General features: G+C 42.3%; 4 protein-coding genes and 1 long non-coding RNA gene across 5 annotated transcripts; 3 read left to right on the plus strand and 2 right to left on the minus strand.

The window, feature by feature from the left end:
* Nucleotides 1-23,823: 23,823 nt before the first annotated feature.
* On the minus strand, nucleotides 23,824-28,887 carry LOC115260563 (uncharacterized). Its single transcript, XM_062860652.1, has one exon. It carries the CDS (start codon nucleotides 28,885-28,887, stop codon nucleotides 23,824-23,826), a length of 5,064 nt encoding a protein of 1,687 aa, XP_062716636.1.
* A 7,491-nt stretch (nucleotides 28,888-36,378) lies between these two features.
* Nucleotides 36,379-38,471, minus strand: LOC134287637 (uncharacterized). Its single transcript, XM_062849958.1, has 2 exons — nucleotides 37,142-38,471; nucleotides 36,379-37,086 (listed from the first exon to the last, which is right to left on the minus strand). Exons 1-2 carry the CDS (start codon nucleotides 38,030-38,032, stop codon nucleotides 36,469-36,471), a joined length of 1,509 nt encoding a protein of 502 aa, XP_062705942.1. The 5' UTR covers nucleotides 38,033-38,471; the 3' UTR covers nucleotides 36,379-36,468.
* Nucleotides 38,472-48,521: 10,050 nt separating this feature from the next.
* On the plus strand, nucleotides 48,522-51,290 carry LOC134292021 (uncharacterized). Its single transcript, XM_062860662.1, has one exon. The coding sequence runs from the start codon at nucleotides 48,522-48,524 to the stop codon at nucleotides 51,288-51,290; it is 2,769 nt and encodes a 922-aa protein (XP_062716646.1).
* Nucleotides 51,291-51,520: 230 nt separating this feature from the next.
* LOC134292022 (uncharacterized) lies at nucleotides 51,521-52,765 on the plus strand. The gene has a single exon (XM_062860678.1). It carries the CDS (start codon nucleotides 51,521-51,523, stop codon nucleotides 52,763-52,765), a length of 1,245 nt encoding a protein of 414 aa, XP_062716662.1.
* A 15,170-nt stretch (nucleotides 52,766-67,935) lies between these two features.
* Nucleotides 67,936-69,547, plus strand: LOC115267381 (uncharacterized). Its single transcript, XR_003897764.2, has 2 exons — nucleotides 67,936-69,010; nucleotides 69,068-69,547. It is a non-coding gene; the product is annotated as an uncharacterized LOC115267381 (long non-coding RNA).
* The last annotated feature ends 2,542 nt before the right edge of the window (nucleotides 69,548-72,089 follow it).

Below are 72,089 nucleotides of genomic sequence, written 5' to 3' on the forward strand. Positions count from 1 at the left end.
TGGGTAAAACGGCTAAATAATGATAAAACTAACAACCGGGGTAAGAGTGCACATATTTTCCCCCAAGTTTCACAACTACATCTACAAAAGAGACACGCATACATTTGAACGTGATTACCACTATGCGGTTGTGGGAAATCAAGTTGGAAACATACTGCCCGACTAAAAGTTTTTTTGGTTGACTAACTATGTACAGTTATAAAACTGGGTTTTGACCAATATGAATAGTCTAACGGCTCAAATGGATTCTAATCGCATTTGCAAAGGATTTAGCGCTGTTTGCAGTTCAGAAGAAATTTTTCGGCCTATCTTGATGCATGGGAAATTCCTTGCCTGAATCGCCCAAGAAACCGTTTTTCTTCGATCACAGTACGCAGTTGCGAAGAAATGACAGTTCAAATGGCAGTCACCGTGGAAAGTTTCTGCCAGGAATCGGTCAAGAAGTTTCTTGAGCGATTCCTTTCAAACACCAAACTAGGCTTTTACATGAAATTTAAAAAGAAAAGATAATTAAAAGAGTGCAGGAGAGGAATATTGTAGTAGATATTGGCTGGGTATAGGTTTCCATGGTAAATTAAAAGCATAATGTCGTATTCAAAATATCAAAATATATGTTTCAAGATTTGAAGTTATTTAGCATAACTTTAAGCGAAATAAAGACGGTATTAAAATAAGAGTGTATGGAAAAAATGACAAACACTGAGACTGCACGAAAATCTAAACGACCCGCTGACCCGGAAGATGATTGCCGAAGTAGATACTAACGTATTACTTCGTTTTTGGCGAACGAGGGAGAGAATGAGAGAACACCGAGTGGGATGATTGAGCCGAACCCGAAAGAGAAATAGAGCGCGGGAACGAGAGCTTGAAGGGTAGGTGTTAGTGTTCGGAGGGCAGAATCGAGAGAGGAATGTTACGAAGGGGGGGTATATGACTTCGTTGCAAGCCGAGCCTAATCATTCTGTTGGTTATTCTTGATACTACCGGACGTGTTCGCGATGGCATCCAAAAGAAAATCGGACAGGCTAATGTCCACGGAGCGGTACGACAATACCCACGCTTTTTACACCATTTCATTGCAGAAACGGAGAATTGACCTTCTCACCATACTAAAATTCTGCTCATTACTACAAATCTAGTACTACACCGAACGTGCCCCATTGAACTACACGAACGAATGTATTAGTCAGCTTAATTTGAATGAAGAACTCGATCCGATCGTTGTCAATTTGATCGGTGTGTTTCGGTCTTTATTATCCGATTCCTGTCACGTAGGTTTTGTTCCATCGCATCCGAAATAATAGTCAGCTCGAGTAATTCGTCGTGGCGCAGATCTTCACAATACAGTCGTGTCTCCTATTAGACACTGGCACCCACTTTACGCCCACTGCGTTTTCAAGGTAGTCTTTAACCAATTTAGTTCATTTTTTGTATGTGATGAGGCTATAGTAAGTAAGGGACTGTTCATAAACCACGTAGACCAAAATTTTGGCATCTCAGACCCCCCTTCCCTCCGCCCTCGTAGACTTTTGTCCTTACAAAAAAATTGAAATTTGTGTGGAGCGTTATGGAGGTTTATGAACGGCCCCTAAGCATTGACTGCCCTAAAAAACGAGCTGGTTTAGATGCAAGACATCTGAAAAATAGCAGTTGGCGCATAGTGGATGGCAGCGTTTGATAGGAGACCCGACTGTATATTGATGGGTGTTAGAATGATACAGACGTACCGCATTGGAAAAAGCAATTTTACGAGACGTTTCAGAACAGCTGATCGCAGCAGCGGCGTCAACTGACAGAAGTTCTCGCTCGTTTGTTTTGCTGGAATCTGAAAAGGTACTAGCTCGACAAATAGGAGACATGAGAAATTTGTGCAAAAAAGGCTCAAAAGCAGTCGAATAATCGATACAAAACTCAATAATATATCAGCTACTTTTTTCGTTGCGATTGATTCGTTGAGAGTCTGAAAATAATTTCAATAAAAAAAATCTAATATTTGTTTTGGCCAGTTTGAAAAACAACGTTTTGCTTGCGCGTAGCCTGTCGTTTGACAAGCCTCATAAAATAGACTATTTTGTTCTAATAATTTTATATTATTAGCGCATTTGCACGAAATTCCACGCTACCTGTCTCAGTCAAAAGGAACCGCCGCGCTCTGATGAAACGCCGCGCTGAGCAATCTGTATTTTTTTTACGTATTGCCCGTTGTGAAGATTCATAGATTCCGACGCAAATCAATGATAAGGTTCATTTTCAGCGTAGGTGCATTATAAATGTTTGTTTACAATGCAAAACTATCAACAAATATGTACCTTACAACACAGCGTAAAATATTCACCAGGACGTGGTCTGGTTTTATATCTGTGGGCCCACGCAATAAAATCCACGCAACTAATTTTCGCGCAGGAGTCTAAACAGGTGGAATCTCCGCAATATGTAGGGGAAATTGTGAATATTCGGCAGTTTTGTTCTCTTCATCATGGGGTTTTTTTTAGAAAGCTATTGAACTCAGAGTTGACTTCAAATCCTTCCTAACCAAGCTGAGTTATATGACAACGTTTCAAGAAATTTGGCCGACAAAAACCTTCCATGACGAAGTGAACAAACCTGCCGATAATACCCATCGTCACCCTATACGTTTATGTATATTCAGGCTAATGCCGTTGTTTTGCGCATAATCCAGTAACGAGCAAATTTGTTACCAAATGATCGAGTTTTGAGGTTTCTTTAAGCAATAATAGTTCGCGAGGAAGTTTTGAACCATGTTCAGCCCCGGCATGCGAGTGTCAACACAATCTATCACTGCCTCTACGCTTTTTACTTCTTGGGAATGGGTCGAGCTTCTCTTTCAAAAATATTCGGAAAGTCAAAATCCATTGCACTGCAAGTGGATCCGTAAATATTGCGCATTTCCCACCCCACTGGACCCTTTGCGCAGTTAGTATAAGTGCGGGATCGTGAATAGAACTGCGATTTTGCATCGAATCGAGTCGGTGTCGTTTTCGATGCAAAATCACAGTATTATTCACGGCCCCGCACTTATACTAACTGCGAAAGGGGTCCAGTGGGGTGAGAAATGCGCAATATGAGCGAGATGGAACCTTCGCACGGAAGCAACGAAAGGTGTTTTATCGTCGATTCGAAACAACTCATCGACAATGGCTTTTGGATCTATACTATATTGAACCCGTGCTCTTTATCGATGAAACTCGAGACCGCTTCCAAAGGCAGTTCAATTCCACTGTTAGTGCCACTCAACCGCCTGAAGAAAGCGCTAGTTCTTGAAGCCAGGGATGGGAACACTCACTTTCAAAGAGTTACACTCACTTGCTATTTTCTCAGCTCAGAAGCGTGCAATTAAGAAACGATGTATGGACGACTTTTGCATTGTGGTTTTGTCTTAAACCTTGCTGAATAGAGAAGTGGTCGCACACGCATACCAAAGTTGTGACAGTGTTGTAAAAGCTACTCTCCACGAGGTGAGTGTAATTTATATTCACCTCGAGGAGAGTTGCCTCCGCAACTCCCTCACGGTTTCGGTATGCGTATGCGACCACTTCTCTATTCAGCAAAGTTTTAGACAAAACCACAATGCAAAAGTCGTCCATACATCGTTTCCTAATGGCACGCTTCTGAGCTGAGAAAATAGCAAGTGAGTGTTCAATGCCACCTTAGGAGTGGCGCTAGTGTTGATTGTGTTGTTTACCATGTTTTTAAGCTCCATTCACGCAGCATTGCATGCGGAAGCGGCAAATATCGTAATGATAACATGATAACCGCTTTCCATAAAGATAAACAAAACTTTCACAAGATCCCGAAATTACTCATGTACACAATTATGTTTCATAAAAGTGGATATGTTTCTGGTGGTAATTTCGATCCAAAAATCGGTTTGAACCAACCATTGGACGATTTTGGGTTTTGGAAAGGGTATATGGATGTTAACAGGTTGCTGACAACAAGCCCGTGCACAAGAAGGGGGGGGTGAAGTGTACCCCATTACCTGTAGAAGTTCAATAAAGTAGACTTTGCAGTTTAGATTACTAAACAATAATAATTTATTATTCTCATCCTCCTGTCATGCACTTCTCACAGCCTACTCCTATATATGCAACTTCACTATACTACATCTCTCCTTTTCTCTAATAAAATTGAAACAATTGATTATTGCTATAACAACTGATTCTCATTAGGTCATGACAGATTGTGTATTATAAATAATATTTTCCAATATTCTTATATGCAAACATACCCTTGAAGCTTTCCCTATTTCTCCTTTTCTTTACTTATACAAATGAATGAATGAACTACTCTCTCTCCTTAACGTAAGAAAATAAATCAACATATGCCCTCATTAGTTTCGACTTTCAATTAGTACAATGAAATGATTTCTTTTTTTTATTTATATGTGAATGGCTTCGCTTCAACACTCGATCCAATAATGCATCTAACATTTGATTCTCTGGTTCTTCAGCAGCATCAGTAACCGCTGTGCTTGTAGAACGAGCAAGTGAATCTAGATACGATAAAACAATATTAGAATGATAACCTTCAGTTACTAAAAAAATGTTATACTTAGCTTTTCTCCTGGTTTTATCAGTAAATCGGCTTTCTTACCTCAGAATTTTGAATAATTCTCTTTTTTTTAGTTATGTATGTGTAAAATATCAGAGTCCTATGTTTACCATTGTCGTACAATCTTGAATCCATACCGTTCCAATGTTTAGGTATATTTTGAAAATAAATTGTTGTACCTAAACGAGACTTAAAAAATGTTATTTTATATATGTATGAATAAATATTCTTGTACCACTGTAAGAAATAGGTTGGAGATCAATTATCTTCCTTCAAATCGTGGTAGACTGGAGTTATTTCAGACTAAAACATATGATTTCTTTTCCACATCCCTATACCATAGATGGACTGAAGTACCACTTCCTTCATCTCATGATAGACCGGATTGCCAAACGGACTGAGGTAGATCTCCTTCATCTGGTCTTCTCTATTGCAGGCTAAAACATATAGTTTCCCTTGCGCATCCCTTTACCATAGATGAACTGAATTTCATTTCCTTCATCTTATAGTAGACCGGATTGCCAAATGGGCTGGAGCGAACCCCCTTCATTTGGTCTTATCTATTGCAGACTGAAACGTATAGTTTCCTTTGCACATCCCTTTACCATAGATGGACTGAAGAACCACTTCCTTCATCTCATGATAGACCGGATTGCCAAATGGACTGGGATGAATCCCCTACATCTGGTCTTTGTTATGCGGACTAAAACTTTTAGTTTCCTTTGCGTTTCCCTTTATCATGGATGGACTGAAGTTTCACTTCCTCCATCTCATGATAGACCGGATGATTCGTTTAATTCCTTCGGTTCTCTATTGAGCCGGACCGAATTTCAACGATCTCCCTACGTTCCTTTTTTCAGAAATGGACCAGGATTAGATTTCCTCTTCATTTCATATGGAGTAGTAGACCGGAATTAGTATTCCCTTTACTCTCTTCTATTTACCCAGGAGCGGACCGGACGATCTGTTTCATTCCTTCATTCCATACTTGGAATGGACCGAATTTCCACAATCTCCCTTCGTTCCTTTAACAGAAACGGACCGAGAATTTCAAATCCCCTTCGTTCCATATGGAGATGTAGACCGGAATCAGTGTTCCCTTTACTCTCTGCTGATCAATTTGGAAATAATTCACAATAGAATACTCTTCTTCATTCGGCCTTTTACGGGATTTCTTCAATCCCCATATCATACTAAAATTCTATAAGCCTCTAGTGCTTTCCGTAAAAGCTTGAAACTTGGATCCCTCGAGAAATGATCTATCATAAGGACTAAGATTTTGTTTTAATCTTCGAATAGACTAGGAACACCATATTATTTTCAATTTAACTTGAACTCGGAAACATTTCTCTTTTCTGTGACTAGAAATATGTAAATAACTTTTTTATCAATTCCAGTTTGCAGGATCTAACTATTTTCTCCTTAGGTATTTTTATTTTTCATTTCAACTCTCATCGCTCAAGCATTATGGTTTCATTTCCATTAGTTTCATTAACAGGTATAGATTTTGCATATTTCACAGTATAAGTTTGGTGAAAACCATTAGTGGGTCCAATACTCTATTTCGTTCGTTGAAACAAATTATATCCTTAGATTAAGGACAAGGTATTTGGAGTACATTGCTCAAAATTTCCAGAGCACCGTTTTTTAGAACCGTTGAACAGATTTGGATGAAAATGCATCACGCTAATTGTTCTGTGGTTGTCAACAGCGTGATGCATTTTCATTCAAATCCGTACAACGGTTCTAAAAAACGGTGCTCTGGAAATTTTGAGCAATGTACTCCAAATACCTTGTATGTATGTATGTATGTATGTATGTACAATCCATCGCCCACTGACCGGCAGTGCTTTTATGGAAGAAAAATGTCTGCGTCTGTTTTGGCCATTTACTTTTATGCATAGACGTAAACATTTTTAGTCCTGGAGATGGAAGGTGATAGCTCTACTGTACATCTAACTACCCATTTCGAGGTATGCCTTGACTCGCACGTGCATCCTGAGGTCGTCTTCTGCAACAGTAAGCCCCGCATTAATGCATCCGGATATCAAATGGATATCTGAAATGCATTAACACTTCCTGAATAAAAAATTTATAATTTTGGTTCTGGCACGTATTTAGTGTAGTAATTTTTACACGTATACATAAATAAAATTAAGCATTTTGATAGGAAAGATCTCACCAAGTTACTCGTAGTCTGTCATACTCTGGCGAAACCGTCGGATAAACACAATCGCAAACTCTTCTTTTGAAATTTTCCCAGTAAACTTTTCACCGGATGGCGTAGCTCCACTTCAGTCGGCAAAATCGAACCCATGTGTTTAGTTTTTCATGTAGTACAAAATATACACCAAAGGCCATCCGAGGCAGCACTGCATCACTATGGAAACATCCACCCAGGTCAACACCACTCATTTTGATTTCCACCCGTTTTACTCCTGTCACGCGAACAATCGGTCATCGCTAGACCACATTCCGAATGCGTGCATTTCCATCCACTTTAGATAACATATTCACTTTTTGAAATTCAAATCTTCCGAGGAATACCAATATTTTTTCGAATGAACAATAGTACATCTTTTCACGGTGTGGAATTGCGTCGGCCGTTTCACTGGTGGAATTACGAAGAAAACCCGCACAACGAAAGCTAACCGAACTACTAGCAACCCAATCAAACACAAGACACGAAAACTTCCGGATGGCGTAGCGACCGCGAAACTAAATTTGCACAAAAAAAATCTTCTGACTTCTACCCGAAATCAATAAATCACTTTCTCGATGATTAAATTCACACAGAACCTAGCAGAACTAACACTTTTTGATACGCGGTAAACACTCCGGATGGCGTAGCACCGGTCGAACCGTCAGCCGAATCCAGCAATGTACTCCAAATACCTTGTCCTTAAAAAAAATGTTTTACTTGGTCATAGATTAAAATTTCAAAATGGCTTTAGATTAAAAAAAAACTTCTTAAAGAAATCAGCTGAAGCGCCATGGTTTTACTCAATGTGTGTTAATTATTCATATTTTATTTAGCCGCCCATTTGATTTACATAAGAAACAAAAATTCACGCAAGAGCTTGCTGATTCACAAAAAAATAATATTCATATTACATCTAGTTCAGTCTTGTCTATTATTAATCTGTCAATATTTTTTTTTCTTCAAACACATAAGTGCTGGCATATCAAATTTTAGGCATTCTGATTTCCTTTATTTTTATTATGATTTATGAATTCACATTCAATTTACCAACGCACAGAAGTTACAAGAAGTTCTTACAATTATTCCATCAAACACTTGCTACAAATAGATAGATAATGTATATCTAATAGTGCAGATTGGTTTGCATTACTAGTTACAGAAACGCTTGAAATACAGATCGATATATCTCTTAATAAATAAAATTTGAACATTATCATAAGTAAAATAAACCAATAAATAAAATTAAAATAAAACATCACAAACTAACCTTAAAATACGGTTTGTATTTTTGGAATAATAGTTACGTGCTTTCATAACAGATTGTTTATAAACCCAATTCAAATGACTGATTTTTTTTTTAAATTCTAATAGTATCTTATTTAATTGAGATACAAATTTGTAAAGTAACATTTAGAAAATATGAATTCATGAAAACTTGAGAAGCCATGTACTCAATGATAATAAAGGTAATGCTGTTTTAACAAGCACCTTTCCAAACAAACAAACAAAAGCATGACTGTTGTGATCAGCCTGAACTGAATGCACTTAAGGTGAAACGTCAAGAAATCCCATTGCAATTTTTCGTTCAAACCTTAGAGGCACGAATCTGACGAATGAAACATCGAACCAAGCCGCATTAGTTATCCTAGCTTTGCCCACTTGCAAAAAGAGGCAGCTTTTCCAAATCGAAAGCATTTATTTACGAATTTTCAAGATTGGTGCTCTTGAAAACGTGAGTAGGGGACCAAGTTGGCCTTTGTGGCAGCCATATTTGTATTCTCTGATGTTTCTCCTTATTGTCACTGAGATATCCACCTATCCACTTTTGCTCAGTATGAATCAAAGCAAACTCACTGCTTTTTTCATCTTAGTAACCATGTGCCCTCTGACAGCTTTGAAAAAGTTATTTGTAGGTACCCACCCAAATCCTTCAGAATAATGGCAAACCAAATTAAATATCGATTAGGCTGTACGTTCTGTTAAACGTCATGGAATTCATTTTTTCCGCAAATTTCCTTTTTATGCAAAAGCCTTTCCTCTCTATATGCCATCCATAAATATAGAAATATTTGTGAATAACTATTTTTTTCGGCAGATTCTTTCCGAATCAGTATGTGTAGGCTATATATACAGTAAATTACATATTTACCCACCTGGTTTCTTACTATGATCAACATCCTTCCATATTTTCAATTGAACGCTAGAGTAACCACTACCAGGTCACAGGGCCAGGACCACTAATCTTCATAGGGCGTGAGAACGTGTCAGTAACCTGTTATGCTTGTTCGGCTGTACAATTCACTCGCATCCGATGGTTTACTCAAAACTTGGTCTCTCCATGGGTCACGCATAGAACAAAATATATCACTGCTACAAAAAAACCGTTTTAGTATTGTTCACACTAATTGTAGCTAATACTCCCCTTCAATATAAAAATCTTCAAACAACATCATGAGATTTCGGTATCCCATCCTCGTCGCCAATGTAGAAGTTCAATAAAGTAGACTTTGCAGTTTAGATTACTAAACAATAATAATTTATTATTCTCATCCTCCTGTCATGCACTTCTCACAGCCTACTCCTATATATGCAACTTCACTATACTACATTACCGACGCTTCATACACTAGGCGCCCCTCCGCCTTTTGTCGAAATAGGGAAAAAAACCCTTGGCGCCACTTCTGTGCACGGGCTTGGCAAACAACATGGGTAATCGAATTTGAATTATAACAGTAAACGTTGAAATACATTGCATTTAGTCTTTATTTTTGTATAATTCATGAAAAAAAGCGATAAAACTCAAATCAGCTATCAGATGATCAGACGTGGTCGATGTCCATCATATCATCGACTTGTTCCCACAGATGTTGGCTGAGGACGGTTTCCTGCGGAGCAGTAGAGGTTTGCATACCGCTCAGCATGTCTCAGCATGTTCAACTTTTCCTTCAGACCATGAGCGTTCAATTTTACATCAAATGCAAAATTCGTCAATTGGTCTGCTTTATTGCGCAGCTCTTAAACGCTTTCAGATAGGTTGTCCACAATGTTTTGAGCAACTGTTAACGTCTGACGCGTACATTCCATCCTTGTGCTTTCCGCCGTCGCTGGAAACAAAGACATCCATCTCATTTCCGTTGGCGGTTTTGCTTTTTCATTGGCTTTTGGAGGTGTGCCGGAGAAGCGTGTATGGCCGTTGCCCATTGAATTAATCCAGAATCATGACTCTCAAGGTGAGAGTTATGCTCTTTCAACTCTCGAACTAGTTCATCCAGGTTGACGTTACTGGGGGCTCCATGTTTGTGCTGGTTGTAGAAGACACTTGTTCACTTCGTCCCAAATTGCCACTGAACTGATCGACTCCGAATAAATGAAAGCAAACACAGCTATCGTTCTCTCCTGCCAGTTCAACATGATCTTCCCTTCGCCTAGCTGATCGATCTTAATCAATTCTTCCTCTAAGTATTATCAATCCAGCTGGAACCCGGTATTTTTGACTAGCGAGGTTGGATTTTTCTCCAAATCCGTGCGTTGTACCTGACTTCGGAAGTGGTGCGCTGTATAGCGGATCTGGTATACTGTACATCGCACCACTTCCGAAGTTAGGTCCGACGCACGGATTTGGAGAAAAATCCAACTTCGATTTTCAACTGGTTTGACAATATCATTCAGGTAAACGAATCATGCAATATCACGAACATCAGACTTTTCTTTCGCCGACCAAGAAACTTTGATGCCATCCACTTCACATACATCTATCTCTCGGCAAATGTGAAACTCGATAAAATTCCACAGGCACTCCAGCACTTCCGAAAGGGTGTTTCCAGATACTCTTTCCGGCACATTCTACTCAACCCGGCCTTCTGTCTGGTGTCCTTTTAACCACATAATCAGCCAAGAAAAAAATACATTTCTTTTCCTGTTCCGGGTCACTTGTTTGGTTTTCATCACATGAGGGGGGCTGGTCCTCTTCCCAGCTCTCAGCATCATCCGTATTAACGTCAGGAGAATTAGCGCACAGCTGTTCGTATTCACACTCTGCAGCAAGCGGATCCTCCCCCACCAGAAACTCATTCAGGTATTCCACCTCTTCCGGGCTAAGGTTTTCATCGGGCTGGTCCATTGTTGGTCCTGAAAAGTAGTCGTTATATATTTTATTCACTTGAAACGATTAAATAAAATCAAAAGCAACTTACTTGCAACCTTATTTTTCGAAAATTTCATTTAAAGTACTTATTGATTCACAAGGGAACACAACTTTGTTTTTCGATTTGCTATCGCTTCTGACCGGTTTGACAGATTATTTCGACAATGATTTTTCATTAGGGCCTAACTGACTTGATCGATTTTTTTTTTGCTTTATTTAACAATGCAGCTGTAGAAGTTACTTAACCTAACTGTGGCCAGCCACTTGAATAGTGAATGAATTCTAGTAAGCAAGCATATTAAATACTATGTACAAATCTTAAAACTACACTTAAACTAAATAAAAAAAATCATTACAAACATTTCAATTTTTAATTCAAACATTTTCGAACACATTTTTTCAATTTTTTCTTATAAACTGTCAGACGTTCTTCGGTTTTCAAGTAATTAGGGAGCGCATTAAATTGAGTCACACCAGTGTAGAAGAAGTGCCTTAAAGCGAGCTCAGTTCGTGGTCTTGAAACAAAAAAGTTTTGCCTTGCTCTAGTTTCGTGAGCGTGTATATTTTGAAATTCAATTAAACGTATGTTGGAGTCCACTAAGTTATGTTTTATTTTATAAACAAAAAGCAGGCAGTTGTATTTATGCAATAAATCTAACGGCAATATTTCAGGTGAATACATGGTTGCAGTAGGAGAAAATAGTGGAAGTTTGCGAATATATTTAATTGCTCTATTTCAGTACATTCAGATGCGTTACTCCTGCTGAACCCCAAATTGTATTCATGTAAGTTAGATGCGATAAAATGAAGGCATTATACAATTGCCAACAGCTTTGAATACTTAGACAATGCCTAGCTTTCTTTAGAGCAAATATTATGGGCATTATTTTATTTTTTACGAGTCTAATATGTCTCTTCCAATTGAGATTCTCGTCTATTGCTAGACCCAAATAATCTACCTCAGTAACTTGAGCTAAATTTTCGTTATTTATAGTCAGTTCAAATCGTGGGTTTGGATTTTTTAGTGAAAAAAATTATGAAGTTTGTTTTTTTACTATTTATTTGCATTTTATTGGCAGAAAACCAACTGGGAAGTAGATGAAGATCATATTGCATCATATTTTGAAGTGATTCTAAGTCTTTTGCTTTATATTTACAGACGGCATCATCTGCGTACCATTGCAGTGTTCCCTTGAGTGGCACGTTAAATATGTCATTTACAAAAAGATTGAACAATATAGGGCCAACAATGGACCCTTGTGGCACACCAGATTTTATAAGAAGCGGCTCACTCAGAACTCCATTGACACAACATTGCTGTTTCCTGTTCGAGAGGTAGGATTTCAGTAAACTAACTGCTGATGGAGTGAATCCATAGAAACTCAGTTTAGCAATTAATAAATCATGAGGAATACAGTCAAATGCTTTACATAAGACGGATTTCGCGCCAACTCGAACAAATGTTGGCAGCACCCTCTCAGATTACAACGAAACTTTCTTGGTGTGTAGACCTTGCCCAGATAAGCCACTTTGCATACTCATTTTTCTAATTTTTTTTCTCGACTGACTTTTGAAAAGAGCTAAACTTTTTTTATGGATTTTTTAAAAATGTTTTTAATCAAAAAATGACTACTCCTACAAAAAAGTGTTGTATGGGTGATTATCACAAAATAAGTCAAATTTTAAGAAAAAAATACTGAAAAAAATCCAAAATGAGCCCTACACTGAAAAAAATTATTTCTAAAAATTCAAAGTGGATTTAAAAAAAAACGCCATTTTTTATTTTGATGAAATTTTGTCTCAAGACAGGTAATTATGTTCCCTACCAACCGTCCATACATCACAAGATGGGCACTTTTAAGGAAAAAAAGTTTTTCTAACAAAAACTTTTTCTTGTTCGAATGATTTTTTTTTCAGTGTATTTTGTTATCAACAATAAAACCAGTGAAGGCCATAACAATCCCAGAATCCAATGAAACTCAATTTTCTAGGAGATTTTGTGTTATTTATTCAATCATTTGGAAGGGTTTTCCTATACATAAAAAACTTCAAAATATTACAAATGTATTTTCTTAGGAAATGTAATGTTTGATCGCAATATGTATTGAAGTGCACTTTTAAATATACAATTATCAACATCATGATGTTCCAGAACCAGAACCGTCAAATAGTGGTCAACAAATCGAACATGAGCTGGGTAAGTAAGCCTTCAACGTGTTAGCTTCTTTTATATAACTCATTTTGCAGCTCGTTGCAAAACTACATTTTTCAGTATTCTTCGTATTTATCCAACCCGGCAAGCCTCGTTGGATAAATGTACTACTTGTGCGAAAAAAAATCATTTTTGCAACTCGTTGCATAAATAACTATCATTAACTTTCCACTGCATTCATTATTATATTGTTAACCTTAACTTTTATCTTACAGATATGGTACCATCTATTCCATCATTGGAGTCAATTCCGTCAACAGATCAACTACAGGGTCCCCATAATATTGAGAAGTTTAATACCATTGCTGAAACATTGAGTTTATCGCCAATCTCATCTAGAATCATGAGAAGTAAGGAATATCGCATAAACAAATCATTGCAGATTACGAAAGCAGTTCGAAAAAATATCTTCGGAATAGATTCAACGGATGTTGGCAAAGTGGAGGCGTATGACGAGATAATTATGCAGTTAAAGGATAAGTTCAATCACCCTACAACTGACAGAAGCGAACAGATTAAAAAAATACTATCTGTACTTCCTAAGTCTTGGTCGGTAAATAAAATCACAAGAGAGTTTAACGCACCAATGTATATGGCGAGGCAGGTGAAGGATCTTGTTTATGAACAGGGTATTCTTTGTACCACCGGAAAAAGAAGGGGGCATGGTATTGATGACGATACAAAACAAATAGTAAGAGAATTTTTTGATGATAATGATATCAGCAGGCCAATGCCAGGAACAAATGATTTTGTTTCTGAGGTTCGAAATGGAAAAAAAACAACAAGTTCAAAAACGACTTTTGATGATGTCGCTCAAAGAGGCTTATATGATTTTTGTAGATATGTACAAAACTGTGAATATTGGTTTCACAGTATTTACACAGTTGCGACCAAAGCATTGTATTTTACTTGATTCTACTGGTATACATAATGTATGCATATGTACTATTCATGAAAATGTAAATTTAATGTTCAACAGTATAAGAATTGTGTCACAAGATGAAATAATACAAAAAATGCTTTGCGATATTTCCACCAGAACAGATAATTGCTTTTTCCGTGCTTGTGAAAAGTGTGCTTGTAATGAACACATTGAAGAGGAACTTACATTGATATTAGAATCAAATGACAAAGAAGAGATTATATTTCAGCAGTGGTTGAATACTGATCGCTGTAATTTAGAAACGATTATTAAACCTGTTGATGAATTTGTTCCGTATCTTGTTGATAAAATTGACAAACTTATAACACACAACTTTATTCATAAACAACAATCATCATTTCTCAGAAATAAAAAAGATACATTAAAGGATGATGAAATTCTTGCGATTTGTGATTTCTCTGAAAACTATTCATTCATAATTCAAAACGCTGCTCAAGGATATCATTGGAACAACTCGCAAGCAACAATACACCCATTTGAAATTTACTACATGAAAGATAATAAACTTGTAAATGTTAGCTTCATTATCATATCGGAAGTAATGGCTCACGATACAGTTGCGGTCCAGTTGTTCATCTCAAAAATGATAGATTTTATGAAACAATTAACGAACTTTTCTAAAATTTATTTTATGTCTGATGGGGCAGCATTACAATACAAAAATAAGAAGAACTTTGCTAGTCTATGTAGATTCCAGTCAAAGCATGCATTAAGAGCAGAATGGCATTTTTTACAACGTCCCACGGTAAAGGTCCATGTGATGCTATTGGTGGCACTCTCAAGCGAATGGCAAAGAGAGCAAGTCTTGCTCAAGATTATGGAAATACCATAACAACTCCACGAGAGTTATATAACTGGGCAGTTGTACAGACAGATAAAAATATAACTAAATTAAATTTCTGTTACGTATCCACTGAACAGTACATTAAAATGTCAGAAGATCTCGAAGAAATATATAATAACGCCAAAACAATACCAGGCACTCAGAAATTCCATAGTTTTTTGCCTATTCCTGGCGACAAAGTAAAGGCAAACAGGTATTCTAATTCAGAAGATGAACCAAAAATATTTAGTATGATCGGAAAAAAATAGAAAAGAACATGTTTGAAATTGGCCCTAAGACACATATATATATATATTTGAAAAATTCATAATTATAAATAATTGTATATTTAAAAGTGCACTTCAATACATATTGCGATCAAACATTACATTTCCTAAGAAAATACATTTGTAATATTTTGAAGTTTTTTATGTATAGGAAAACCCTTCCAAATGATTGAATAAATAACACAAAATCTCCTAGAAAATTGAGTTTCATTGGATTCTTGGATTGTTATGGCCTTCACTGGTTTTATTGTTGACTAGCTGTCCCGGCAAACGTCGTACTGCCTGCCTACTGTGTTTTTTGACATGCATCTCTATAGGGACGTCCCCCGCCAGGTCACCTGTATGGGAACCTCCCGTTCCAGAGGCCGGAGAGGTCTCACACCAAACTAAGAACCTTCCCCGGCCCCGACAGTAGCCACGTACAAAATTTCACACCGATCGGTCCAGTAGTTTTCGAACCCATAGCGGTCAGACAGACAGACAGACAGACAGACAGACAGACAGACAGACAGACAGACAGACAGACAGACAGACAGACAGAAATTCATTTTTATATATATAGATAACAAAATACACTGAAAAAAAAAAATCATTCGAACAAGAAAAAGATTTTGTTAGAAAAACTTTTTTTCCTTAAAAGTGCCCATCTTGTGATGTATGGATGGTTGGTAGGGAACATAATTACCTGTCTTGAGACAAAATTTCATCAAAATAAAAAATGGCGTTTTTTTTAAAATCCACTTTGAAATTTTAGAAATGATTTTTTTCAGTGTAGGGCTCATTTTGGATTTTTTTCAGTATTTTTTTCTTAAAATTTGACTTATTTTGTGATAATCACCCATACAACACTTTTTTGTAGGAGTAGTCATTTTTTGATTAAAAACATTTTTAAAAAATCCATAAAAAAAGTTTATCCCTTTTCAAAAGTCAGTCCAGATAAATTTTGAAGAAACTAAGTATGCAAAGTGGCTTATCTAGTCTTGGTGTACATACCCAGAAAGTTTCATTGTAATCTGAGAGGGTGCTGCCAACTCCGAATACGATTTGGGGCGAAATTCGTCATAAGTCTATAAATATGCATCCAACATACTCTCCTTCATCTAAACCTTTTACAATAAAATTCAATAGTTCTAAGGAAGCCGATTCGGTGCTTTTTTTGGGTAGGAAACCGAACTGATTTTTATTCAAAAGATTATTTTGTAATAAATAGCATTTGATTTGTTCATTTTTAATGTACTCTGGAATTTTAGAGAGGGCTGGCAAAATTGAAACAGGTCGATAGTTAGTTTTAGTAAACTTATCACCAGATTTATAGAGTGGAACTATTTTTGCAATTTTCAAACAATCTTCAAAGTGTGAGGACTGAATCATATTGTTGACTGCCTGTGTCAGTTTAGGAGTTATGAAAGAAGAACATTTTTGAAGAAACCTCGTAGAAGTTTTATCCAATCCGACAGCAGCACTAGCATTTAATGATTTTAACACAGTAGTAACTTTTTCATCATTAACCACAGAGAAAGAGAACAAAACATCTGGTTGTGGACTCATAAATACTATAAAATTGCTATTCGCTGAACTTATTCTTTGGAGTATACTGTTGTTTTGAACCAATAATCCAATATTAACAAAGTATTCATTGAAACAATTAGCTATCAAAGCATCGGTTGGAATAATTTCATTGTTCTCCTTGAGTGACAGCACTTCTGTATTTGATTTTGAACAACTTCTCTGGAAAATTATTTCCCTCAGTATACTCCAAGTTTTTCTGTATTCCTTTGCATTTTGGCACAATTTGCGCCCATAATGTTGCTCCTTAGAGTATTTGATCTTGTTTTTTTAATGCATTACGCATTCTTACATACACTTGGTAAAACTCATTTTTTAGACGATCTGTTGTAGCATTTTTGTATTGTTTATAAACTTCATTTTTTTGTCTAATTTCAACTAATAACTCATTGTTTATGTATGGCTTCCTAATTCTCATGGACTTTTTTCTAAATAATATTTCTGTTTTGTTTTCATTTATAATTGCATTCAGTTTTTCAGAAATATCACTAAAATGTGTGCTAGAATGGAAAGTTGTTTGTGATACTGATCTGAGAATATTATCATAGTTAATATATGTTTTCTTTTGCACAAACTCATCCTTCATTAGTTTTGATGTCTTAATTGATAATACAAGAGTCTTGTGGTCCGATATGCATCGTTCAGTATCTCTAATGTGTAAATGCATTTTGCAATCAAATATATCTGTAATAAAATGATCAATGACTGTACAAATAGTATTTGAAATACGCGTTGCATAGCGGGAGTCTATTTTGTTCAGAATAATGTATCCAAGAGATTGAATTTTATGTTTATATTGATAAACAAATTCATTTGTAGCATCCAACAAGTTTATATTAAAATCACCACAAATAACCATTCTTTTTAATTTATGCATAATTTGTTCAAGTTGGTCTAGAAACAAAGGAACTAACCTACCAGGATTATAAACGCCCATGATTTTTATTCTTGAATCAATCAATTCAATAATCAAAAAGTTGCTATCATTTTCACTTATTTCCAACAATAATTGGCTTCTTAAGGTTGAAAGGACAAAAATAGATACACCACCCCCTCTCCCGTCTCTGCAGCTGTGGTACGCATCGTATCCCCTGAGGTTGAAAATTTCATTCTTATGCAACCACGTTTCAGCGAAAACAACAACATGAATAATACTACGAAACTCATTGATAAGCAAGCATAGTTGTTCTTCTTTATTTCGGCAGCTTCTAGTATTTAAATATAAAACGTTAAGATTATCATTATAAAGCTCTATCTCTTCAAGGGAAAAATCAATATTCAATTCGTTAATAAGCTCTATTTCACAATCCATGACTATTATAATAATTGTTATTGACAGTTGACATACTCAGAAGAGAAAAAGAAAATTATTCTATTGACGATAAAACACTAGCATCAGACACACGAATTGCTCTAGTGGTCTCATCTTTGCGGAGAAAAATATCTCCGTTGGAGTACCAAACAAATTTGAAATTTTTGGTTCGTTTCAATTTTCGAGCTTCGTTAAACAAGAAACGATTCGCATTTGTTAAGCGGTGATTGAAATAGATTCGCTGCTTGACCCCTAGACCAATTGACTCACAAGTGATGGGATTATCGCGGGCGGCCTTCATTATTCGCTCCTTGATGCAATTGTTGGAGAAACGGACCAGAATGGGTTGCAACCCTCCTCTGTTAGATGATGATAATCTTGCCATTCGTTGTACGTCTTCCGGCCGACATTCCACGTTCAGCTGAGCCAGGATGTTGCGGAAAACATCCTCAAGCTTTTCATCCGTAGTCCTGATGACGTTGCATATCAGCAAATGCCCTTCCATGGTAATTTGACGAAGACTGTTGACCTCGTAGTTCAGCTCCTGAAGAAGTCTGTAAGTCACAGACGAAATAGGCCTATCTGTCCGAAGATAAGCACAGTAGTAGAATTAAAAGGAATTTGCTCGTCCTTTCTAGTTTTTCTTTAAAAGAGTTATTCATTTTTTATTTTCTTTTGCAAAAGTAAAGTATTAGTGAGGTGTTTTTAAATTAAACTAGAGTCTGAAGTAACAAGTTCTACTAAAAGCTCTAAAGTAATAGTAAAGTCCTGAATATGTTTTTCATTGGCCGTACACATACCGTTTATGCTAGTGATGTTCTTAGAGGGAGATGTTAAGTTGGATTTACTTTTGGTGATTTCAGCTTTGAGGTGATCAAATTCCCCAGAGAGAAATTCCTGGGATAATTTGATGGATTCCACATCTGCTTTTAGCTGCGAAACAGATTTATTTATTTCACTTGCCATTCCATTCAAATGAGCTTTCGTGTCATCATTAGCCTTCGCTATTTCTCGCTTGATGAGCATGTAGAGATCCTTCATAGACATCTCATCTTCCACATCGGATGAGTCGTTTTCCTCATCCATATGTAACTCAGGTTCACCAAAGTGTTGTTTAGCTGTTGAAGCCGTTGCACTTACTCCATTCGGAGAATCACTGAGCTGTCGCTTCGTTTTGCTGCGATCGTTGCGCTTCTTCATCATAGCAATAAACAAATGATCACCAGGTAGTTGAAGATAAGAGGGATGAGATGAGAGAGAAAATACACCACCACAGCAGCAACAAGCACAACAGCAGCAGTCACACCAGACACCAGCAGCGAGCCACAGATGAAGCGATATGTAAATAGTGTTTGTATCACATTTCTTCAGTTCCAGTGAGAACCCACGCCAAACAGGCGCAAAATAAAGCGGTTTAGATCGCTTTCACCGCCTATAGTGAGTTTTGTGATAGCTCGATGTAGTTCTACGAAATTGAAATAACGTATTTCACTGTTAATCCGCGCACGAATCAATTTGTCTTCACGAGCGTATAACTTAGGCAACCTTACAGGGCGATATGAGACGTTTTTTAGAATTCACAACGATATATTCGCAGAAATATACAACTTTATAACCGTAACCGAAATTGCACACGACCGAAATCTAGCTATTGCTTGCTGTATTTCTCTTCATCGACTCTCTCTTTCGCTAATAACTTGATCAAAACAAACAAAATCATTATTCTTCTTGTTTCTATAGCAAGATGCAGTCGTCTGCTTCGTATTTCAACCAAAAAATCTTTGGAAAACTCAATACACGTTATTTAATAACACAAAGAGAGGATCGGTGAAGAGATATCGACAATGTCAGTTAGGCCCTTATGAAAAATCTGTGTCGATTTGTTTCGAATATTCTTCGTAAAACCAGTGTTACCTGAGAAGTGTTACCAATTCATGCAGTTTTTTCGTAAATGTTTGCCAGTGTGACGGGTAGATTGCTGGCAACATCATTGCGGCGTTTATAATGATGAAGTAGGCATTTGATGCGGTGTATACGTTTCAGTGAATGTCTCAATATGTTGGTAACAATTTCAGCACAGCAGGTACCGAGAGCAAGTGAAGTCATATTTTCAGTAAAAAAGAGCAATAATTTAGGGCTGTGCCGTACCATAATATGCTTCATGACACTGTACATACTCAACGTTGAGTCGCGATGTTCGACTTCCACGTGCTGTAATAACTATCGAAAGTTTTGTGCACATGCGTACAGTAACCAGGTAGTGATCTGAATCTATATTCGTACTGCGGTATGTGCGGACATTGGTTATATCCGAGAAGATTTTACCGTCGATTAGAACGTGGTCGATTTGGTTTTCTGTTTGATACATCGATTTTTGCGTGACATAATTTGTTTATCACCCCACGGAAGACTGCAAAGTTTACGCACCGTCACCGTCATCATTCGATACGGCATTAGCCTGTGCATGCCGGCAGGATCGACATACGAATGACACTAATGAGTGAAGCTTTTTTGCTTTCAACAGCGTACGACATTCGATAAGAAAATCTTACTGGAATCTAATTGGAATCGTAAACAACAGCTTTTCCCATTGAACCCTCATTGACTGAAATTCATTTCAATCGTTATTTGAATTTTCAGATCATAATGTCTCACAAATCGCAAAAATCGTAACCTATAATTTTTAGCAAATACACATCAAGAGGTATATTTTGGTGTTTTTTTTTTGAAATATTTGGTCTTTCGTAATAGCATTAGTAAAGGTGGTGCCTCTCCAAATTTTCGACAGTAGGTATGTTTGCCTAGTATTGATGTGTATTTGCAAAAAAAAATCGGGTTGCGATTTTTTGCGTTTTGTGACATATATGATCTGAAAATTACACCATTTTCTCAATTTTTAAATTTTGTCTTCATTTCTTATTTTTTTCTTTCATTTCTCGTAAAAACACCAAAATAAGCTCTAAAACTGATTTAACGTGAAGTCTCTAGGACGTAAAACTAAAAAGTTAGCTGGTGGCGCCATCTATGCGGATTAGTTACGAACTCACGGTGTGTCTAAAACCGTTATTAACAAAATAAAATACCCATCTAAGCGAAACACACCATTCGAAAGATATAGTATCCAGGTATCATCTCTGAAATTTTGGAAATGTTTCATCGAGGGAATTGATAGTTTGAGCGATTTGAAATTTTAGGGCGATTTTCAAAGAAATTCTCTTTGAACTATCAAAATGCAATCGTGGTTGTATCACGATCGTGGCTATTAACCTGTCCCTCATAAATTTGGAATTCAACATTCGAAACGTATGGTATTCGAGTATTCTTACTTAAATTTGAGAACAATTTATCTACGAAATCAAAAGTTATCGTGAATTGAATTTATAATCAAAATCCATAGGTTTTTACAGTATTTCTGGCAAATAAACGGTTATCATTTCCTACAAACAACCAAAATCAGCTCAAATGACCGATATTGTAGTCAATCACAGCATTCAATAGTTAGATGAAATAGGATTTCGATGTCTTGGACGTACAATGTCTTCCCCATGTTTTTTTTTCAGAAATAATTTTTCAGTAAGAATACTCGAATACCAAACGTTTCGAACGTTGAAATCCAAATTTTTGAGGGACAGGTTGATGGCCACGATCGTGAGACAATGACGGTTGAATATTATAGACCGTTTCAGAAATTATAAATACACTAATGATTGACTATCATTTCAATTCGAGCACAATATCCAAAAAAGTTTCTTCAAGCTCTTATAGCCAACATTCTAACGAAGCAAATAATACAAACTTTGTTGATGTTTCTTGTAAAAGTTAGAAAATAGGGCTCTGAAGACTAGATGATTAAAATTTGAAGTTGCACAAAGTGGATAAAAAATATAGCATAGTAGAAAAGAAAAAAATCTCATAAATAAAATATTCATTTTCCAAATACAATGAAAGTTACTGTGTCGATAGGAAAAGATATTTCTCGATTGGTTGAAGTAATTTTAACTAGAATATTTGATCAAGTACCTTTAATACGGGCCTTCGCAATGCAAACATTTTTGTTTCATATTTCTCAACAACACAGGCAGCGACAAACGTTAAACAAACGAATGTATTGATTACTGCTTACTGCATCGTTTGTATGGTAAGACAAGCTTTGCCATCTAAAGGATCGAATGCGCTGAAAAAATAAATTTATTTAAATGAAATGTGTTCAGAATAGCAAAGAAAGTATGTGGTAATTCTTATGTTCCGTAGAAAACTGCAAAAAAATAAGAAACTTGATGTCAGAAAAAAAAGGTGGAAATGCCTTTATCGATTTTTCACAGATTTTGATGAAGGCATTTCTTGTTAAGAAGGCGAATATGATAAAAATTAGATAATTTTTGGCATTTAGTGATAAATAATATTGAAATCATTAAAAAACACCTTTGTGCAAATTCAAATTTGGAGAATGAAGTTGATTGTTCGATAACTCGACTGTTCTTTAAAATATCATGACAATTGAAAGAAAATTCAAAAATGTGGAGCACAATATGCTGTATTCTGAAGAAAGATGGTAGGAATCATCAAAACGGTTAAATTTATTAAATAAACATAGTGTATTTATAATTTCTGAAACAGTCTATAATAGTTCAAAGAGAATTTGATTGAACATGGCCCTAAAATTTCAAACCACTCAAACTATCAATTCCCTCGATGAAACATTTCCAAAATTTCAGAGATGATACCTGGATACTATATCTTTTGAATGGTGGGTACTGCTTAGATGGGTATTTTATTTTGTTAATAAAGGTTTTAGACACACCGTGAACTACTTTTCTTCACAATTACTTCACAATTAATGCTCCTAATTATTACAAAAAAAACTTTGTCGAAGACACCATGTGCCGAAAATGTTTCTTTTCGGAGTACACCTAAACCTTGATTTACGTCCACTATTGGCTTAGCGAAAAAAAATTCTACCGACAAAATAATGATCAAAATACACATTTTTATATTTTTGTACACTTCTCCTAATCACGAAGTGTTTTAAAAAATATAAAACTGTTGAGTTTGCTCATTGTCTTAGCGGTAGAATTTTTTGTTGCTCAGCCAAGCATGGACGTAAAAAAGGACAAGGTGTACTTTTGTTACTTTTGTCCCACTAGATTGCTATCCTGGCCCTCAGTGCATTGTGACAGAAGTCGAGTTTCTTATATTTTATTCGTTTCGGTTTATTTACTCACCAAATTGATAACTCACTCGCTTACCCATCCCGCACTCACCAATTCACTCGCTCATTCACTTCTTGACTAACTCACCATATGACTCACTACATCACTTACTAACTTAAAAACTTACTAAATAACTCATTTTTGTACTCAAAGATCCACTCATTAACACGCTCACTCACTCACTACCTCACAAACTCACTAGCCCACTTACGTACTTGCTCATTCGCTCACTTGCCCACTCACTTATGAATTAACTCACTTATCAGTTTATACACCTTTTCACTCTTTTAAACCTGTAAGCGTGAGGGTCCGAAAAAGCGCGCGGAAACGGGTTCACAAAGCGGACAAACTACCGGCGAACTTGGGGGAACCGGGATAGAATTGAAAGACGCGTGTTACTTTAACAATTCAATTCGTACTACTATTTGACTATTCATATGGGGGGTTTATATAATTCGGCAAAACAAAAGGCTGAAGGCCTAGAAAATTCTCTATGCAAATCAAATGGAGGAGAGAGACAGAGATTTGGGATGCTGCAATCAGCGGTTGCATTATTCTCTGGGCAAATGAGATACTTTTTTACTGCTGCTGCTGCGAGTAGGGTAGCGCCCCTTATTCTCGTCCCAACATAATCCGCCCACCAAATTACGAGTAGGAATTTCCACTCCATGTCTTCCTGGAACGAATTCATCACTGTCGAGTGGGCACCGGCGCAGCTTTCTGACGTCCCGGCGAAAAACACCCTTGGCTGTCTTGACCGACACTACTCGGACACGTCCGTCGGTCCCAGGGAAAAGCTCCTGAATACGTCCCAGGGGCCACTGTTGTGGCTTCTCGTTGTCGTCGACCAGTAGAACGAAATCGCCTACCGAAACGTTGGGGGATGAGGCCTGCCACTTCACTAGCCGTTGGAGTGCAAGTACGTACTCGGACTGCCACCGAGCGCGAAAATCCTGGGCGACTCGCTGAACGTAGTTCCACCTTGACAACGAACTTATTTGTTGCTCGAGATGATTAACCTCCGGTAGGGCATCGAGAGGACGCCCGATCAGGAAGTGCGCGGGCGTGAGTGGTTGAGGATCCGCGGGGTCATCCGAAATTGAAGAAATCGGACGCAAATTCATACACGCAGCTACCTGAGCGAGGAGAGTGCTTAATTCCTCAAAGGTGTAGTTATAGTTACCTCCGATTTTGCTGAGGAACCCTTTCGCCACCTTGATTCCAGCCTCCCACAATCCACCGTGGTGAGGAGATCGCGCGGGTATGAACAGCCATTCCACACGTCTGTCGGTGAGAAAGTCGTTGACCTCGTCGCTGTGTTCGGTCGCATCGATCTGTTGGTAGAGTTCACAAAGGGTTCTGGCCGCTGATCGGAGATTCGTGGCGTTGTCGGAGTACATCTTGCTGGGGACTCCGTATCGACTGGTGAACCGGGTGAAGGCAGCGAGGAAAGCCGATGCACTCAGGTCGGAAACTGCCTCCAGATGCACCGCCCGCGTTCCGAAGCAAACAAACAGTGCAACGTAACCTTTCGATGGTACAGCCCCACGAGTTCTTCGTCCGACGATGCTCACAGGGCCGGCGTAATCAACGCCCGTGATGGTGAACGGTGGGAGAGGCTTCAAACGGTCCGCCGGTAACTGTCCCATTTGCTGCGTAATTCTTGGTGCTTTGGCTCGGTTGCACTTTACACAATCGCGACAAACCTTTCGAGCGGCGCTGCTGCCGCGTAGTATCCAGTACCGAGTTCGAGTGGCGGCTAAGAAGGACTGAGGGCCACAGTGGAGATGCTCTTGATGATCGTGCAGAAGAATAAGCGAGGTCAATATTGAGTGACAGGGCAGCAAGATCGGATGTTTGTTGTCGTAGCTCAAGTCCGATTGCTGCAGCCTTCCGCCCACCCTAACGACACCGTTTTCATCCAGAAATGGATTGAGTTGATGTAAAGGGCTGCTTCGTTCGACGGTGAGACCTCTTTGTAGTCGGCTGAGCTCGCTGGGGAAATGCTGTTGTTGTGTGTGTTGCAGGTACTTCCCCAAAGCAAAGTTTATCTCAGCTGGAGAGAGTCGTGGAGAGCATCGGAACTCCGGGTGTCCGAAACGAAGAATGCGAGCGGTGATACGGAGAAGGAGCTGTAGATTCGGGTAGTACCGAGCCATCATATCATCCAAAAAACGATTTTCGTAGACCGTGAAGCATACTACAGCTGCGGTTCGCTGCTCTCTGTCTAGCTGCCGTTGCTCGATATCGTCGAGATTGCCGTTCGGGGCTGATTCGTTGTCGGTCTCCGATGGATCCCAGGTTGGCCCATGCCACCAGAGAGTGTTTTGATGAAGCTGTTCGGGAAAGGCACCTCGAGAGATCATATCTGCCGGATTGTGGAGAGTGCCTACATGACTCCAGTTGATGGAGGGTAGATGGGTGGAAATCTCTGCAACACGGTTCGCCACAAATGTCTTCCACCTTGCAGCCCCGCCGGCCAGCCATGCCAGGACGACTTTGGAATCGGAGAACGCTCGCACCTCGTAGAAGTCCGTTGCCGACAGAGCAGCTCTCACGTTGGAGATCAATCGCGCGAGAATAACTGCTGCACACAACTCAAGCCGGGGTGTGGTGGTTCTGCCGTTGCCGATGGGTGCCAGCTTCGATTTGGCACAGAGAAGATGCGAGGAAGAATTTCCATCGTTGTCAACAGCCCGAATATAGATGCAAGCGCCCATGGCCACATCGGATGCGTCGCAGTAGCCGTGCAGGTAGAGACGTGTCCAGCTGCGCATGTCGATCACATGGCGGGGAATCTGAAACGAGTTGAGAAGCGAGAACTTTTGCACCAATACTAACCAATCGTTTGTTAACTCACCGGGGGGAGTTGCATCCCAGGCCACCTTCAGCTCCCACATACGCTGCATCACCAGCTTTGCCTTCACGATGATCGGTGCAAGAAGGCCGAGCGGGTCGAATAGGCTGGCGATTTGCGATAGGATGTTGCGTTTTGTGGGCTGAAGGATCTCGGTAGGTTGGTAGGAGAAATGGAGCTCGTCACTGCACGGCTGCCATTGCATTCCGAGGGCCTTGATAGTACAGCTTCCGTTCTCTTCGATCGGGATCTTCACCTCCAAATCTGCATCAGGAACTCCTTCTAATACTGCAGCACTGTTCGAGGCCCATTTCCGGAGATGGAATCCGCCGGACTCAAACATTTCGGTGAGTTGTTCTCGTAGTAGCCTTGCTTCTTCTTCAGACGATGCTCCGGTGAGTACATCATCAACGTAGATCCCCTTTTCCGCCTTCTCAACTGCTGCCGGATATTGTTGCCGGTATGATCCTAGGAGCTCTTGAACGCATTTCGTGGCCAAATAGGATGCGCTTTTAGTCCCAAAGGTGACGGTATTCAGACGATACTCCTTTATTTTTTCGTCCTTGTCCCACCTCCACAGAATTTTGAGGAAGTCACGATCAAGCTCGTTTACCCACACCATGCGATACATTTGTTTTGCATCACCAACCAGCACGATAGGCGGGAGGCGAAATCGGATCAAAATATTAATCAACGAGTCTTGTACAACGGGGCCACACATGAGTACATCATTCAGAGAGCACCCACTGGTAGTCTTTGCCGACGCATCGAAAACGACTCGGCATTTGGTAGTCGAACTCGATGATTTTACCACACAGTGGTGTGGAAGATATACAGACTTGCTTGACGGAGAGGCATCTTCAACGAGTGACATGTGACCGAGATCGATGTACTCACGGATGAACTCATGATACTCACTTTTGAGCTTTGGGTTACGGTCGAGCTTTCTCTCTATGTGGAGCAAACGTTTCTCCGCCATGGGCCTAGACTCACCAAGCTGATTAGGGTCGAGACGAAATGGGAGACGAACGATGAACTTCCCTGACTCATCACGAACGGTGTGCTCGGCGAAGTGCTGCTCGCATCGCTGTTCTTCTTCGGTGAGATGGTTGGATGCTGTAGCGTATTCTTCTAGCTCCCAAAATTTGCGTACCTGCTGCGAGAGATCGTCATCGGTGGAAGTCAACAGGCAGGTTGAAACGTGAGATCCAATCGAAGTGTTCGATTCGTGGTACCGACCAGCGACTACCCAGCCGAGTTTGGTGTTTTGAAGTGTGGGTAGGCTGTCGTCGATGCTGAGGGCGATTTTGCCGGGCTCGAGCAGCTGAAAGAATAATTCCATTCCCAGTAAAACTTCTACCTTACCCGGGCGATGGAACAGAGGATCTGCCAAATGTATTGCTCCTGGAATGGGCCAACCGTCGATGTTCGCTGGCTTGCAAGGAAGCATTTTGGTGATTTTCGGCAAAACCATACACGATACGGAGGTTCGATAATCCGTGCAGCGAGAGGAGATGATGATTTCGGCACACTTGTCAGCGTGCGCTGGTGTGGAAGAGATGCCTTCGAGGTCCATGTTGGCGGCTACTGTTTTGAGGCCGAGCCGCTTGCTGAAATCATCGCTGATAAAGCTGACTTGGGACGCGCAATCCAAAACTGCACGACAGGCGTGTGGCCGTCTCTGGCTGTCCAGAACATTGATGGCAACGGTAGCGAGTAGGACGCTAGACGCATCGAGGCAGGATGGTGAGTCGAGGGCCGAAATCAAGGACTGTGCTGATGATCCTGAATTTGCAGGGGCCATGACGGACGATGATGCTGCTGGTTGTGGGCTTGCTGATGACGACGGTGGGTGCAATAAGGTGTGGTGAGGTAAGTTGCATATCCTGCAGGCACCTGATTTGCAGCTCTCACCGGGATGTACTTTCAGGCAATTGTTGCACAGCTTCATCCTATTGACGTGAGCGAGTCGGTCGTCGTGGTTCATGTGAATGAACTTACCACATTGGTAGAGATGGTGGTTTGGTTTGTTGCAGACGTTGCAAAACGGAGGGTTCGTGGCGACGAATGCGGTAGCACCTCGGGACTGAGGTGGAACCCTTGAAGGTGGCTTGAAGGGCACGCTGGATTTCGGGCGAACTGGTTGAGCAGATTGCAGAGCAAAACTGCGAGACTCGACGAACTTGAGGAAGCACTGAAGATCGATGTTTGCTTCATCCATTTCCGCCATCTTTTGACACCACAATTGCTTCGTATCTGGATCCACCTTTTCGCTCAAGATGAACAGGAGCCACGTGTCACGGTCTTCCCTATTCATGGCATGGAGTGCACGAATAACCTCGTCCGACACGTCGTGGATCGATCGCAAGCCGTGAGAAGAGGGGGATGTCAGCGTTGGCTGCGCTAGAAACCGCTTGATATGCTGATTAGCGATCTCACGTGGCTTATCGTACCTGGATTTCAGCTTCGTCAGTGCCGGTTGGTAGTTGGCATCCTCGATCTTGAGGTGAGAAATCAAGGACGCCGCCTCACCAGCAAGGTTGGTTTTGAGGAAGTACAGCTTCTGGCTGTCCTTCAGCGTTGGGTTTTGATGCACCAAGCTGTCGAACAGGTCGTAGAACGATTGCCATTCCAGATAATTTCCGCTGAAAACGGGCATATTCATCCGAGGCAACTTTAGATCCGAGAGAGGGGATGAGGCGGCGTTGCTGTGTACGACGGCAGAAGAGCTGGAGCCGGCGGCCATGTTGGAAGACATTATCCGAAGAAACTCGGCCTGCTGATCCGCAAGCTGTCTGATGACGTCACTCTGCGGAACTTGTTGAGAAGCAGCACTATCGCGATCCTTCACTACCTTTAGCAGTTTCAATAAACGGGTTTTCAGCGAAATGTAGCATGCTTCAAATTTTCCTTAACGGTGCACTGCATCATTATAGTCTTCTTCTTCTTCACTAATATCGAGAATCTTCTTATGCACGGCACAAAAAGGCCGCCCACACCTCACTAAGAGCGTCTAGCTCGGTTTGAACATCGACTTCTTCGGCCGCTTCTGGCCTGATTTTCTCCACTGTATCCGAAATACGTTTTAGTCGCGGTTCAAGCGATTTCCGTTCGCGGACGAGTCTATCCATCTTGGTGGATTTCGCGCACTTATTGTTCACAGTCACTGATCGTTTTACACCTCACTTGTTCTGCACCACTGAGATGCCAAATGGCAGAAGCACTCGGGGCCGGTATGACGGCGACAGGGCCAAATTACGGGCACTAGCGGTCACAGAAAACGCGGTTCGCGGCGAAATATTCACGATCCGGCTCGAAGGACCATATGTAAGCGTGAGGGTCCGAAAAAGCGCGCGGAAACGGGTTCACAAAGCGGACAAACTACCGGCGAACTTGGGGGAACCGGGATAGAATTGAAAGACGCGTGTTACTTTAACAATTCAATTCGTACTACTATTTGACTATTCATATGGGGGGTTTATATAATTCGGCAAAACAAAAGGCTGAAGGCCTAGAAAATTCTCTATGCAAATCAAATGGAGGAGAGAGACAGAGATTTGGGATGCTGCAATCGGCGGTTGCATTATTCTCTGGGCAAATGAGATACTTTTTTACTGCTGCTGCTGCGAGTAGGGTAGCGCCCCTTATTCTCGTCCCAACAAAACCTTTACACCACTTATTTGCTAACTCACTGCATCATCACTCACTTACTGGCTTACTCGCTCCAGGATTCACCAACTAAGACACTCACGAACCCACCAACTTATTAAACTTCTTCGTCCATTAACGTTGAACCATTCGTCATTGAAATCATCGTCATCATCAAATATTTGAAAGCAGTTTTTTCGTTCAAATCAAACATTTTTGGATCGAAAATAGATTCACTGTATTCCACATGAGAAACAGAATACAGTGAATACATTTTCGTGACCATTGTTTTGCTTTACAGCGAAAAAACTGCTTTTCTATTTCCGAAAAATGATGACGAATGCTTGAGCCTTAACTGACGCACACCCCGCTGACGTAGTGCAAGTTTAGGGGGTCAAAACCCAATGCACGATCAGGGATTAATAGTTTACTCACTACATCACTCACTTATCCACTCATTTACTTAGACTTTCACTCACCAACAGGGTAACTATCTCACTGATTCACTAACACACTAACCTACTAGCTATCTCAATCATACGCTTACGTGCTCATTTACTTAGGTTCGTCACCACAAGCGGGAGAGGGGGTGTACGTGAAAGTGTGACAAGCAATGCAACTCACTACATACCTCATTATCTCTTTCTATGCCTCACTTACTCACTCACTCACAAACTCACTCTATTACACACTCACAGGTATCAGGTATCAGAAGGCCGGCTCCAGAGGCACGTTATCCTCCATTTAGGACATTTGTGACATCGCCCTAATAATAGGTATTCTATCTATGATAATAGCCTATTTCATCATCTACCTGAGGGAAAGGAAGGAAATAAGGATAAGGATGGGGATAAGGACAGGTAGAAAAATAGGAAAAAAAAACCTTGAAAAGGGTACTAACGAATAAGCGTACCACAATCAGGCTTGATAATCCTCCTCGAAATCAAAAGAGTTTTGCAACATGCTCTAGAGCGGTGTTTTGCTTTTGCCTCGTCGCGAGGGAGCGAACGAACCCCAAACAGAGAGGCAATAAAAACTGAGCGAGGAAGAGGGGAACGAAAAAAGAGCCGATGATTATTTCGGGTTTTTGAATGCGATTTTCGCCTCGAGAGTCTTTCTTTGTATGGGAGTGGAACTCGTGAGAGCTTTTTGAGTGTGAGTGGACGTGAGACACACAACAAGCAATTATGAGTGTTGGACGAACTCCTCGCTGCGCGGCAAGCTCGCGCTCGCTGCTGTTGAGGATTTGCGTTGTGATTTCTGAGTTTTATTTTCACTCCTCAGAAAATCGCCGAAACCGCTTACTCATTTTCTCGCGAGGGAGTTTCTGTCAAGCCTGACCACAATGGGTTCAATCGGCACCCTGAAAAGGGCACTGTAATAACGCATAAAGCGAAAGAGAGCCTACAGCTCTTTACCACAGCGGGTTTTTTTTTTCAACCCATTTATTTGACAGGCTCATGCGTGCCTAGCACTTAACGGAGCCAAACTACATTATTGTAAGAATAGTACTTTTACAACTGAAAACTAACACAATTAACTTTTACGCGCTGTCTCCTTCGGACGTAGCATCTTCGTTGATGTCGAACCCGCAGCAGCAAACTGAGCACGACGTTCGGCCGCACTGCTGCGACTGCACGTGGTATTGAATGTCGACCATCACCTAAGGCCTTGGAAAATAGTCGCCATAATTGTGTCTTTCATTCAACGCACAATAATAATACGGCGGTAAGTAGTTTGCAATAACTAACTGACGATACCTGTACAAGTGTACAATGTATGTAGTTTCCAAAGCAGCGAGAACTATTATTTTACCTCCTGCTTACCTGCATCTGCTGGGTAGAAAACGCTCGGCATGGGAGTTGGTGACCGAGAATCTCCGTTATTGTAAGAGATTATTTGACAGCTTGATGCTACGTTCACACTGTGCTCCACTAGCGTGCACAAGGGGTGGCAAGGGGTGGGGCACTTGCCCCCCCTTTTATAAAAAAATACATTCCATGCGCCATCTGAGCATCTCATATGTCATCTAAGCATTTAATTCACATTTGAATTTTACAGGATTCATTTTGGCATATCGTACACCAAATTGTATTTCATGTGCCTGATCCATCCTGGCTTCCGTACCGCAGTAAATTCTATGCACCATTTTGCAATCACGCAATGTTGAGGATCACTGAATCATGGTGACAACTAATGCACCACTGACACATACAATTTCTTAGTATCTCATTGCACAACCATGATGTTCTCAGAATCATCTAGGCTGATCTCACGCACCATCTTTTAACTAAGGGGCTGTCCATAAACCACGTGGTCATTTTTTTGGGACTTTTCAACCCCCCCCCCCCCTGCGTGGTCATTAGTCCATACAAAAATTTTTATTTGTCCATACAAAATGGTCATTGGCCGAACCCCCCCCCCCCCCCCCTAATGACCACGTGGTTTATGGACAGCCCCTAATTAGTGATGTCAGCACCATATTTGCATAACATGCACCATTTTGGCCATGTCGATTTCTGTGCCACATTGAGTTTCCTGCACCATTTTTGAAATCCGTGCTCCTACATATGGAATATGTTGAATATAAGAGAATCATGGTAATACTAATGCACCATACAGTAGGGTGGGGCTAATTTCAAAAAAATCTCTCCGATATATGATTTCCCAAGTGGAACATGATCTACTAGTCGAAATAAGTCAGCTGTACAAAAATTAGCGATTTCGGTTGATATTTAGGGGTGGCGCGAAGGGTTCAAGTGAAATTTTTGCTAGAACAAACTTTCAAAAATCATTTCAAATTTAATTTTCAAACTTATTTTTTCTAGACTAAATCGGTGATTCTAGAACCCAATTGAGCCAAATTTGTGCTCAAAATTGCGATATCTCTACTGGTTTCTGAGATATTTGAAAAAAAAATTTCGTTTTTCAGTATTTTTTTGGGTTTGGTACCAAAATATGACATTTTTCTCAAATATCTCGGAAACCAGTGGAGATATCGCAATTTTGAGCACAAATTTGGCCCAATTGGGTTCTAGAATCATCGATTTAGTCTAGAAAAAATAAGTTTGAAAATAAAATTTGAAATGATTTTTGAAAGTTTGTTCTAGCAAAAATTTCACTTGAACCCTTTGCACCACCCCTTAATATTAACCGAAATCGCTCATTTTTGTACAGCTGACTTATTTCGGCTAGTAGATCACTTTCCACTTGAGAAATCATATATCGAAGAGATTTTTTGAAATTAGCCCCACCCTAACCATACAGGTGCAGCTCATTTGCATTCCATGCACCACCATGATGTTCACAGAAACATCTAAACACCATCTCACGCGTCATCCAAGCATTTAATTCACATTTGAATTTCATAAGCTCCTTTTTGCCATATCGTACACCACATTGTTTTCCATGTACCTGATCCATGTTGACTTCTGCACCACATTGAATTATATGCACCATTTTTGCAATTCTTGCAAATTGGTCTAACTACGCAATGTAGGTAGAGAATCACTGAATCATAGAGGCAACTAATGCACCAATGACACATATAATTTCTTTGTATTCCATGCACAACCATGATGTTCTCTGAATCATCTAGGCATCCATGCTGATCTCACACACCATCTCTTAACTAATTAGCGATGTAAGCACCAAATTTGCATAACATGCACTGCCCCCACTCGCATAACAGTCCCATATGAATAGGAAACCCAGCAAACATGAGACTGTTATGCGAGTGGCGGCAGTGCACCATTTTGGTATTTCGTATTCCAAAACTACCCTTAGCCATAAAAAAAAGTCGAGTTACGCTGATTAACGGTGACAACTAATACAGCACACTAACATCATGCACCTTCTTCAAAGCGTTCACAGAATCATCTGGTTATCCACGCATTATGCTGATCTTATACAGTCTTTTAATCAACTAGGAATCTAATGCATCATACTGATATGTACCATCATTATAGTTCATGTATCATCAAAGCTTTTCAAGTACCATTTCATTTATTATATCATCTAGGCGTCTGATGCACCATTGCGAGCATCACATAAAATACTTTTATTTTGTATTCTTTGCACCATTTTTGCATTTCGTGCACCTAATCATGCAACATGTTGATAATTTAGCGTCATGCGCCTTATTCAAAGCTTTCCATGCACCATTTTGGCATTCACTATATCATCTAGGCATCTTATGTACCATTACGATGTGGTTTACATTTGAATTTGATGCACCATTTTGGCATTTCGCATACAAAATAGCATTCCATGTACATGGGCCATGTTGGTTTCTGTGCCACATTGAGTTTCCTGCACCATTGTACGAATTGCAAGTGCACCTTAAAATTGAACATGTTGAGTATAACAGAACCATGGTAATACTAATGCACCATAGTGACATCATGCAGCTTTTTTGCATTCCATACACCACCATGATGTTCACAGAATAATCTATGCACCATCTCACGCACCATCTTTGAATCATTTATATGTCTAATGTGAAATCTTGCACCAATCTTGGTTAAATTTCATGCACTTCTAAAGCTTTCCAAGCGTAATCGTGGCGTTCACTATATCATCTAGGCATCTATTGCACCATTATTACTATATAAAGTCGTACATCAAAATAACATTCCATGTACCATGTCAACTCTAATGCATCATACTGACATCAGCACCATCTTTGAATGTCATGCTCCAAATCAGCATTTCATGCTCGCCGGTCGAGAAAAAAAATCCGGGCGCCGACAAGTGAGTCGCGTCCAGTGTATTTCTGTGTGGAATAGACTAAAGGTTTCTGCTCCCTAGTGGAATGGAGACGCGCGATAGCATTTTCTTTTTGACTAGTTTCTGCGTCGAAAAGTGGTCGGTTGTTAACGGCGGTTTGTGTATATTGATCCATTGTCAAATCATATCACCAACCATAGGTGACTCCCGGACTGACAATGTACCTTACCCTACTAAAAAAAAAATCCTTCCTGAGACAAACGTGGAGATGCAGCGATTCGCGGTCTTTATAACAACGTTTGTCTTACTAACATTCCCTCCCATCCTCGATGACCGTAAGGACGTGGCCGGCGCCGTTATTGACTCTATTAAAGTTGAGAGCTCTCGAACTGTGTACATTGAGAATAGTAAGCTAGTCCCAAGCCCTATTCATTGGTTCCCTGTGCAATTTCGATTGCTCTGGTCAATCACGGAGTAGCAACTACGAATTGTGCGGTCATCTATGCTCATGCTCATGCTATGCTCATGAATCCCTTAAAGATTTCCCTAAGATTTCGTTCATGATTTTCCTGGAACTTTTATGGCGTACGGTATACAGTGTACCGCACAGTTCACCAGTTGTGATTTAAGAACATCAATCCCCTGAGATGACAGTTATACGTTCCGCCCATGCTCAAAGTATCGCAGGAATGGGAATCCCTGCGGGAGTTCCCGGAGGAATTCCCGAGGGAGTTCCCGGAGGAACCCCGGAGGGAGTTCCCGGAGGAACCCCGGAGGGAGTTCCCGGAGGAACCCCGGAGGGAGTTCCCGGAGGAACCCCGGAGGGAGTTCCCGGAGGAACCCCGGAGGGAGTTCCCGGAGGAACCCCGGAGGGAGTTCCCGGAGGAACCCCGGAGGGAGTTCCCGGAGGAACCCCGGAGGGAGTTCCCGGAGGAACCCCGGAGGGAGTTCCCGGAGGAACCCCGGAGGGAGTTCCCGGAGGAACCCCGGAGGGAGTTCCCGGAGGAACCCCGGAGGGAGTTCCCGGAGGAACCCCGGAGGGAGTTCCCGGAGGAACCCCGGAGGGAGTTCCCGGAGGAACCCCGGAGGGAGTTCCCGGAGGAACCCCGGAGGGAGTTCCCGGAGGAACCCCGGAGGGAGTTCCCGGAGGAACCCCGGAGGGAGTTCCCGGAGGAACCCCGGAGGGAGTTCCCGGAGGAACCCCGGAGGGAGTTCCCGGAGGAACCCCGGAGGGAGTTCCCGGAGGAACCCCGGAGGGAGTTCCCGGAGGAACCCCGGAGGGAGTTCCCGGAGGAACCCCGGAGGGAGTTCCCGGAGGAACCCCGGAGGGAGTTCCCGGAGGAACCCCGGAGGGAGTTCCCGGAGGAACCCCGGAGGGAGTTCCCGGAGGAACCCCGGAGGGAGTTCCCGGAGGAACCCCGGAGGGAGTTCCCGGAGGAACCCCGGAGGGAGTTCCCGGAGGAACCCCGGAGGGAGTTCCCGGAGGAACCCCGGAGGGAGTTCCCGGAGGAACCCCGGAGGGAGTTCCCGGAGGAACCCCGGAGGGAGTTCCCGGAGGAACCCCGGAGGGAGTTCCCGGAGGAACCCCGGAGGGAGTTCCCGGAGGAACCCCGGAGGGAGTTCCCGGAGGAACCCCGGAGGGAGTTCCCGGAGGAACCCCGGAGGGAGTTCCCGGAGGAACCCCGGAGGGAGTTCCCGGAGGAACCCCGGAGGGAGTTCCCGGAGGAACCCCGGAGGGAGTTCCCGGAGGAACCCCGGAGGGAGTTTCCGGAGGAACCCCGGAGGGAGTTCCCGGAGGAACCCCGGAGGGAGTTCCCGGAGGAACCCCCGAGGGAGTTTCTGGAGAAATCTCTGCGGGATGCTGTGATAAATGTGATGTAAAATGAATTTGACAATAAGAAAGTATGGTATTATAGGATTTATTCATAAGACCAGCTTTCAGTTCCTATTTATGATTTAAACACTAGTTTTGTGCAATCTGACGCAGGATTTTGAATAAATCGCGATAATTTTTTGAAACACTATTCATGGCGTACGGTATACAGTGAACCGCACAGTTCACCAGTTGTGATTTAAGAACATCAATCGCCTGAGATGACAATTGTACGTTCCGTCCATGTTCAAAGCATCGCAGGTTTGGAAACTGCCTTGCCAACTCTAGCATATCCCTGTCGAACAACCAGCATAGAGATTTCAACACAAATCGCTTAAGATGTGGGTTTGGTGGCATATTAACTATCCGGGTACGAATATTCTTCAAAATGAGTTCTTCTAGTCGATCTAGATGCTCCAACTCAAGAAGGCTGATGCAAGGCTTTAGAAACCTAGTGGATTTGTCGGAAACTTTTAGACGTTGAAGTCCTCGGAAGTTTTGGCAGATGTGTCTAAGTCCCCTATCGATGGTGTAATCGCCTTTCAGTGTAACACTCATGTCGATTACGTTCGGTAACAGATGTCGTAGTCGTTCAATCGAACTCTCTTCACAATTGGAAATTACCAGGCTAAGACTTTTCACGCTCACCATTGGGCTGCATTTCAAGCTGATATCTGGAACATCATTGACTTCTCCGAGGCCTAACGTCTGAAAAAGTTAGTAATTAGTTAGTAACACAGATTAAACTTTAACTTTAACTTACCCTCAAGTACTTTAGGCGCCCCAACGAACGAAATGGGATCACATTGAAGCGGGGACTCTTGAATTTGAGCAATTCGATTGCTGGGCATGCCTCAACTATCACATCCAGCACTATCTCCTTGATGATGAAATCGAGTCTGACTTCCTTCAGCAGCTTAAATCCAGCGAAAAATGTTCGTAGAACCCAATCGTTATCCGTATCGCACAGGTTTCCGCCAATGTTCAGCACTTCGGCCTCTGGAAACTGAATCTGTTCCAAAGGAATGAAGTAGTCCGTTGAATAAAAGTACAGGTTCTTAAGCTGTGGAGCCAGTCGTCGCAAAACAGGCAGGAAGTTCCTTCCTTCCGCTGGTTCTGATAATATGATGTCGAGCTGATTCACATGAGAAACATCTAGATTTTCGATTTGCAATGCGAATTCTTCCAGCGGCTTCAACGGAGGTATTTCAAAGCCCGGATAAACATACTCGTCATCGAAGTTCAATCTAACTATCAAATGCTGCAGCTTCGGCAAAAGGCTCAGTACCATGCACAGCTGATTTGTATTCAAATGTCCCATACACTGGAGACTCTCCACATCTGCGCCGAACAGTTCCAAAATCGCCAATATATTTTGGAAACAAAATTCGCTGCAACCATGCGTATGCAAGAAAACGAGCACATTTCTGTAACGGCGTTTACTCCTGCGCAGGAATTGAACTTGAACTTGGCATGTAAACTCTAATTGGATTCGGAGAACCACTTTGCGCAAAAATCGACGATAAAACGCCAACCTTTCCCACTTTGCACAAACGAGCGAAGCCGACTTTCGATTCGACAACGGAAGAAATGAGAATATGTGCTCCAACACTTCTTCCGGAAGGTCTTGGATGGGGAAAACTTCGTTGCTCATCGCGTTACCCTTTGGTTATTCCTTTTTTACTGAATGCACCTTAGTTTCCTCTACCTAGGCATATTACTTGTGCCACAAATCGCCTCTGTTGAGTTCAAGAGTACAAATGTTTGCTCTATTCCAAATGTCCTTACAGTTAAGTTGCCAAGTCATAAGGTACATAAGAGAAAGGAGGAAAGCAGATTGCAATAACTAAATGGCAACATGTGTGTGTATATATGGTATTTCCAAGCACAATTTGACTTACTGCGTACCTGAATCTACTCAGCATGGTACAATTCATACATTGATGGGCAGATAAGAAAGACGCCCAATGAGCAGACACTGCGCGCAGTGAAATTTCGATACGGCAGGTACCGCAGGTAGTGAAATCCGATTTTAAGTATACATGAAAGGGGAAATGAGTAAAAGCAGCATGCCGTACTGTGTACATGCTATGACAGTGTCCTTTTTTTGTTCTCTACCTCTGGTACCTATCCAGGTGTTGTGACTTACTACCGTGTCCGCACTTCGCATGGTAGATTAAACGATTCCTCTGGCGGTTTCACATCGAAAGTAAAATAGAATACCCTGAATGAACAACATACGACACAAAACATAAAACAAGCTCTGTTTCTCAGTCTAGAGGTCTCTAGAATAACGAAGGTCGTTCAGTCTAACTTGTCCTGAACTTGAGTTCTGATAATACTATGGGCTTGCTGTGTCACATGCACGGGTTTCGAACACATTTAAGACCAAATCTGGCGAGACACACTGAACCGGTTACGGAGCACTACCGGAAAGCTCCAACGTGGTTTGAGAAAGTTCTCTTGCTAACTGTTCATCAGATTATTTAAAAAAAAAGCCGCAATGTGATGTGGCGTATGCATGGGTTTGGCTACATCTGGCGGGACACCCGGAACCGGTACAGAAACACTATCGGTAGTCTGAAATGTGGTCTGGGACTATTTTCTTGCTAACCGTTCATTAGGTAATCGAAAAACAGCCGCCTTTTTATGTGCCGTATAGGTGGGTTTGTTTCACTTTTACATTTGACCACTTCCGATGGGACACCCAGAACCGGTTCCAGGACACTATCGGTTGTCCTGAAAATGGTATGAAACCATTTTCGTACTAACCGTCATTAGGTTATCAAAAATACTTTGATGTACCTCATGCATAGGTTTTGATTTATTGTTTATTATGTGGATTTATTGACAATTATCGGTGACAAATTTCGGAATCGGTTCTGGAACAGTCCTTAATTGTCCAAAATATTATCTGAGACTATTTTCTTGCTAACTCTTCATCTTTACAATTCAGAAACTCCGACAAGACACTCGAAATCGGTTCCGGAACACTGCCGGTAGTCTTTAATGTGATCTGAGGCAATTTCCTGCCAAACCATTTATCAAGTCATCATGGTTCACATTTACATTTGGGCACTTCAGGCGGGATACTCTAAACTGAATCCGGGACACTATCTGTAGTCTGAATTGTGGTCTGAGACTTTTTTCTGACTGACCTTTCTTCAGGTTATCGAAAAAGTGACTATTTTGTGTGTCACATGCATGGGTTTGATTCTTTTCTACAGTTGGGACACCCGGAACCGGTTCCGGGAAACTATGGGTTTTCTCAAATATGACCTGAAACTATTTTCTTGGCAATCATTCATCGGGCTACGTATAGATCCGCAATTTGATGTGTCGCAAGCATTAGCATCATTTTTATACAAATATATCCACTTTCGACGGGACACCCGAAACCGATTCCGGAACACAACTGGTAGTTTCTAAAGTGGTATGAGCATATTTTCTTTCTAACCGTTCATCAGGTTATCGAAAAAGCCGCTGTTTGCTGTGTCGCTTGCATGGGTTTAGTTCATTTTTATATATGGCCACATCCTGTGGGACACCCGGAACCGGTTCCGGAACACTACCGCTTCAGATATGGTATGAGACTATTTTCCTGCTTACCGTTCATCAGGTTATCGAAAATACCACGGTTTGCTGTGTCGCATGCATGGGATTGTAGCATTTTCATATTTGGCCCCTTTGTGGGATATCGATCTGGAACACCTAAATGACGTTAACTCTGGAATGGCTGGACCGATGAGTGAACATATAGCCTTTCCAGTACATTTGGAGTACGAGAAAGGCAAAAATAAAAATATTTGGCCCTAGCTGCGGTAAAAAAAGCAAACCAATATAATAAACTATAAATCATGGGAAGAGAGCAAATGCCTTACTTTGTAAATGCATTGCGGATATAGCCATAGCATCAAGCAGGAGTAGGATGGATTGGGCATCACAGCCTCCGCCACGGGCAGCAATTCAAATAGATGGAAAAATAAACTCAACTTCACCTACACAGTTTATTAACCGTGACAAAGTTGCACGCTTCGAAGTGATAGCTCTACAATTCGTAGAAGCAAGGAAATTTGCACTGCTTATCCATACTTTCCGAGAGATGAGGATGATGTGTACCGTCTTCTAGTAAAAAGTTCAACGTTTATCTCAATTAAAGCAGAATGAAGATTTCATTAGAGGTTGCGATGTAAATATGTCCATCGGAGGATATGGGCTAGCACAAACATCGTTGATTTAGGTGATCATCTCTGCTCTAAGATACAATTTTATGCACCTACCTATCTTGGTAATTTGTTGGCTACCTTGAAGGTTTACTCCATCACAGAGCGTATAACCCTTTCGGGACGAACGAGCACAATAATTGTGCTGTTGAGCAATACAAGTTTTGCGTAGTTTCTTCATCTGTTTAGTATATGTTTCAGAGAAGAGAATTGTCTGGGAACAGGTAATGACTTGGTTGAAAATATGTGTGGAGACTTTTAGTGGCTAAGCTGTCTTTATTCTTAAAAAATTCCACGTAGGTTCACCAAGTGTTTACTCAGTCATGTACCAAAAAACTAAAATCAGTACAGTTAAAGTTAGCCGAAACACTAGAGACAAAACGAGAACATTATTTTTTCCCTAATGAAGGCGCCATTCCTAAGTGCCGAGACGTTGGGTAAACAATAAACCCGTTTTAAGAATAAAGAATGCGTAGCCACTAAAAGTCTCGAGCTAAAGTAACACCCAGACATCCACAAATCACATACGTATGTACGCTGTACATCGTATAAAGTACTATTTAACCTCACTATCCCATATATATATATATGGGCTATATATATATATATATATATATATATATATATATATATATATATATATATATATATATATATATATATATATATATATATATATATATATATATATATATATATATATATATATATATATATATATATATATATATATATATATATATATATATATATATATACGGCTGAATGACAATTTTAATCGCATACAATGTTATTTTTTGAACTTATTGCGATGTATCTGGTAAAATCATATAATAGTGCAAATTAACTTTTATAATGTATAACTACATCGTAGTAGACGATATTCTGATGTATTATTGCGACGAAATTTACTTATTCGCAAAACAATTCGAGCGGACTCGCAAAGTGTCAATTGAATTCGCAGAATTGCGCACTGCGATGATTATACGACTTCGCTTGGTACTTTTCTTATTATGTCAGTGAAAATCGCATTGGTGTACAAACTAAATTGCATAAACGTAAACATAAACTCGTTAAAATGTGCATACAAACTCGCATAAGCTAGAATCGTTAACGTTGGTATATTGCGATGTGATATGTGATAACAATGAAAGAGGTGCTGTTGGAGTGCCAAAAAGCTACAAGAGAGTTAACAGTCATGATTATGATTACAAAATAAGTTATAAAGTCATCATTATTATTTTAATGACCTGATAATTTATAATGGGTGGTGCTAGCAAGAGATAGGTAGTGATAAATGTGCAGAAAATCACGTTTCGTCATTTTGAGCTCTAAATAGCGCACGGAAACCAAGTGCATTCCAACACTGAGGTGAGTTAGAAGGTCATGACATTTAATCAGTGTGATTCATAAGTAGTGTTTGGTGCTCAGTGTGAAGTGTGGTTCAAAAATCCAAAGGTTCTTAGTTCGATACTGAGGTGACAAGAATTTTTTTTTTGAATACTATTAAGTCGCATAAGATGATATATTACGTCGCAATAGTGAACACCGTGCATCGCATAAGATATCGCCTGAAGTCTCATAACGTTATTATTTATCCGTCAATGCACGTATAGCGCCTCCACTTTTGTACGCATAAGGCACCTTTACTGCATCTTATGCGATGTAACTTTACTGCATAAAAGTACGTATAACATGAACATAAACTCCATTGTACGTGTAAATTGGTTGTCTGGGCAGTCGTTCCCTTAAACAAGTATTTGTAGGAGACAAAACGGAAGCTGAATTTGTTGCGTAAAGCCTGTATCCGCAATAATCGGGACTCAGAAGTACGTCAGTAGATCTGTAATGAATTGATAAAATTGGCCAAATAATTGACTGAGAAGTCTTTGATGTATGTTGATTATTTGTGCCAAATTTCATAAAAATCGATGCATTACTTTAAATTGGGGATGAAAAACAAACAGACGTGTTTTTAAGCATTTTGTACAATCATGATCAATTTTCATTCGCATACTACATGGTTCTTTTACGCTGCAATTCAAAGTTATGTGATCAAAATTATGAAATTTTGTTAGCAGTTATGATACTTTCTTGAAAAATTTTATCAACTTTGATCAAATGGTTTGAAAGCTATTGGTGTTGATAGGGGTGAGTGTAAGTGAAAATTTTTCGAGTTTTTCATGTACGATTTTTACCTATTCATACCTTTTGAATTTCTCTGAAAATATTCTTGACATTTTCACAGAAGTTAGTTGATTATGTGTATACTATGCCTGCAAAATTTGATGATTATTAGTAAAGTACTTTCAATAGTACATTCGAAACAATGAGAGGTGCTGACTAACTGCTGTCTGAGGGGCCAAAATCACGCTAGGTCCCAATACATGTTCAGACTATAAAATTGTTGATAGTGCATCGATTTTTTTTTAAATTTTGCTTCTGCAACAAATGTAGATTAAGAGATTTTTCTTCAAAATTTCAGCTTTTTTCTTTGCCAAATTCAAAAGTTACAGCGCTGACAAGCAAAACTAGGGGCTGTACGAAATACAATGGCGCACATTCTACTCTTTCGTTGCTACAACAAAAAGTACTGCACCGATTCACATGAAATTTTATAGGTGAAATGAACACATCTTAAGATGATATTAGACAAAATTTGAGCAATTTCAATGTATCTTTTGCAGAATTACAGCTGTATTTCTGTGTCCCGATTATTGCGGATACAGGCTTTACTTTTCAACTCGTAAATAATCGGTAGATCTTTTTTTTTATCTGTGTTAACGATATTTTTAGCCCTAGGCTAGTTCAACTCGGGACCCACGCTTTACTTCCCTTCAGAAGGAAGAACTCACATTTAGCGAGTTTGTCGGGAGTGGGATTCGATCCCAGGTCCTCAGCGTGATAGTCAAGTCTTCTAACCATCACACCAGGTCCGTTCCCCTATGGAGAAGTTGTTCAGAACATCCATATATCGCACATGATGGACAAATAACTTCAAAATTCGCTCACTCGGTGGCGCAAACGATGCATCAAAGATTATATACCGAAGAGACCATAAGCACTCTATTTTATCTTTTTGGGCTTATAAGGCTAAGAACAATATAGAGCACGACAGTTCTATGGCAGCACAATATTGGCACGCAAGGCGAATAAGCGGGCATCCATAAAGTACGTCACGCTTAGAAGGGGAAGGGGGGATTGGCGAAACTGTAACAAGCAATGAATTAAGTATGGGAGAAATCGGTACAAAGGGGGGAGGGGAGGTCGAAAATTCCCAATTTCAGCGTGATGTACTAAATGCATGCTCCCTAGTAGTGCCTGCTGGTTACCAAAGTGTGGCCGAGGTTCATGAATACTTTTTGAATTCCGAGATCTTCTCAAGGGTTTTTTCCCGGACTCCTTTAAGGATTTATTCCGGAATTCCTTCTTGGATTCCTTCAATGATTCCTCCCGCGATTCCATAAGGGTTCATCGGAGTTCTTTTAAGCATAACTCCCGGGACTTCTATCAGTATTCTTGCTGACTTGCTTTAGGAATGTTTTTACGGATTCCTTCAGAGATTTCTTCCACGGTTCCTTAGTTGATTTCTCATACGATTCCATTAAAAATTTTTGCCGAAATTTCTTGAGATATTTCCTCTGAGTCATCAAGGATTCATCCAGGAATTCTCATCCAAGAATCGTCCCTGGGTTTTTGGAGATGTCTCCTGGGGTTTATGAATGTAGACGCTCCAACTTGTTCAAATTTTTAGAGGGTGGGGAGCAAAGCCTGTTTTTTCCAAAATTTTGCATGCGAAAATATAAAAAAAATATACTCCCTTAGGGATTCCTCCAGGAATTGTTATTTAGGGATTCCTTCAGGAGCTCCTTCAGGGATTCCTCCAGGAACTCCTTCAGGGATTCCTCCAGGAACTCTTTCAGAGAATCCTTCAGGAACTTCTTCAGGGATTGTAGTTTAAACAGCTGCCATCTTGAATTTGAAGCCGCTATCTTTTATTTTAGGCTACCATCTTGGACTCCGGACCGGACATCTTCTACATATTACATATTTTCATATTGCATGATTTTAGGGCGAAAACCTCCATTAAATAGCCGCCATCTTGGGTTTTGGACCACCATCTTGCATATTCTGGTCGTCATTTTTCGACTCCGGATATCTTTCCCATACCAAATACACCCATATTGCATGGTTTTAGAGCCTAAAACTCCATTAAACAGCCTTTAAATATTTTAGAGCCTAGAACTCTATTAAACAGCCGCCATCTTGGATATTCTGGTCATCATTATTTGACACCAGACATCTTTCCATATCATATATTGCATGGTTCTAGGGGAAAAAACTCCAATAAACAGCCGCCATCTTGAATTTAGAGCCGCCATATTGGATTTTAGGCTGCTTCGGTATTCTGGTCGCTATTTTTGGACACCAGACATCTTCTCCATACAAAATATACCCATATTGCCGCATGGTTTAAGGTCCCAAAACTCCATTAAACAACCGCCATCTTGAATTTGGAGCCGCCATCTCGGATGATCTGATCGCCATTTTTGGACTTCTATTTAGACATCTTCCTCTTACCAAATATACCCATATTGCATGGTTTCAGAGCCTAAAACACTATTAAACAGCCGCAGTCTTTAATTTTGAGCTGCCATATTGGATTTTGGGCCGCCATCCTATATATTTTGATTGGTATTTTTACGACTCTAGAAATCTTCCCCATTACAAATATACCCATATTGCATGATTTAAACAGCCGCCATCTTCAATTTTAAACCGCCATCTAGGATATTTGAGTCGTCATTTTTGGACTTCAGATATCTTTCGCATACCAAATAAAGCTATATTACATGGTTTTAGAGCCTAAAACACAATTAAATAATCGCCATATTGAATTTGGAGCCGCCATCTTGGATTTTAGACCACCATCTTCGATATTCTGGTCGCCATTTTAAGACATCTTGGTTCAGTTCAGTTCAGAACTTGGGGATTGGTTCAGTTTCATATACGGCCAGTCCTACCGGTGCGGATCACTGAAACGGCCATAACTCCGGAACGCCGCGACCAATCCGGACCATTTTCAATAGCAAACAATGCGGTAAAAATCCGGTTTGATTCGAGCTATAATTCGAAAAATCGGCCAACGGGAAGTGCCTCAAAAGTGAGTGAACTTATTTTGCGCACGGACATACATACATACACACATACATACATCATCTCAATTCGTTGAACTAAGTTGATTGGTATATGTGAGTTGAACCTCCGAGTCTTCTATCGAAAACTCGTTTTTTGAGTGAACATATAGCCTTTCAGTATACTTTGGTGTACGAGAAAGGCAAAAATGAAATCTTTAAAAACTCATATTTTGCTTGACCTATTAAAAATTTAATATTCTACAAGTTTATTTGAAAATTAATTTTCGAAAGATTCATAAAAAAATATTGGTTAACATTGCAAAAGTTATGGCACTTTTGTATTACTCGAAAAGTCAATTTTGAGGCGATTGCGACCCCTCTAAATCTCAACATTTTTGACTCAAACTCAAATGTTTCTCTTTTTATGTCAATTGAATCCAAAAGTGCTTACGAATTTCAGGTTTCAACAACTTTTGAGAAATAAGCCGCAACCTAGTGGACAATAGCAAAAGCAATATTCAGTGCAGTCATGGTAGAATCAGTGCTGGTCACTCAAGGTTTCCAAATAGCAGTGCCCCTATTACTGGTATGGAATCAAATTGCTACTTACTAAAAGTTGCATGAATAGAAATTGCTCATCGTTGAAACCGATCTTCTATGGAGTTTGTTGGTATCGTTCACGTTGGATCATACTTTTACCATTCGAATCATTTCCTTCTGAGAGCATCACTGTACAACAGTACATTCCAGGTGAAATGACCGACGACGACGCCAACTCTCATCGCCGGGGAAACATTGTAATCGAATTAAAATGTAGTAACTGTTTTAATTAAATTCTCGCACTTCTGGTTTTGATGGAACTGTCTAACGTGGTGGACTTCCTCTCCTGCTCTGCAGGAGAGACGAACCAGGTGGGGCTCTGCGTAGCTCAGTTGGTGAACGCGCAGCTGAGGGTGTCCGGGCAAGCTCCCTGAACTTGCCCGGACATTGAGAATGCAAAAACGGTCATTTGGTGAAGGAAGCTCTCTGAAATTAACTTTAAATGTTCAAAAGAGAAGCTTCGTTCCACTTGGAACGTTAAGTCAACAAGAAGAACAAGAAAGCAGGTATCATGCAAAAGAAACTAACTTCACCGGGAGTTGGAGAAAGTTATTCTGACGGGTTGCACCGGCTACGACGAGGACGAAAACGATGTTAATCGTTGCCAGAGACCAAATTTCCTAACACATTTTAAGTACCTGATGGTTGAGTTCTCTTCCGCTCTACGAATCTTAGATAAAAGTGATTGAATCATTCATTGCAATTTGCTGACAGCCAGATTCATGACACCTCAACCGAACATTTCCATTTGAAAAAGTCTCTCGCCCAGTCAAGTACACGCTCTTAAATTAATACCAAAAATGTTTATTAGTCCTGGCATTAAACTGCGTGGGGGATGTTGGCGATTTCTGACCGAGAATTAAAAAAAAACCGACACTGGTGTAGCATTTATTTTAATTCTCAATTATCATCAAATAAAATTTCATTAGTGCTCCCACTGGCTGCTCTGACTGTTGATCCTTTCCTCGTCGTGCGGTCATGTGAAATGTTGAGCGTCGGCTTTCACCGTCAAAAGCGAAAGCACCGGAGAAAGCAAGGAGATAATTGCCCAGTGGCGTCCCGACTAGATTAGAAAAACAAAAAAGTTACAGATTGTGTAATTTTGTAACAACGATTTTTATAACAACGGTTGTTATGGAGCATGTACCATTAGCAGTTGAAATAACATGAAATCTTACAGAACTTTTTCAAAAAAAAAAAATAAAAAAAACAAATTGAGATATAACCATTATAAGTGTTTAGTGCACTGTTTTATTGTAGTTTAGACCCAAACCAATTTAGATCGCTTTCGCACAGTTCAGTATAAGTAAAATTTAGACGAGCTATGTTATCCATTTCCCACACCAATACCAGCCTAGACATGAGCCCGCAAAATTACCGCTTTCAATAGAACCGACTATCATTCGTTCCAAATCCGCCATAGGGAAGACTAGCCAATAAATTAAAGTTTAAATTAAACGTTGGTTTTACCGAATAAAGTTGTAAATGTTTCAATAATAAATCTTGGTGATCTGTTACAACTAAAATGTGTTTATTGGTGGTTTAAACGTAATGATTAAGTGGATTGGACTATGACGGATTGTTGGTGAGCCTTGACATGCGTATAGCATACAGAACCCCACGGACCCAAGACGACTAGGAGCACGGATTCCCACCAACGCTGGTCACTAGACGTAACACAAAATTGGTGCCGTGACCAGGATCCGGCGTTTGGACCCCCAGAAGCTCTTGGAAGGACCCCACGTATGCTAAAACCGCTAAACTACCCGATCGCCATTGCACATCCCATCCCATTGTTCTTGGTCGCCGACCAAAGAATCGGACATCTTGTGACCCTACTGGCAGTTTCGGACCACCAATCGGCGCCCATCAACTGGACTTTTCAAACTGATCCAGTTCAACGGTTTATGAAATTCCAAGGCATATCTTTGTCCTTGACAAGGTTAGTGTGGTTCCAATAAACTTACGTTTCTTTGCGTCTCTACCGGGTCTTAATTTGAAGGGACACGTTCTACTACGACCATCCGCCAAGTTCTGGATTTGAGGATCTCTGTGATTGCTGGTTCCGGATATTGAAATACTAGGCAATTTTCCACCTTGTAGAAGGTGAGTAACGTTCCAACCAATCTACGTTTCCCTGCGTCTCTACCGGATCTTTGTTTCAAGGGAACCTCCGGCCAGCATGACCAAAAAGAAGATGCTACAACTCGAGCAGAAGCGCACCAACATCCTAGCGGCGCTGGATCGGTGCGAGGAATTCTCCCAGAACTGCGATGCTGAAAAGGACCACTATGAAATCACCCTTCGGATCGAAAGCATGGACAAATTATGGAGCTCGTTCGAGGATGTGCAATCTGACATCGAATGCCACGATGAATCCATCCAGGGGGAACCTCAACATATGGCTACGCGCGAGAAATTTGAATCGAAGTTTTTCCGTGTAAAGGGCGTGCTGCTGTCGAAAATACCGGATACGCCGAACCCACATAGCACGCATCAGCAATCTCAACCGAATTCATCGCATCTAGCTGCAGTCAAATTACCGACCATCAACCTTCCTGAATTCAGCGGGGACTACAACCAGTGGTTAACGTTCCATGATACATTCATCGCCTTAATCCACTCTTCCACCGAACTTTCGACCGTGCAAAAATTCCACTATTTGCGGGCGGCGGTAAAAGGCGAGGCGGCTCAACTGATCGAATCGCTCACCATCAGCTCCATGAATTATGCTGTGGCATGGCAGGTTTTGGTCGACCGGTATTCGAACACCTATTTGCTGAAAAAACGCCACCTTCAGACGATGTTGGATCACCCTAAAATGAAACGAGAGTCAGCTAATGGATTACATGGTCTCATCGATGCTTTCGAGAAGCACACGAAGATCTTGAAGCAGTTACAGGAACCTGTCGACGGTTGGAGTACAATCTTAGCACATCTGCTATGCGCTCGCCTGGATGACGTCACACTGAAGTTGTGGGAGGATCATGCTTCTACATTGACGGAGCCGAACTACACTGCCCTCATCGAATTCCTGCAACGGCGGACACGTGTGCTCGAATCCCTTTCGGTTAACTCTTCCCAAGCAGCGCAATCAACTTCGTCACAACCCCTGCCCTCAAAGCGTTTCGGCCCTGCGAAGGTGTATACTCATGCTGCTTCCGATGAGCGAATCTTCAAATGCGTAGCGTGCTCGCTGAATCACCGTTTGGTGGAATGCATCGAATTTCCCAAGATGCCACTGGAGAAACGGCTGGACCTGGTGAACTCGAATCGGCTGTGCAGCAATTGCTTCAGGACGGACCACTTCGTGAAGAACTACCAATCGATATTCCGTTGCAAAACCTGTAGAGGAAAGCACCACACGATGATTCATCCAGGGTTTCCCAACTCGAATTCAGTTTCGAACGTAGCGACGTCAAGAGGATCGGAAGACAGCGAGAACGGGTCACCCTCAACAATAGTCAACACAGTAGCGGTCGGTTGCAGTACGTTCTTGATGACAGCGGTTGTAAAGGTCGTCGACCGCCACGGGAATGAACTGTTTGCTCGTGCAATGCTAGATTCTGGATCCATGTCAAACCTAATGACGGAAAGGCTCGCTCAACTGCTGCGCGTGAAGGGACAGAAGGTGAAAATCGACGTACATGGTGTAGGCACAGGCGTGGTAAAATGCTCCCAAACCGTATCCGTGGAGGTGCGGTCTCGATTGACAGACTTCGCCATGACTATGGAATTCTTGGTACTGAACAAGGTCACTGCCAAGCAACCCGTCGAAAGTATCTCCACGCATTCATGGACCATCCCTGAGAATGTATCATTGGCGGATCCGAAGTTCAACGTACGAGGCGAAGTGGACCTAATTCTCGGAGTGCAACACTTTTTCTCGTTATTTGGCCAAACCCCTCCGATTCATCTGGGACCCAACCTTCCTTTGGTCGTCGAAACCGTATTTGGATGGGTCATCGCCGGAAGCGCTTCACTACAACCACACTCTCGGATCACCATCTCTAACTGTGTCACAGCTGAACCATTGGGTCGTTTGATAGAACGTTTCTGGGAAGTTGAGGAACTGGTCGACCGGAAACAACTATCTATCGAAGAGGAGGACTGCGAGGAGCTCTACAACACAACAACGACGCGAGATGAAGAAGGGCGATACGTCGTCAGAATGCCGAAGAAACCGATGATCGATCAAATGTTGGGAGAATCCAAGTCATCGGCCCTGCATCGTTTCAACCTACTGGAAAAAAGGCTTGAAAGGAACGAGGAACTTCGAACGGCATATCACAAATTCCTGCGAGAGTACCTTGATTTGCAGCATATGGAGTTGGTTCCTGATTCCGAGCAGCAATCCAAACGAAGTTTCTACTTGCCCCATCACCCTGTCCTGAAGGCTTCCAGCACAACTACAAAATTGAGGGTTGTCTTCGACGGATCGGCGAAAACTAGTACCGGATGCTCCCTAAATGAGGCACTGCTTGTGGGCCCTGTCGTACAGGATGAACTACTGCACATTGTGATTCGTTTCCGGAAGTATGCTGTAGCTATGGTCGGAGACATTGAAAAGATGTACCGTCAGGTGACGGTCCACCCTGAGGACAGATCTCTTCAACAAATCTTGTGGAGATTCGACACATCCGAACCTATTCGTACCTACCAACTTCGTACCGTTACCTACGGACTGGCTCCATCATCGTACCTAGCAACCAAAACACTCCTGAGACTCGCCGAGGACGAAGGACAATATTACCCGAAGGCAGCACCACTGGTTCCGAAATGCTACTACGTCGATGACTTCATTGGGGGAGACGACACTGTGGAAGGAGCCATCACTTTGCGAAATGAGATGGGTGATCTGATGGCCAAAGGCGGCCTTCCCTTACGAAAATGGACATCGAATCGTCTGGAAGTACTCCAAGGACTTCCCCAAGATCAAATCGGAACATAATCCTCTATCAAATTCGATCCGGACGAAACCGTTAAAACGCTGGGCATCACCTGGGAACCAGAATCCGATTGCCTGAAGTTCGACATCAGCATCAAGGAAAACGATGGCCCACTGACGAAGAGGAAAATCCAGTCCTGCATAGCGCAACTCTACGACCCCCTAGGACTCATTTCTCCGGTCGTCATCTCTGCAAAGGTCATCATGCAGCGTTTGTGGCTCATACCCATCGGATGGGACGACGAAGTACCCAAGGATCTCCAAGAATTGTGGCAGGAATTTCGTCCTCAAATCAACGAACTGGCAAGGTCGATCGTTTCATCTTTCTACCAAATGCAGTATCGGTGCAGTTGCACTGCTTCGCAGACGCCTCCAAGGTAGCATATGGCTGTTGCATCTACGCACGCTCGGTAGATGAACATGGTACGGTGAAGGTTCAACTGGTTTCGGCGAAATCCCGGGTCGCTCCCTTGAAACGACTCAGCATCCCCCGACTGGAACTGTGCGCCGCACAACTTGCCGCTCGTTTGTACACCAAGGTCACTCAAGCACTGGAATTGGAATTTGACGCCGTACTTTTTTGGTCGGACTCAACCGTAGTCCTAGATTGGTTACGGGCCCCATCATACCACTGGAAAACCTTTGTGGCCAATAGAGTAAGCGAAATCCAAACTACAACCCACGATGCCCCATGGGAACACGTCCCAGGAACCCAAAACCCGGCGGACCTGGTCTCAAGAGGAATGCACGTCAGCGACTTCCTGGAAAGCAGTCTATGGCATCACGGTCCGGAATGGTTAGGTACATCGGAGGAGAATTGGCCACAACAGAAGGAATTGGAACCTGCACCGGAGGATCAAATGGAGAGGGAAACGGTGGCGGCTGTGGCAGCCTGCACGGTCAAAATCAACCCTATTTTCTCTCGCTACTCGCATTTCACCAAACTCATCCGAGTGACCGCTTGGATATCCCGATTCCGACGCAATTGCCAATCGCGTCATCTTGGTCAACACCTGCATTTGGACACAACCCTGTCTGTGGAAGAATTGGAAGGCGCAAAACACCAACTCGTCCGACTCGTTCAATCCGAAACCTATCAACAGAAAATTAAGGACCTCTCCACTGGCAAACTCGTTTCTCCCAAGTCAACCATCCGCAACCTGCTCCCGTTCTGTGATGAGATAGGCATACTTCGAGTTGGAGGCCGTCTACGACACTCCAACGAACCGTACGAGACGAAACACCCAATCCTTCTACCAGGAAACCATCCGTTCACCAAACTGCTGGCTCGACACTATCACCATAAGCTCCTACACGGTGGACCACGACTAATGCTGGCTGTAATCCGGGAAAATTACTGGCCGGTCAATGGAAAACGTCTGCTGCGAGGAATCACCAGAAGCTGCTACGAATGCACACGAACGAATCCGGTTCCAGTACGACAACCTATGGGTCAACTTCCAGCCTCACGGGTATAACAATAAGATTATATCAAATCTTGTTATAATATACTTGTTTAAATATAACAAGTTGTGCTATGTATTTCAGAACACACTTGTTATTAGTTTTGATATAAATTTCTTGGCTCGAGTAACCAAACCAACAAAATAATATCAAAAATGTTCGCAACTATACAACAAACCTAACAAATATTGATGTAATATTGTATAAAAACAAAGCAAGTATTACAATAAAAGTGTTGTAAAATTTTGTTATGGACAAATTTATTTATTTGCTCACTGTTCGAAATGTTGTTTTTATAAACATATTTTTTGTTACTAAAATAGCAACAAACTTTATTATAATTTAGCTAAAGATATTCACATAGAAAAATCCTTATAGCAAAAGTATATTAGCTTCAGTTATTTCTAACAAGAGTTGGCATGCTTTTGTTATAATTTTGTTACGTTCTCCTGGTCGAAGAAGTGTTCCACAAATTCTGTATATATGGTTCTGTTTTTCATTCCACGTTTGCGTTGTCCTCAATATGACAACGTTTTGTTCGTTGCATGCACTGCTGTCTGGCATTGTATTGTAAGTATTCTTCTTCCACTTAAGCTGAGAACAAAACACATGTGAACGTTTCTAATTCAGTGTGATAGTTATGTACTTTTTTTCTTGCCGCATATGAATTGCTAAAATTGAAAAATGGGATGCAGCTGCAGATGCAGATGCATTCTGAAATACCCTCTTCAGGATTCTGAGAGAATCCTCTTGAGGATCCTGAGAGAATCCTCTTCAGGATTCTGAGAATATCCTCTTTAGGATTCGGAGAGTATCCTTTTCAGGTTTCGGAGAGAATTCTCTTTAGGATTCTGAGAGAATCCTCTTCAGGATTCTGGGAGAATCCTCTTCAGGATTCTGGGAGAATCCTCTTCAGGATTCGGAGAGAATCCTCTTCAGGATTCTGGGAGAAACCTCTTCAGGATTCTGGGAGAAACCTCTTCAGGATTCTGGGAGAAACCTCTTCAGGATTCTAGGAGAAACCTGTTCAGGATTCTGGGAGAATCCTCTTCAGGATTCTGGGAGAATCCTCTTCAGGATTCTGGGAGAATCCTCTTCAGGATTCTGGGAGAATCCTCTTCAGAATTCTGGGAGAATCCTCTTCAGGATTCTTGGAGAATCCTCTTCAGGATTCTGGGAGAATCCTCTTCAGGATTCTGGGAGAATCCTCTTCAGGATTCTGAGAGAATCCTCTTCAGGATTTGGAGAGAATCCTCTTCAGGATTCTGGGAGAAACCTCTTCAGGATTCTGGGATAAACCTCTTCAGGATTCTGGGAGAATCCTCTTCAGGATTCTGGGAGAATCCTCTTCATGATTCTAGGAGAATCCTCTTCAGGATTCTGAGAGAATCCTCTTCTGGTTTCTGGGAGAATCCTCTTCTGGTTTCTGGGAGAATCCTCTTCTGGTTTCTGGGAGAATCCTCTTCTGGTTTCTGAGAGAATCCTCTTCAGGATTCTGGGAGAATCCTCTTCAGGATTCTGGGAGAATCCTCTTCAGGATTCTGAGAATATGCTCTTTAGGATTCGGAGAGAATCCTTTTCAGGTTTCGGAGAGAATTCTCTTCAGGATTCTGAGAGAATCCTCTTCAGGATTCGGAGAAAAGCCTCTTCAGGATTCGGAGAGAATCCTCTTCAGGATTCGGAGAGAATCCTCTTCAGGATTCTGGGAGAATCCTCTTCAGGATTCGGAGAGAATCCTCTTCAGGATTCTGGGAGAAACCTCTTCAGGATTCTGGGAGAAACCTCTTCAGGATTCTGGGAGAAACCTCTTCAGGATTCTAGGAGAAACCTCTTCAGGATTCTGGGAGAATCCTGTTCAGGATTCTGGGAGAATCCTGTTCAGGATTCTGGGAGAATCCTCTACAGGATTCTGGGAGAATCCTCTTCAGGATTCTTCGAGAATCCTCTTCAGGATTCTTCGAGAATCCTCTTCAGGATTTGGAGAGAATCCTCCTCAGGATTCTGGGAGATTCCTCTTCAGGATTCTGGGAGAATCCTCTTCAGGATTCTGGGAGAATCCTCTTCAGGATTCTGGGAGAATCCTCTTCAGGATTCTGGGAGAATCCTCTTCAGGATTCTGGGAGAATCCTCTTCAGGATTCTGGGAGAATCCTCTTCAGGATTCTGGGAGAATCCTCTTCAGGATTCTGGGAGAATCCTCTTCAGGATTCTGGGAGAATCCTCTTCAGGATTCTGGGAGAATCCTCTTCATGATTCTAGGAGAATCCTCTTCAGGATTCTGGGAGAATCCTCTTCTGATTTCTGGGAGAATCCTCTTCTGGTTTCTGGGAGAATCCTCTTCAGGATTCTGGGAGAATCCTCTTCAGGATTCTGGGAGAATCCACTTCAGGATTCTGGGAGAATCCTCTTCAGGATTCTGGGAGAATCCTCACCAGGATTCTGGGAGAATCCTCTTCAGGATTCTGGGAGAATCCTCTTCAGGATTCTGGGAGAATCCTCTTCAGGATTCTGGGAGAATCCTCTTCAGGATTCGGAGAGAATCCTCTTCAGGTTTCGGAGAGAATCCTCTTCAGGATTCGGAGAGAATCCTCTTCAGGATTCTGGGAGAAACCTCTTCAGGATTCTGGGAGAAACCTCTTCAGGATTCTGGGAGAAACCTCTTCAGGATTCTGGGAGAATCCTCTTCAGGATTCGGAGAGAATCCTCTTCAGGTTTCGGAGAGAATCCTCTTCAGGATTCGGAGAGAATCCTCTTCAGGATTCTGGGAGAAACCTCTTCAGGATTCTGGGAGAAACCTCTTCAGGATTCTGGGAGAAACCTCTTCAGGATTCTGGGAGAATCCTCTTCAGGTTTCGGAGAGAATCCTTTTCAGGTTTCGGAGAGAATTCTCTTTAGGATTCTGAGAGAATCCTCTTCAGGATTCGGAGAGAATCCTCTTCAGGTTTCGGAGAGAATCCTCTTCAGGATTCGGAGAGAATCCTCTTCAGGATTCTGGGAGAAACCTCTTCAGGATTCTGGGAGAAACCTCTTCAGGATTCTGGGAGAAACCTCTTCAGGATTCTGGGAGAAACCTCTTCAGGATTCTAGGAGAAACCTGTTCAGGATTCTGGGAGAATCCTCTTCAGGATTCTGGGAGAATCCTCTTCAGGATTCTGGGAGAATCCTCTTCAGGATTCTGGGAGAATCCTCTTCAGGATTCTGGGAGAATCCTCTTCAGGATTCTTGGAGAATCCTCTTCAGGATTCTTGGAGAATCCTCTTCAGGATTCTTGGAGAATCCTCTTCAGGATTCTTGGAGAATCCTCTTCAGGATTCTGGGAGAATCCTCTTCAGGATTCTGAGAGAATCCTCTTCAGGATTCTGAGAGAATCCTCTTCAGGATTTGGAGAGAATCCTCTTCAGGATTCTGGGAGAAACCTCTTCAGGATTCTGGGAGAAACCTCTTCAGGATTCTGGGAGAATCCTCTTCAGGATTCTGGGAGAATCCACTTCATGATTCTAGGAGAATCCTCTTCAGGATTCTGAGAGAATCCTCTTCTGGTTTCTGGGAGAATCCTCTTCTGGTTTCTGGGAGAATCCTCTTCTGGTTTCTGGGAGAATCCTCTTCTGGTTTCTGAGAGAATCCTCTTCAGGATTCTGGGAGAATCCTCTTCAGGATTCTGGGAGAATCCTCTTCAGGATTCTGAGAATATCCTCTTTAGGATTCGGAGAGAATCCTTTTCAGGTTTCGGAGAGAATTCTCTTCAGGATTCTGAGAGAATCCTCTTCAGGATTCGGAGAGAATCCTCTTCAGGTTTCGGAGAGAATCCTCTTCAGGATTCGGAGAGAATCCTCTTCAGGATTCTGGGAGAATCCTCTTCAGGATTCGAAGAGAATCCTCTTCAGGATTCTGGGAGAAACCTCTTCAGGATTCTGGGAGAAACCTCTTCAGGATTCTGGGAGAAACCTCTTCAGGATTCTGGGAGAAACCTCTTCAGGATTCTAGGAGAAACCTCTTCAGGATTCTGGGAGAATCCTGCTCAGGATTCTGGGAGAATCCTCTTCAGGATTCTGGGAGAATCCTCTACAGGATTCTGGGAGAATCCTCTACAGGATTCTGGGAGAATCCTCTTCAGGATTCTTCGAGAATCCTCTTCAGGATTCTGGGAGAAACCTCTTCAGGATTCTGGGAGAAACCTCTTCAGGATTCTGGGAGAAACCTCTTCAGGATTCTAGGAGAAACCTCTTCAGGATTCTGGGAGAATCCTGTTCAGGATTCTGGGAGAATCCTCTTCAGGATTCTGGGAGAATCCTCTACAGGATTCTGGGAGAATCCTCTTCAGGATTCTTCGAGAATCCTCTTCAGGATTCTTCGAGAATCCTCTTCAGGATTTGGAGAGAATCCTCCTCAGGATTCTGGGAGATTCCTCTTCAGGATTCTGGGAGAATCCTCTTCAGGATTCTGGGAGAATCCTCTTCAGGATTCTGGGAGAATCCTCTTCAGGATTCTGGGAGAATCCTCTTCAGGATTCTGGGAGAATCCTCTTCAGGATTCTGGGAGAATCCTCTTCAGGATTCTGGGAGAATCCTCTTCAGGATTCTGGGAGAATCCTCTTCAGGATTCTGGGAGAATCCTCTTCAGGATTCTGGGAGAATCCTCTTCATGATTCTAGGAGAATCCTCTTCAGGATTCTGGGAGAATCCTCTTCTGATTTCTGGGAGAATCCTCTTCTGGTTTCTGGGAGAATCCTCTTCAGGATTCTGGGAGAATCCTCTTCAGGATTCTGGGAGAATCCACTTCAGGATTCTGGGAGAATCCTCTTCAGGATTCTGGGAGAATCCTCACCAGGATTCTGGGAGAATCCTCTTCAGGATTCTGGGAGAATCCTCTTCAGGATTCTGGGAGAATCCTCTTCAGGATTCTGGGAGAATCCTCTTCAGGATTCGGAGAGAATCCTCTTCAGGTTTCGGAGAGAATCCTCTTCAGGATTCGGAGAGAATCCTCTTCAGGATTCTGGGAGAAACCTCTTCAGGATTGTGGGAGAAACCTCTTCAGGATTCTGGGAGAAACCTCTTCAGGATTCTGGGAGAATCCTCTTCAGGATTCGGAGAGAATCCTCTTCAGGTTTCGGAGAGAATCCTCTTCAGGATTCGGAGAGAATCCTCTTCAGGATTCGGAGAGAATCCTCTTCAGGATTCTGGGAGAAACCTCTTCAGGATTCTGGGAGAAACCTCTTCAGGATTCTGGGAAAAACCTCTTCAGGATTCTGGGAGAATCCTCTTCAGGTTTCGGAGAGAATCCTTTTCAGGTTTCGGAGAGAATTCTCTTTAGGATTCTGAGAGAATCCTCTTCAGGATTCGGAGAGAATCCTCTTCAGGTTTCGGAGAGAATCCTCTTCAGGATTCGGAGAGAATCCTCTTCAGGATTCTGGGAGAAACCTCTTCAGGATTCTGGGAGAAACCTCTTCAGGATTCTGGGAGAAACCTCTTCAGGATTCTGGGAGAAACCTCTTCAGGATTCTAGGAGAAACCTGTTCAGGATTCTGGGAGAATCCTCTTCAGGATTCTGGGAGAATCCTCTTCAGGATTCTGGGAGAATCCTCTTCAGGATTCTGGGAGAATCCTCTTCAGGATTCTTGGAGAATCCTCTTCAGGATTCTTGGAGAATCCTCTTCAGGATTCTTGGAGAATCCTCTTCAGGATTCTTGGAGAATCCTCTTCAGGATTCTGGGAGAATCCTCTTCAGGATTCTGAGAGAATCCTCTTCAGGATTCTGAGAGAATCCTCTTCAGGATTTGGAGAGAATCCTCTTCAGGATTCTGGGAGAAACCTCTTCAGGATTCTGGGAGAAACCTCTTCAGGATTCTGGGAGAATCCTCTTCAGGATTCTGGGAGAATCCTCTTCATGATTCTAGGAGAATCCTCTTCAGGATTCTGAGAGAATCCTCTTCTGGTTTCTGGGAGAATCCTCTTCTGGTTTCTGGGAGAATCCTCTTCTGGTTTCTGGGAGAATCCTCTTCTGGTTTCTGAGAGAATCCTCTTCAGGATTCTGGGAGAATCCTCTTCAGGATTCTGGGAGAATCCTCTTCAGGATTCTGAGAATATCCTCTTTAGGATTCGGAGAGAATCCTTTTCAGGTTTCGGAGAGAATTCTCTTCAGGATTCTGAGAGAATCCTCTTCAGGATTCGGAGAGAATCCTCTTCAGGTTTCGGAGAGAATCCTCTTCAGGATTCGGAGAGAATCCTCTTCAGGATTCTGGGAGAATCCTCTTCAGGATTCGAAGAGAATCCTCTTCAGGATTCTGGGAGAAACCTCTTCAGGATTCTGGGAGAAACCTCTTCAGGATTCTGGGAGAAACCTCTTCAGGATTCTGGGAGAAACCTCTTCAGGATTCTAGGAGAAACCTCTTCAGGATTCTGGGAGAATCCTGCTCAGGATTCTGGGAGAATCCTCTTCAGGATTCTGGGAGAATCCTCTACAGGATTCTGGGAGAATCCTCTACAGGATTCTGGGAGAATCCTCTTCAGGATTCTTCGAGAATCCTCTTCAGGATTCTGGGAGAATCCTCTTCAGGATTCTGGGAGAATCCTCTTCAGGATTCTGGGAGAATCCTCTTCAGGATTCTGGGAGAATCCTCTTCAGGATTCTGGGAGAATCCTCTTCAGGATTCTGGGAGAATCCTCTTCAGGATTCTGAGAGAATCCTCTCCAGGATTCTGGGAGAATCCTCTTCAGGATTGTGGGAGAATCCTCTTCAGGATTGTGGGAGAATCCTCTTCAGGATTCTGGGAGAATCCTCGTCAGGATTCTGGAAGAATCCTCTTCAGGATTCTGGGAGAATCCTCTTCAGGATTCTGGGAGAATCCTCTTCAGGATTCTGGGAGAATCCTCTTCAGGATTCTGGGAGAATCCTCTTCAGGATTCTGGGAGAATCCTCTTCAGGATTCTGGGAGAATCCTCTTCAGGATTCTGGGAGAATCCTCTTCAGGATTCTGGGAGAATCCTCTTCAGGATTCTGGGAGAATCCTCTTCAGGATTCTGGGAGAATCCTCTTCAGGATTCTGGGAGAATCCTCTTCAGGATTCTGGGAGAATCCTCTTCAGGATTCTGGGAGAATCCTCTTCAGGATTCTGGGAGAATCCTCTTCAGGATTCTGGGAGAATCCTCTTCAGGATTCTGGGAGAATCCTCTTCAGGATTCTGGGAGAATCCTCTTCAGGATTCTGGGAGAATCCTCTTCAGGATTCTGGGAGAATCCTCTTCAGGATTCTGGGAGAATCCTCTTCAGGATTCTGGGAGAATCCTCTTCAGGATTCTGGGAGAATCCTCTTCAGGATTCTGGGAGAATTCCTCTTCAGGATTCTGGGAGAATCCTCTTCAGGATTCTGGGAGAATCCTCTTCAGGATTCTTGGAGAATCCTCTTCAGGATTCTTGGAGAATCCTCTTCAGGATTCTTGGAGAATCCTCTTCAGGATTGTGGGAGAATCCTCTTCAGGATTCTGGGAGAATCCTCTTCAGGATTCTGGGAGAATCCTCTTCAGGATTCTGGGAGAATCCTCTTCAGGATTCTGGGAGAATCCTCTTCAGGATTCTGGGAGAATCCTCTTCAGGATTCTGGGAGAATCCTCTTCAGGATTCTGGGAGAATCCTCTTCAGGATTCTGGGAGAATCCTCTTCAGGATTCTGGGAGAATCCTCTTCAGGATTCTGGGAGAATCCTCTTCAGGATTCTGGGAGAATCCTCTTCAGGATTCTGGGAGAATCCTCTTCAGGATTCTGGGAGAATCCTCTTCAGGATACTGGGAGAATCCTCTTCAGGATTCTGGGAGAATCCTCTTCAGGATTCTGGGAGAATCCTCTTAAGATTCTGGAAGAATCCTCTTCAGGATTCTGGGAGAATCCTTTTCAGGATTCCGAGGGAATCCTTTTCAGGATTCCGAGGGAATCCTCTTCAGGATTCCGAGGGAATCCTCTTCAGGATTCCGAGGGAATCCTCTTCAGGATTCCGAGGGAATCCTCTTCAGGATTCCGAGGGAATCCTCTTCAGGATTCCGAGGGAATCCTCTTCAGGATTCCGAGGGAATCCTCTTCAGGATTCCGAGGGAATCCTCTTCAGGATTCCGAGGGAATCCTCTTCAGGATTCCGAGGGAATCCTCTTCAGGATTCCGAGGGAATCCTCTTCAGGATTCCGAGGGAATCCTCTTCAGGATTCCGAGGGAATCCTCTTCAGGATTCCGAGGGAATCCTCTTCAGAATTCCGAGGGAATCCTCTTCAGGATTCCGAGGGAATCCTCTACAGGATTCCGAGGGAATCCTCTACAGGATTCCGAGGGAATCCTCTACAGGATTCCGAGGGAATCCTCTTCAGGATTCCGAGGAAATCCTCTACAGGATTTCGAGGGAATCCTCTTCAGGATTCCGAGGGAATCCTCTTCAGGATTCCGAGGGAATCCTCTTCAGGATTCCGAGGAAATCCTCTTCAGGATTCCGAGGAAATCCTCTACAGGATTTCGAGGGAATCCTCTTCAGGATTCCGAGGGAATCCTCTTCAGGATTCCGAGGGAATCCTCTTCAGGATTCCGAGGGAATCCTCTTCAGGATTCCGAGGGAATCCTCTTCAGGATTCCGAGGGAATCCTCTTCAGGATTCCGAGGGAATCCTCTTCAGGATTCCGAGGGAATCCTCTTCAGGATTCCGAGGGAATCCTCTTCAGGATTCCGAGGGAATCCTCTTCAGGATTCCGAGGGAATCCTCTTCAGGATTCCGAGGGAATCCTCTTCAGGATTCCGAGGGAATCCTCTTCAGGATTCCGAGGGAATCCTCTTCAGGATTCCGAGGGAATCCTCTTCAGGATTCCGAGGGAATCCTCTTCAGGATTCCGAGGGAATCCTCTTCAGGATTCCGAGGGAATCCTCTTCAGGATTCCGAGGGAATCCTCTACAGGATTCCGAGGGAATCCTCTTCAGGATTCCGAGGGAATCCTCTTCAGGATTCCGAGGGAATCCTCTTCAGGATTCCGAGGGAATCCTCTTCAGGATTCCGAGGGAATCCTCTTCAGGATTCCGAGGGATTCCTCTTCAGGATTCCGAGGAAAACCTGTTCAGGATTCCGAGGGAAATCTCTTCATGATTCCGTGGGAATTTTCTAGTATAGTATATAGGTCTTTCGGATTGTTTGGTTCATTCTGCTTACAGCACATTACAATCAATTCAAAATTTCAGTACTTTATCATTACATTGATTCAACAAGAATGTCAAATAATGTTCATTTAATCTGTGAAAGAAAAACTTGCATGATACTGGAGTCTGAGATTAATAAGTTGAAAATGAGATTGAGAAAGCAGGTGGTACAAGGAAAACTTTCAGCCTGATGAAAGCATTCCAACTTATTCTGTACGCATGTGTTCTGGCATTTCCATTATTTGGCGATAATTTGTTTCAACATCGTTCAACACCAATGCGGACGGAATACAGTGCACCGCACAGTTCACCCGTTTCGATTTGAAAGCTTTGATTCCCCAAGAGGACACTCGTTGGCCCGGTCCCAGCTCCAGATACTGCAAGTTTGGATACTGCTTCGCCAACTCCAGCAAATCGTAATTGGAGAACCAGTAGGGTTCTTTCATGACGAATCGTTTCAGCAGCGGGTTCTGTGGCATATCAACTATCCGTGTACGAATGGCCTGAAAGGTTAGTTCCTCCAGCTGATGTAGGTGCTCTAACACGGCAAGGCTGCTGCTAAACGTTTGACGCCGAGTGGTCTGATCGGAAATTTCCAGACGTTGAAGTCCTCGGAAGTTACGGCAGATGTGTTTCATTGCAACCTGGAAGTTCCAATTGGCTTTTAGTGTTACATCCAAGGCGGTTACGTTCGGTAGTAGATGTCCTAGTCGTTCGATGGAAATTCTTCCACATTCGGAAAGCTCCAGGCTAAAGTTTTTCACACTTGCCAATGCGTTGCCATGTAAGCTTATTTCTAAAACGTTATTGACTTCTTTGAGGCCTAATGTCTGAAAAAAATGTCATAAGTAAAAAACAAAGAAAAAGCACAGCTGAGCTTACCTTCAAGAATTTTAGACGCCTCAGCAAATGAAATGGAACCGGTCTGGAGCGAGGAACCTTGAATTTTAATAATTCGATTTGCGGGCACGCCTTAGTTAAAAAGACGCGGACACCGTCTTCAGCCAAAGGCTGCACAGACTGAATGAAACTTAACACTAGACAAGGGACACACGGAGCATGCACCAGTGGATACGGAGATGAAACTATCCTCACGAAAAGTTTCATCGCCCGGAGCGGGAATCGAACCCTCACCCCATAGCATGGTGCGATTAGAAGCTTGGTGACCCTAACCGCACGGCTACGAGGCTCCACATGCAGCGCTATTTCTTTGACATTACTCTCTAGTATGATTTCTTTAAGAAGCTTAAATCCGGTAAAAAATGTACGTAGATCCAACTCGGTTTGTCTAGTGCACAGGTTTCCGCCCATTTTCAACACTTCGACCTTTGGAAACTGCAGCTCTTTCAAAGGGAAGAAATATCTCATTGAAAACAAATCGACATTCACAAGCTGTGGAGCTAGGTGTCGCAAAATATGCATGAAAGCCTGTCCTTCCCATGGATTATTAATAACGGTGCTGAGCTGGGTCACGCTGGGAACAACCACATTTTCAATCGGCATTGCGTGGAGCGTCGTTTCCAAAGCTGTCATTTCCCCCCACGACGGGTATGCCTGACTCCAGTGGCTGTATTTCGACACAACTGTAAACTGCTGCAGTTTTGGCAAACAGCTCAATACCATACACAGTTCCCTTAGGTTCAAATGTGCCTGACACTGGAAGCTTTCCACATCTGCGCCGTACACTTCCAAAATCGCCATCAAATATGTGAGAAAGTGCTGGTAGCGATCACGCTTAACAACTATGACGGACAAATTTCGGTAGCGGCGAGTGCTTCCGACTCTGTGCTCGAAAATTTCCTTGCGTTTAAACGCCAGTGGGATTTTGAGCGTCACTTTGCGCAAGACTCGACAACTAAACGCCAACTTTTCCCACGTTTTGCACACGAGCGAAGCCGATTTACGGTCCGCTAACGGAAGAAAGAGCAATACGTGCTCCAACACTTCCTCCGGGAGATTTTGAATTGGAAAAACTTTGCTGTTCATCGTGGAGTTTGACACTTTCAACTTTTTCTTCTAACGGTATGCACTTTAGTTTCCTCTATCTAGGGTGCTAATCAATGGCAAATTATGAACCGCCTCAGCTTAGTTCAAAAATTCAAATGTTTGCTCAATCTTGAATGATCCTACAAGCTACGTCTCCCTAAAATGTATATAAGAATACAGCGGTTTGCAGATTGCAATAACTTAAACATGTGTGTACGATTCAGTTCTCAGGTATGAAGTTTAAACTTCTGCTTACCTGAATCTTGGTACGAAGGAAGAGCGCATAATCAGCATACGCTGCAACGGCCTTTCTTACAAATCACTTAACATAACTATTTCGGCACGGCAGGTACCGAAGAGAATCAGCTCTGATTTTCATTCTACAAGAAAGAGAAAATGAGATTAAATACCGTTCAGTGCCGTCGTGCCAAATGTGCTGTATGACACCAGCCTCTTATCTACTCTACCTCTGCTACTAATCCAGACGCGATGTCTTATTTGATGGTGCTATAAATGACCGCTTTGCCTGTTTTCCAATACACAAGAGAGAACAAATTGTTAGGTTCTTTTACGAACTGGAGATTGTTAAACTTGGTCATATATCTATTTGATACTGCAAACTTGTACCACTCATAGAGAGTCATAGCTTCTTATAATACCTGTGAAGGGTGATCTAAATCCAAATTCGAAAGAAATCGAAGCCGCGCTTCTTCTAATTTCTGGCTTCATGTTATCACTGGAACATGGCCAGTCTCTTTTCAACTTATGCTGTGGAGAATCCTCTCAGGATTCTGTGCAGAATCCTCTTAGGGTTCTGTGAAAGTACCTCTCAGGATTCTGTGGAGAACCCTCACAGGATTCTGTGATATATCATCTCAAGATTCTGAGGAGAATCCTCTCAGGATTCTGTGGAGAATCCTCTCAGGATTCCGTGGAATCCTGTCAGGATTCTGTGGAGAAACCTGTCAGGATTCTGTGGAGAATCCTGTCAGGGTTCTGTGGACAATCCTGTCAGGATTCTGTGGAGAATCCTGTCAGGATTCTGTGGACAATCCTGTCAGGATTCTGTGGAGAATCCTGTCAGGATTCTGTGGAGAATCTTGTCAGGATTCTGTAGAGAATCCTGTCAGGATTCTGTGGAGAATCCTGTCAGGATTCTGTGGAGAATCCTGTCAGGATTCTGTGGAAAATCCACTCAGGATTCTGTGGAGAATCGTCTCAGGATTCTGTGGAGAACCCTCTCAGCGATTCCGTGGAGAATCCTCCAGGATTCTGTGGAGAATCCTCTCAGGATTCTGTGGAGAATCCTCTCAGGATTCTGTGGAGAATCCAATCAGGATTCTGTGGAGAATCCTCTCAGGATTCTTTGGAGAATCCTTCCAAGATTCTTTGGAGAATCCTTCCAGGATTCTGTGGAGAATCCTGTCAGGATTCTGTGGAGAATCCTGTCAGGATTCTGTGGAGAATCCTGTCAGGATTCTGTGGACAATCCTGTCAGGATTCTGTGGACAATCCTGTCAGGATTCTGTGGAGAATCCTGTCAGGATTCTGTGGACAATCCTGTCAGGATTCTGTGGACAATCCTGTCAGGATTCTGTGGAGAATCCTGTCAGGATTCTGTGGACAATCCTGTCAGGATTCTGTGGACAATCCTGTCAGGATTCTGTGGACAATCCTGTCAGGATTCTGTGGACAATCCTGTCAGGATTCTGTGGACAATCCTGTCAGGATTCTGTGGAGAATCCTGTAAGGATTCTGTGGAGAATCCTGTCAGGATTCTGTGGAGAATCCTGTCAGGATTCTGTGAAGAATCCTGTCAGGATTCTGTGGAGAATCCTGTCAGGATTCTGTGGAGAATCCTGTCAGGATTCTGTGGAGAATCCTGTCAGGATTCTGTGGAGAATTCTGTCAGGATTCTGTGGACAATCCTGTCAGGATTCTGTGGACAATCCTGTCAGGATTCTGTGGAGAATCCTGTCAGGATTCTGTGGACAATCCTGTCAGGATTCTGTGGAGAATCCTGTCAGGATTCTGTGGAGAATCCTGTCAGGATTCTGTGGAGAATCCTGTCAGGATACTGTAAAGAATCCTGTCAGGATTCTGTGGAGAATCCTGTCAGGATTCTGTGGAGAATCCTGTCAGGATTCTGTGGAGAGTCCTGTCAGGATTCTGTGGAGAGTCCTGTCCCCAGAATCCTGACAGGATTCTCCCCAGAATCCTGACAGGATTCTCCCCAGAATCCTGACAGGATTCTCCCCAGAATCCTGACAGGATTCTCCCCAGAATCCTGACAGGATTCTCCCCAGAATCCTGACAGGATTCTCCCCAGAATCCTGACAGGATTCTCCCCAGAATCCTGACAGGATTCTCCCCAGAATCCTGACAGGATTCTCCCCAGAATCCTGACAGGATTCTCCCCAGAATCCTGACAGGATTCTCCCCAGAATCCTGACAGGATTCTCCCCAGAATCCTGACAGGATTCTCCCCAGAATCCTGACAGGATTCTCCCCAGAATCTTGACAGGATTCTCCCCAGAATCCTGACAGGATTCTCCCCAGAATCCTGACAGGATTCTCCCCAGAATCCTGACAGGGTTCTCCCCAGAATCTTGACAGGATTCTCCCCAGAATCCTGACAGGATTCTCCCCAGAATCCTGACAGGATTCTCCCCAGAATCCTGACAGGATTCTCCCCAGAATCCTGACAGGATTCTCCCCAGAATCCTGACAGGATTCTCCCCAGAATCCTGACAGGATTCTCCCCAGAATCCTGACAGGATTCTCCCCAGAATCCTGACAGGATTCTCCCCAGAATCCTGACAGGATTCTCCCCAGAATCCTGACAGGATTCTCCCCAGAATCCTGACAGGATTCTCCCCAGAATCCTGACAGGATTCTCCCCAGAATCCTGACAGGATTCTCCCCAGAATCCTGACAGGATTCTCCCCAGAATCCTGACAGGATTCTCCCCAGAATCCTGACAGGATTCTCCCCAGAATCCTGACAGGATTCTCCCCAGAATCCTGACAGGATTCTCCACAGAATCCTGAAAGCATGCTCCACAGTATCCTGACAGGATTCTCCACAGAATCCTGAGAGGATTCTCTACAGAATCCTGAGAGGATTTTCCACAGAATCCTGACAGGATTCTCCACAGATTCCTGAGTGAATTCTTCACAGAATCCTGAAAGGAATCTCCACATAATCCTGAGAGGGTTCTCCACAGAATCCTGAGTGGATTCTTCACAGAATCCTGAGAGGATTCTTCACAGAATCCTGAGAGGATTCTCCACAGAATCCTGAGTGAATTCATTACAGAATCCTGAAAGGAATCTCCACTTAATCCTGAGAGGGTTCTCCACAGAATCCTGAGAGGATTCTCCACAGAATCCCGACAGGATTCTCCACAGAATCCCGACAGGATTCTCCACAGAATCCTGAGAGGATTCTCCACAGAATCCTGACAGGATTCTCCACAGGATCCTGACAGAATTCTCCACAAAATCCTGAGAGGATTCTTCACATAATCCTAAGAGGGATCGCCAGAGAATCCTGAGTGGATTCTTCACAGAATACTGACAGGAATATGTACAGCATCCTGAGAGAATTCTCCACAGAATCCTAAGAGGATTCTGCACAGAATCCTGAGAGGATTCTCCACGGAATCCTGAGAGGATTCTCCACGGAACCCTGAGAGTATTCTCCACGGAATCCTGAGAGGATTCTCCACGGAATCCTGAGAGGATTCTCCACGGAATCCTGAGAGGATTCTCCACGGAATCTGGGAGGATTCTCCACGGAATCCTTAGAGGATTCTCCACGGAATCCTGAGAGGGTTCTCCACGGAATCCTGAGAGGATTCTCCACGGAATCCTGAGAGAATTCTCCACGGAATCCTGAGAGGATTCTCCACGGAATCGTGACAGGATTCTCCACGGAATCCTGACAGGATTCTCCACAGAATCCTAAGAGGATTCTGCACAGAATTCTAAGAGGATTCTGCACAGAATTCTGAGAGGATTCTGCACAGAATCCTGAAAGGATTCTCCACAGAATCCTGAAAGGATTCTCCACAGAATCCTGAAAGGATTCTCCACAGAATCCTGAAAGGATTCTCCACAGAATCCTGAAAGGATTCTCCACAGAATCCTGAAAGGATTCTCCACAGAATCCTGAAAGGATTCTCCACAGAATCCTGAAAGGATTCTCCACAGAATCCTGAAAGGATTCTCCACAGAATCCTGAAAGGATTCTCCACAGAATCCTGAAAGGATTCTCCACAGAATCCTGAAAGGATTCTCCACAGAATCCTGAAAGGATTCTCCACAGAATCCTGAAAGGATTCTCCACAGAATCCTGAAAGGATTCTCCACAGAATCCTGAAAGGATTCTCCACAGAATCCTGAAAGGATTCTCCACAGAATCCTGAAAGGATTCTCCACAGAATCCTGAAAGGATTCTCCACAGAATCCTGAAAGGATTCTCCACAGAATCCTGAAAGGATTCTCCACAGAATCCTGAAAGGATTCTCCACAGAATCCTGAAAGGATTCTCCACAGAATCCTGAAAGGATTCTCCACAGAATCCTGAAAGGATTCTCCACAGAATCCTGAAAGGATTCTCCACAGAATCCTGACAGGATTCTCCACAGAATCCTGACAGGATTCTCCACAGAATCCTTAAGGGATGCTCCACAGAATCCTGAAAGAATTCTCCACAGAAACCTGAAAGGATTCTCCACAGAATCCTGAGAGAATTCTCTACCGAATCTTGGGAGGATTCTCCACAGAATCTTGGGAGGATTCTTCACAGAATCCTGAGAGGATCTCTAAAGAAGGTAGAACTGGATATACTTTTAATCATTACACATTAAAAGTGATGCTTTTTAGGCGGTTTTTGATAACATTTTCATACGATCTCTGTTGTAGAATGGTAAACAAACGAAGCAGGGTTGCTCATAACACCACGCGGACACGGCTATAAGACTCATCTGAATTGGTAACAAAGGTTGAAGAGAAAGGATCACAATAGCATGAAACACGTACGGCACGGCAGAGTTGAATGGAAATAAGATTTCACTCTTAAAGATACCTGCCATGCCAAAATTGCTATGTTAGGTAAGTGATTTGCACGAAATACCATTGTAGCGGCGTAGGTTCATTATAAATCCTTAGGTACAATACCCTTCACTATATCAATTGCTGAGTGTTTTCTATCCAGAGTCGATACAGGTAAGCAGCCGGTGCTTTAGGAACTACATTACAAACATATCGCTAGTTATTTATTGCAATGTGCTTACCGCCATATCCACATATACATAACAAAAAAACGCATCGCAGTTGAACGAACATTTATAATAGAGTCAACATTTGTATACCTGGATTCAACTGAGGCGATTCGTGTACTGCTATTGATCAATACCCCAAATAGAGGAAACCAAAGTGCGCAAACAGTAAAAAGGAAAGTGTCACCACCCGAGTACAATTCTGCGATGAGCATCGAAGTTTTCCCAATCCACGATCTTCCGGAAGAAGTGCTGGAGCACATACTATCGTTTCTTCCACTGTCGGATCGCAGATCAGCTTCACTAGTATGCAAAAATTGGGGAAGGTTGGCGTTCTGTCGTCGATTCTTGCACCAAGTGGCGCTCAAAATCGGATCCCGAAAAACCTTATTACACAGATTCGAACGCCGCTACAGAAATATGTTCGTTATATTTGATAGGCGAATCCAAAACCAGTTATTTTTAAAACATCTGTTGGAGTTTTTGGAGCTGTGTGCTACAGATGTCGAGAGTTTCCGGTGTCGGGGGCATTTAACTACGAAGCAGCTATGTACGGTGTTAAGCCGTTTGCCAAAACTGCAGCAGTTAACAATTGAATCGAACTGGAATCAGGGCCCAAGGTACCTTGTTCAGGTGCGATTTCCAGCTCCAGAATCGTTAAACAACGAAGTGCAGATCGAAAGTCTAAAAGTTCCACACTTGACCCAACTCAGCATCAGTCTTACAAATTTAGAAAATGGATGGGATGCCGTTGCTTTTTTGCGAAAATTAGCTCCACAGCTTGAGAAAGTGAATATGTATTCAACAGGAGATTCCATCCCTTTGAAACAGCTACAGTTTCCCAAGGTTGAGGTGCTGAAAATTGGTGGAAATCTGTGCGTTACAGACAACCATAACGAGTTACGAACATTCTTCGCTGGATTTAGGCTTCTGAAGGAAGTCAGACTGGAGACCGTTGTTAAAGAAATAGCGATTAATATGATAATTAAGGCGTGCCCAGGAATCGAGTTATTCGAGTTCAAGGTTTCCCCCTCCGATCCGATCCCATTCCATTTGTTGGAGCGTCTAAAACACTTGAAGGTAAATTGAGCGTTTGCAAGATTTTGTTTTCATGGTTATTTACAAAATACAATTCTTTTCAGACATTAGGTCTGGGTCAAGTCTACGAAGTTTCAGAAAACAGCTTGAAATGTAGCCCATTGGAGAGCGTGAAAAACCTTAGCCTGGAGCTTTCTGAGTGTGGAGACAGTTCCATCGAACGACTACGACATCTACTACCGAACGTGATCGCCATAGATGTGGTAACACTCAAAGACGATTGGACATTCGAGAAAGGATTGCGGCACATCTGCCGAAACTTTCGAGGACTTCAACGTCTGGAAATTTCCGACAGGTCCACTCGGAGTGAAACGATTAGCAGCAGCCTTCTTGTCCTGGAGCAGCTAGATCAACTGGAAGAACTTATCTTCAAGGATATTCATACACGGATAGTAGATATTCCACCGAACCCGCTGCTTAAGCGATTTGTTATGAACCATCCCGAGCAGTTGTCCAACGGCGATTTGCTGGAGTTGGCGAAGCAGTATACAAACCTGCGATACCTCGAGCTGGGACCGAACAGACAAGTGACACCTGAGGCGATTGCTGCTTTCAAGTCGCAACTGGTGAACTGTGCGGTGCACTGTGTCCCGTCGAATATAAAATAGTGTTTTAACAATTCACAATAATAAAGTACTGATTTTGTATAGATTGTGATAAGCTATTGAAAATAAGACGCAAACTGTCCGAAAGGTCCTTATATAGACGCTGTTTTTTTTTCGCTCGCTATTGACAGTTTCGTAAAACCTCCGCATATCATTCTGCTCCACACTCTGTTACACCTGAGTTGTCACGTTTTCATCTTGTTTTTTTTTCTATGCTCTTACTTAACTATATCGCTCACTATTCTGCCGGGTCTCCGACACCAGCATCCGGCTTCTGGCAACGTTCTTCTCATCCTTTACCCTCTGGCAGTCACAATGCATCGCAACCAATAACGGAACCACTATTCTAGTTATTATAAATAATCACTACTGTTGTTATTAGAAAAAGTAAATCATCCACATCGCTCGGAATGTAAGTATGCATCGCAGCAGTACAAACTGTTTCTATGGATTGTAGCTATCTCCACCATAACTGCAACACTGTTACGATACATAATTTGCGTAGTTGGGATTCAGTTAATTCTTTCATTTACTTGGATTGCAGCCCGCGGTGGAGACTGCTGCTTTTCACTACATATTAACATAGAATAATTTGTTTCGATTCTCAATATCCTACTAGCAGTGTTTGTACATTACTCCTGAATAAGAGCAATATCCGGATATCTTTTACAAAGTAAGGCAGTTGCTCCCTTTGCATAATATTATGTGGATTAATTTGAAAATGATTAGATTGCATTTTGATCCTTACTCAATACTAGCAGTCAAAACAAGCGTTCATCTTCTTCTTCTTCTCATTCTTCTTCTTCTTCTTCTTGACTTACAACCCAACTGGGATTGAGCTTGCAACCCAGGTGTTCAATGGGCAATTTCACAGTTAGGAAGCGTCCTTAACCTTACAGGACGTGCGCCATCAAGCAACCGAAACTGCGCCGCACTCGCGCTGTATACGACCAGCGAGGTTTTTTGGAAGTTATTGCACTTTTTACAACAGCGCGCATGCTGGAGGGTTAAATGATGTAGTCTGGGATTGTGTGACGAGCCCATGCATTAGGTATGGAAAAATATGCTACGAGAGGGAAGGGGGAGCAAAACATCGACCAAAAATACTACGTCATTTAAGGACGCTCCCTTATTATCTAAGAGTTTCCTCTGCAAATGACCATTTTGCATGTGTATACCGTGTGGCAGGCACGGAGATACTCTATGCCC

This window comes from Aedes albopictus, chromosome 1, assembly GCF_035046485.1.
Source record: "Aedes albopictus strain Foshan chromosome 1, AalbF5, whole genome shotgun sequence".
Taxonomy (NCBI): Eukaryota; Metazoa; Arthropoda; class Insecta; order Diptera; family Culicidae; genus Aedes; species Aedes albopictus.

Excerpts from the sequence above, each read along its gene's own strand:
- LOC115260563 (XM_062860652.1), bottom strand. The coding sequence starts at position 28,887 with ATGTCTTCCAACATGGCCGCCGGCTCCAGCTCTTCTGCCGTCGTACAC.
- LOC134287637 (XM_062849958.1), bottom strand. The coding sequence starts at position 38,032 with ATGAGCAACGAAGTTTTCCCCATCCAAGACCTTCCGGAAGAAGTGTTG. Across the intron at positions 37,087-37,141 it reads GGCGCCTAAAGTACTTGAGG|ACGTTAGGCCTCGGAGAAGT; the intron begins GTAAGTTAAAGT and ends TAACTTTTTCAG.
- LOC134292021 (XM_062860662.1), top strand. The coding sequence starts at position 48,522 with ATGACCAAAAAGAAGATGCTACAACTCGAGCAGAAGCGCACCAACATC.
- LOC134292022 (XM_062860678.1), top strand. The coding sequence starts at position 51,521 with ATGGGACGACGAAGTACCCAAGGATCTCCAAGAATTGTGGCAGGAATT.